Genomic DNA, 72,089 nt, shown 5'->3' with positions numbered 1-72,089 from the left:
GTTTTCTGATCTGATACAATGAGAGTCATATGATATTCATCAGGGATTCAGATGAATCACAGCAGGCTTGCATAGCACGATCTTCCAAGCTAGATGGTCCGGTACTAATTTGTCCTGGTGTTATTAAGACAAAACATGTTTTTGTGAATTCTTGAGCAAGAATCCCCGCCCCGGAGATTCTGTGTATCAGATGGAAACACTTCAGTATTAGCATTAGCATTTAGCCTAACTGTTTGTTGTTTGTTCAGGGTGTTTCTAAGGCAAAATGGAGCTCATATCCTCCTTGTCTCCTTTTTGTGTGCCCTCAGGAAAAACTTGAGAGGACTTTGAGCTTATGTTAATGGGTTTTGTTTTAATTTCCTCAAAAGTAGGCTAATCTTTATTTTTAGTTGCTAGGTTTAAGGGGTACAGAAGTTTATGTAAGTCTCAAGGCTGCAATCTGTGGTTAAGAGTTGTGATTTTTACAAGGCTTTTGGTTTAACTGTAAAACTCGTCTCAAGTTTCAGATTGTAAACTTGAATGTTCACTGTTTGCACACTTAGTAACTGAGGACCAAATGTAAACCTTTGGGTTTACCAATGTTTTACTATAAACGTGTTCAAATCGGAGCAGATTTGGGCACAAGCAATGTATTAATGAATAAAAGCCAACATGAAATCAACGAAATTGACCGTTTACTTTCTTAATAGACATTAATGCATTTTTTTTTCAATGGATGAAATCAAATTTAACTCTTTCCCCGCCATTGATGGAATTTTCTGGCTTTCCGTGTTTTCACTGTTATACAGTAGGGGGCGCTATTACACATCGTCTGAAAGATTTCTGAATCTTCTGATTAAAAACACAGGTGAAGAAGAAGCAGAAACAAGAGATAGCACCAGTGTTGCCAGATGTACGATAATTATCGTATTTGTACGATAATTTTGACCTCTGTACGATGTACGATCAGTAATGGAAAAAATCCTATAATGTACGATAATTTCAGAACCTTGCGTGTGTGTAAGGACCCAACCAATCAATTGTACGAACTGAACAACCATCCCCCCCCCCCCCACCCCCCCCCACCCCACCCCCGGAGATTTCTTGACTGTCTGTCATTTTCATGCTGTATTCTGTTCAGGTTTGACTCGTGTATGATAATTTTCTCCCAAATACGATAATTTTGAGCTTCTGGTATGATACTTGGACATTTCCAATCTGGCAACACTGGATAGCATATGTAAGCAGATGGAAATATAAAATAACACGATCCTCAACATTAAACAACATATAAATAAAATCTGCCCAATGTTACTGAATGAAAAGTCGACCCAGGACGAGATAATAGGACTGTGAAGCTTCGTCTATGTTTTGATCGTCATTCTGAATCCCATCCAGACGTAGTCTTTGACAAAAACGCGATTTTCTCAGCTTTTTGCTCAAAATGTTGCTTTTATGAAACTTACATTTAAATGTTGATTAAAAAAAGTTGATTTTTGTTTGTTTAAAAGCAGATGATGCATGTTCAGATGTTCATACGACAAAATATTGTGGGGGCCATGAAACTTGTAAAAATGATCAAAAATGTTGGCAACTTTTTTCAAAAACACTGGCGTGGAAAGAGTTAACACAAAATTTAGCTTTTTTTTAATTGTCAAAATATGTTGTATTATGAAAGTAAAACGGCTTGCGAACAGCATTTTATGTTGACTTTAACGTGATCACCGCTCTTGTGGTTTGTAGAAGTTGTGTTTTGGTGTCCAGATGTTTATGTGTCCACAGAAGGAAATGGTCATCGTTTTCAAATCAGTTGAAGCAACACTGAAAGATCCCGTAGGGGATTTCTTTTCTGGTAAAGCAGGGGAAAAAAAAATGCACATAAACAAAAGCCTCTGCTCTTAATTCTCTGGAAAACCTTGGAAGGCAAACAGACCTTGTGTCGAGGTTGCGTGTGTCCACTCACATTCCGGGATACAGCTGAGCCCAAACGCACAGCTTTAGTCATACCAAAGCAAAGACGGTTTTCCATGACTAGACTAATCCAAATATTCCCTTTTCTTAATGATCTTCTTGCGTTTCGCACTACAGTCAACAGCAATGTCACACCGGAAGATGGATTACACTCATTCTGAGAGACAAATCAAGCAAGTAAATGGACACAAAACGTTTATTGGGGGAACGGCAGACCTCACACGGATGATTTTGAACTCTTGTTAGGACGTGTGAAGCTGCGTCCAGCACATTGCTCTGTGTTTACTCACTGTAAAGAGGACAGTAGGATTTATATAATGTGTAGATTTTACACTTTTACACAGTTCTGGTGTCCAACAGGGGATCTGAATAAAGAGATCTCAAAATGGATTCAGCGTCTTTCTTTTTTTTTTGTTTTTTTTTTTGTTTTTAACTTGTAGGGAACTTTTGTTTTGTAAAGCAGAGATTTATGAGTGATTGCATGCATTCTGTTGCAAACCACCAATAAAAGATTTTTGAGATTTGAGTTGAATAGCACTGAAGTAGCAATGCCAGCAACATCAATGGACAAAAATAACCTTTTTTTTCATTTTTGTTTTCAGTTAACTCATTAGGGAACATGTGGACATAAAATATCTGCCAACATTTACTTGTAAAATGCAAGTCATGTAAAATGCATGCTAATTAAAAATGAGTAACGCCACAAGCAGTTTAAAACTGACATGAAGACAATTTAACAAACAAATACAACAAAATTCTATCTATCCATCCATCCATCCATCCATCCATCCATCCATCCATCCATCCATCCATCCATCATGTTGAATGTCTGTCTGTCTGTCTATCTTTATTTATTTCTATCCATCCATCCATCATGTTAAATGTCTGTCTGTCTGTCTGTCTATCTTTATTTCTTTCTATCCATCCATCCATCATGTTAAATGTCTGTCTGTCTGTCTGTCTATCTTTATTTCTTTCTATCCATCCATCCATCATGTTAAATGTCTGTCTGTCTGTCTGTCTATCTTTATTTCTTTCTATCCATCCATCCATCATGTTAAATGTCTGTCTGTCTGTCTGTCTGTCTATCTTTATTTCTTTCTATCCATCCATCCATCATGTTAAATGTCTGTCTGTCTGTCTGTCTGTCTATCTTTATTTCCATCCATCCATCCATCCATCCATCCATCCATCCATCCATCCATCCATCATGTTGAATGTCTATCTATCTATCTATCTATCTATCTATCTATCTATCTATCTATCTATCTATCTATCTATCTATCTATCTATCTATCTATCTATCTATCTATCTATCTATCTATCTATCTATCAGTAGCAACAAGCAAAACATGCCTAAAGATCTCTTTAGCCCCGCCCACTCCTGTGAAGCTAGTGTACTTATCAGTGTTTTCATTAATTATTTTGACTTCTGAAATATTGGACTGCTCTGATATGGTTTACACATAAAAGATGACCTAAATCTGTTCATCATTATTTTCTTAAATGATAAGTAAAATACACATTCACATGTGTATTTCATTCACACATACACACACACACACAAAAATTCTTAGACTGAACAAGATTCCTCTGGAGGTCAATCCCTCTGAAGACGAGGAGGAATTTTAGACGAATCTGAAACTGCCAGCCATCTTGTGTGCAGATGAGCAGCTGATATATCGGGAAAAAACTTGGGAAATGCCCAGAAAATATGATAAGAATGAGATAACAGCACTCCAGATTCAGGAGATCCAAATTATTTTTGATTAAACGGGATTAACACAGCAATAATACAATGAAAATTAGCTTTTTAAGTTATTTATGAGCATTTATGATATTCATTTTCTGAACAAAAGCTCACAAAGCACTTCAGTGGAGTGTCTGCAGTGGGTCTCCGGCTCGGCTCTGACCCCTTAAGCAGACAAATCCATAAATAATGGCTTCAAAGTCTCTTGATGTTTCATCCAGAGAGACCCCCCCTCCCCCTTTTAAAAAGAAAAAGAAAAAAGATTTTCACTTAATATAGGCCAAAGGTCTTTGCATTCTTAAGGTAGAATTATAGAGGACAATTCAGTCCGTTTGAAACAGAAATCATGCGGCAGGAACACTGAGCAGATGTCATTGTGATGTAATTATGATCAGTACTGTATGAAGAACAGCTCTTGATGTACGTGTGTCTGGCAGTGAAAGGAAGGCCAGATAGTAATGCTCTCTTAACATGTAGTCCTTAATCTGTCCTTTGCTGCTGCTCATGTTCTGAAGAGTTTCTTCTGTAAAAGAAAAATATGACATACACTAATTGGTAGTTTAGGGTGAATAGGTTTTTTTATTAAAGAAATTAATATTTTTATTCAGCAAGGATGCTTTCATTTGATCAAAAGCTTCTAAAAAAATTATATTTCAAATACATGCTGTTCTTTTGAACTTTCTATTCATCAAAGAATCCTGAAAAATGTGAAGCAGCACAACTTTTATAATAATCAGAAATGTTTGTCAAATCAGCATATTAGAATGACACTGAAGACTGGAGTAATGATGCTGAAAATTCACAGGAATAAATTACATTTTACAATATATTAAAACAGAAAACAGTTATTTTGGATTGTAATAATATTTCACAATTTTACTGTATTTTTGATCAAATAAATGCAGAAGGGACTTCTGGCCCCAAACTTAATACATAAAGTACTTAATACATTTAATTTTAAGATAAAAACAAACAACTGGAACATAAGTTGCTGCCTTCAATTTTTAAGTAGCCTACAATCAACTTGGATGTTTAAGTAATTTCTACTTAAATTACTTTAAACTCACTTTAAAAAAATGAGTTGAATATTGTATAACTCATAAAAAAGTTGAACTTATTTTGATGAGTTAATTAAAGCAATGTAAATGAAAATATGAAAAATGTATTTTAATACTGCCTCAAAATCGTTATTTTAATTGAGTACCTGTATTAAATAAACTTAACAGAGTGCCGTGCCAATAGCATTTGCTTTATTTTAGTGTTTTTTGTTTGTTTTGTGTGTGTGTTTTATCAACATACTCACTTAGTCATTCTTAGTCAAGATGTTCTGACAAACACAACCCATATATACTGTATAATTCATGGTGACTTTATGCTGTTATATAAAGAGGGAGCGGATTGGTTACCAAACTCTGCAGATGTAGATACTGGAGGAAGGCCAGATCAGAGAGAAAGAAAGAGAGAGAGAGAGAGAGAGAGAGAGAGAGAGAGAGAGAGATGAGTATGAGGAAATGCTTAGACCACACCCTCTAATTGTGCGAAGCGTCCCCTGACTCCGCCCCTTGTCTTTAAGCCAAGAAACATTCCCAGAAGACAACAGTCACTTCCTCAGAACACTGAGCCTACATTCCTCTCGTGCTTTCAGACCTCCTTAAACAACGTCCCATTTTCTCTGTTTCTTTCTCTGATTCTGTCTCATTTCAGGGCACATGCATCTGTTATTTAAATTCAGCCAAACTCAGGACAATACTGGTGGACATCAAGAGCTTATAATGGTCCTCAACCATTGTAGGATGTCTCCTAGAACATACCAAGATCAAACGCGCCCCTCGAAAGACCTTCCATAGGGACTAAGAGAGACGCACACATCTACACACGCTATTCACATCCACAATAATGCCTCGGCAGTGAGATCATGGTAATAAGATTTAAAAGCAGTGAAATAATTGAGCCTTGGGATTATAACAAGCAGTGAGATCATACGGCAGTAAAATGCTGATACACGTAGAAAAGTGAGGTCATATCACAGAGGTTCTAGAGCAGAGGGATTCACGAGCAGTGAGGTTATGGAGTTATTCTACTGAAATAAGGCCATAGGAGAGCAGTGATGTTACATAAAGTAACAGAGCAGTAACATTAAAAAGCAGAGTAGAGCAGTATCGGGTGTAAAGCAGAATATACGAACACATTGATTATAAAGCAATCAGGTTTAAAAGTATTGTGGTTCAATTGCAGTAAGGAGAACTACAGCAGTGATGTTACAAAGAAGATCAGCAGAAAATCAGAGTGGTGTTAGGTAAGATTATAGTCTTATATAGTGATTATAGAGCAGTAAGGTTAAAAAGAGAGAGCGGTTCTAGTGCAGTAAAGCCATAGAACAGCAATGATACAAAGCAGGGAACTACAGCAGAAAGGTTCAAACGCAGAGCGGTTCAACTGCAGAAATTAAGGCTATAGAACGGAGCAATTCTAGAGCAGTGGTGTTACAAACCAGAGTAGAGCAGTGAAGAAAAGCATAGTGATTATAGAGAAGAAAGATTATAGAACAGGGGTGCGTTTCCCGAAAGCATCGTTAGCCAACTATGGTCGCAAGTTCATCGCAATGTCCATTGAACTCTATTGGTAACGACGGAACTTGCGACCATAGTTGGCCAACGATGCTTTCGGGAAACGCACCCCAGAGCGATTATAGAGCAATAATGTTACAAAAGTACACTGTAAAAAATGTTCGTAATTTTAACAGTAAAAAACTGTAAAAAAGCAACGGAATTTTTTTTTTAATTCCTTAATGGTATGTACCCTTACTATATACAGTGAAAAACTGTAATAGCTCTCACGGGACATTTCATGTAATTTTACATTAATATACTGTTAAATGTACGGATTTTGGAAGTACACTGTAAAAAAAAAACTTACCGTTGCATTTACCGTACCTTACCGTAAAAAATACGGTAGCAAATGTTTACTAATTTTACAAAGTTTTACATCATCGAACTAAAAATTACGGTGAAAAACTGGCAGCTGGTTGCCAGTACTTTACCGTAAAAAATACGGTATAAATATTTATGTTTTACGGCATTGAACTAAAGTTTACGGTAAAAAACTGGCAGCTGGTTGCAGGCGATTTACCGTAAAAAATATGGTAGTAATATTTTAGGTTTTACGGCAGTGATCTAAATATTACGGGAAAAAACTGGCAGCTGTGGTTGCCAGTACTTTACCGTAAAAAATACGGTAGAATTTGTTTTGCTTTTACGGCACTGAACTAAAGTTTACGGTAAAAAACTAGCAGCTTGCAAGTGCTTTACCGTAATAAATATGGTAGTAATATTTTAGGTTTTATGGCACTGAACATTGAACTGAACTTTTATATAAAAAATAAAAAATAAAAACCTGCCAGCTGTGGTTTCCTGTAATCTAATTATTGAGAATTACCAGAGGTTCAGACGTTGATGTTTTATTGAAAATAATAAAGTTTGAAGTTACCATTATGGAGATGAGTGTTTGCTTTAGTTGGGCTCTTGACCCTTGACTTTTTAACTTTAGATTTACTCTGACTGCCTTAACTGTGTGGTAACAGTTACACAAACAATAACACAAACGTTATGGCATGAAAATCAGAGAGAAAATGTGACCAGGTGATGATGGCAGGTTAATGATGACATAATCGTCATATTGTGGCCTGATTCACTGATCTCATAAAGAGTCTTACCTCTCACTTTATGAGCAAAGTGATAATATTAATTATAATATTAAAAATAAATATTTCATATTATTGAGTACAATATCTCTGTAAGCCAGCAGCGAGCAACAGATAATCTGAAGAACTTTAAAAATACATGGTGTAGAAAAAAGGTTTTGAACTACTGCTCGATTTAAACCAACACAGACATCAAGATTCAGCGTATGAATCTCAACAACGGTGACAATCAACACAATAATCAGATAAAACTCTGAACATCACAAAACAAGCTACTAAAAAGCTGCAACAAAAACAACATAAAAAATAAAAGCAGATATAATAATAAAAGAAAATACTAAGGCAATTCAGCATAATGTATTCCTGCTGCAATGCATGCTGGGAGATACTGATGAGTTTTGATTGGAGGCTCCATCAAGTGCGCTGCACTTTTATCATCACCATTGTTGAGATTCATACGCTGACTCTTGTTGTCTGTGTGTGTCTGAAATATACAGCAGTTCAAACCTTTATTGTGCACAATGTTTTAAAAATTCTTCTGATTATCACAGCAATGATGGATCACATGCTGTAGAATCATAGGGCTACTACAATCAATAATGTAAAATTAATAACACATATAATCAAAGATAAGACTCTATAAGAGCTCAGTGAATCAAACATGGTGATTGCCATCACTGATACACAACCAACATCACATGATTCATTTTCTCTCTGATTTCCTAGCCATAATCAACATGTCTTATAAACACAGAGTTACAGCAGGCAGAGAAAAACTAATGTCAGAAAGTCAAGGGTCAAGAGCCCAACCAAAGCAGTCACTGATCTCCATCATGGTGACTTCAAATGAAACAATAAATCATCAACATCTAAACCTCTGTTAATTCTCAAACAGAACTGTAGACGTCTGACAGAAATAAAGTCAGTCTGGTTAGTAATAAGTGAAGCTGGTAATGCTGTTTGTGGAGTTGTTTAATCCTCCTCTGCTGAGATCTTCACAGATTTAATGTTTTTTTATCTTCAGTTGATTTCATCTTAGGCTGTGGATGAAGTCAGTTGTAGTTCTTGTGTTTCTGATCGTCTCTTTTTTCTGTTCCTGTTGTTTCTCTAAATGGACATTCCCAGAATTCCCTGTGTGACACTTCACATTTGATGCTATTTCATTTAAATAATTATGTTTCTTCTTGGTTTTTGTTATCAGTTTTATACATTTGGGGTTTATATTACATCATATATTGTTTAATGAATGTTTATGGCATTATTTGGAGTCATGTGTGTGTCACCATGATGGTGTTTTGTGTTTGTGCACCTTGTGCACCTCTAAATATTAACATGTGCCTCAGTTTGTGGAAAACTAATGGTATACTAAAATCATCGTGTGCTTTTCTTTTTTACCACTTGTGTTATTATGATGGTTATCAGTATATTACAAAGATATAAAGCAGACTTTGATACTTTAGTGAAATTTAATGATAACATTTATCGGTTTATGTAATATAACGGTTGTCCCGTGAAAACTAAAAGGTTCCTACTGTATTTTTTATGGTAAAGTACTGGGAACCACAGCTGATGTTTTTTTTACCACACATTTAAATCCTGCTTAAAGGTTGTTTTTTTTTTCAAAGTAAGGTTGCTACCATATTTTTTACGGTAAAATACTGGCAACCAAGCTGACGTTTTTTACCGTAAATTTCACAGGGTTTTTTTTACATTGTGTTTTTTTGCCCGTAAATTTAAATCCCGTAAAACATAAAAGGTTGCTACCTTATTTTTTACGGTAAAATACTGGCAACCACAGCTGCCGGTTTTTTACCGTAAATTTCACAGTTTTTTTTTAACAGTGTAGAGCGGTTCTAGTGCAGTAAGGTCAGAGAACAGAGAATTGTAGAGCAGCGATGTTACAAACCAGAGTAGAGCAGTAAAGAAAAGCAGAGCGGTTATGTAAGGTTATATATTCGCTATAACAACCGCCTCGCTCTACATTATCCCGTTATTACATGGCTACCTACCAAATAAATCAATAATTTGACACAAAATATTGATTTAAAAAGGAGTTTATTGATTTAAAAACGGTTGTATTGCTTCCGCTAAAGAAAATAGTCCGTTCCATCTCTACGGTTAGAATCCTGCGTCCATAGCAACGCTCTGTTTTTCATGGCAACGGTGTGTTATACTTAGCAGTGGTCTGTTATCAAGAAATAACAGACCGCATTCTACCTTAGAATTCAACCAAGCCATGTAATAAAGAGAAGTAAGATTATAGAACAGAGTGATTATAGAGAGCAATAATGTTACAAAAGTAGAGCTGTTCTAATGCTGTAAGGTCACAGAACAGAGAAATTCTAGAGCAGCGATGTTACGTAACAGAGCAGCGACATTACAAACCAGTGTAGCTGAGTAGAGAAGTAAAGAAAAGCAGAGCGGTTATAGAGAAGTAAGATTATAGAACAGAGCGATTATAGAGAGCAATAATGTTACAAAAGCAGAGCTGTTCTAGTGCGGTAAGGTCACAGAACAGAGAAATTCTAGAGCAGTGATGTTACGTAACAGAGCAGCGATGTTAAAGCAAATAATTTCGCCGCCCGTAGCCTACTGTCGCACACACACTGTTTATCCAGCAGCGGCTTTGGAATGAACGATGTCCACTGACAAGGTTGCATGATTTCATGAAAGTACGATGTATTACGACATCAGAAACGAAGAAAAACTAAATAATGACTATTGTAACGCTTGACGTAAAGCAAGTCAAATCTGTAGTTTTCTTATGTCTCATTCGAACTACAGAAACGCGACCCGATCTGGCAATCTTACATGGCGTGGTTATAGCAGATATAGGGCCGCAAAGCGAATCCAGAACTGCCTTTCACCCTGTTACGACTTGATGAACCACTGATACGATTTTGGAAACATTATTTTAAGGTAAAAAATGTTCCTTAGTGTTGCTTTAAAGTAAAGAAAAGAAGAAGGGCTATAGAGATGATGTTGTAGAGAAGAGTGGTTCTAGAGCTTCTTTAAAGCAGAGCGGTTCTAGAACGGAATGGTTCTATTAAAGAGCAAGCGCTAGATCGGCAGTGAGGTTCTAGAACGGAATGGTTCTATTAAAGAGCAAGTGCTAGATCGGCAGTGAGCAGTGAGGTTCTAGAACGGAATGGTTCTATTAAAGAGCAAGTGCTAGATCGGCAGTGAGCAGTGAGGTTCTAGAACGGAATGGTTCTATTAAAGAGCAAGCGCTAGATCGGCAGTGAGCAGTGAGGTTCTAGAACGGAGCAGGTGAAGTTGTTCCAGATCAGTTTATAGAGCATTATAGAGCAGCAAGTTTATTAAACAGGTAATTCTACAGCATAGAGTAGTGGGGTTATAGAGCTGCTTGCTTGTAGAGCAGTTCTAGAGCAATGACATTTATGAATAGTGATATTACAGATCACATTTTATTCAGGTTATAAAATAGTGAGGTCATAGATGTTAAATCATGGAACAGTTCAATAGTTCAGGCTCTAGAACACAGAAAGCAGGGCGGCCGGCGCTCTTTCTTAACCCTGCCCCAGTCTGAGTCAATAACATCACTGCCAATGAGGCTCTGTCCTGTTATTTGCCGATAAAATCCTGGGCGTATTATAGGGAAAACAGAGCGGGATACAGTAAATAGCCCGATCCTGCTGTGTGTCGACTCACCATCTTCAGTATTTTCTGAATTCTTCCTCTCTATCGTGGTTCACAACGTTCTGGGAGAGACAGAGTGATCCAACCTTCACATAAATTTAACTTTTTTATTACAGAAATAAAATGCTATCTGACATGCAATGTTTAGAAAACACTTAAAAATAAAGCAAACAATTCTCTTCTTGAGAGATTTTGAGGGTTCTTCATGTTACATTATACTGTATGTTGAGAGCGTTTAAGTGCCTTTCCAGAGCTCATTCCTCAAACTATCGGTCTTCCCGGCCAGACTGCATACCATCTTCTCCCTGAGCATCAGGCTCTTCATGAAAGAAGCTCTATGGAAACCAAAGTCCCTGCAGAGACAATGACGACAAGTCTTGGATCACATACCCAGACATGTAGACTCTAACTAGGGCAATACACTTAATATTTCCTGCTGGTTGCGTTCTCCCAGAGAACATTGAACTTTAATCCCTTTAAACCTATTAATGCATCAGAGCACCGTAAAAACATTTGACCATTACAATAGTGTTTGGAACAATAAAAAGCAAGATTGCAAGATGCTTCACAGATTCTGTGGTGATCTCAGATGGAAACATGGGTGTTGTAATAGCAGACTGGAAGCTAATTTAGGGGTTGGAAATGTTAACACATATGCAGGATGTAAAAAAACAGAACTGTGAGGCACATTTCACCCAGACGGGATGAACAGAGGGAGAAGGGGCCCTTGCATATGATCCACACATGTTTTGGGTCAAGGAAATATATAAACTGCAAATTCATGGTTAATTAGGGGTGCTTGCTATAAGGCAAGTATCCCTGGTATTGTTGCTCATGTGTTCAGTAACTGACTTAAAGAAACCGGTATGTTTACATGACTACGATGTAAAAACAGAAATGTTTTTCCTTTCCGTTTTCCGCGTACAGACAGAAAATTATCCCCGTTCACGAAATGACTAAAAACGCTGTATTCTGCTGCCAGGCCTGTAGTTGGCGATGTCACTTTGTAAAGAAACACTATGCGCCTACCCAGCAAACACATTTCCCTAACGTATTTCATATTCCATATTTAATTTTTTTTTTTTTTTTTTTGTAATCTAAAGAGAACCTTCCCAGTACGTTTCCTACAGGTTTTTTATAGGTTTTATTTTTTATAACCATATGTTATGCTGAAATGTGTCATTTTTCATATAGTTGGCTATATTTTGCAGATACTATTTATTAAAACCTGGATTAGATCAGTCGAAATGCATTATTTTCAGATAAATCTAAAATTAATACTCATTTTAAAAACAATAGTCATTTTTATTTTGCTGACTGACTAACATTAGTATATCGACCTCCTCTTTATTAAATAATTGCTCATAATTCATATTTACAAGAGTAAATAGTTTGATTTCAGAGAGATTTGACACATCTAATAGAAGAGAACATGAAGTTAACTGAGAAGTTTTTGTGTACTGACCAAAAGAGAGAAGCACGTCCTGCTAATTCAGTGGTATGAATGTAATGTTATCCTATTATCACAAAATTGTTATTCATTTCTTAATGTATGTGAATATAATTCTTTCTTTTTTTAAACCCGTATTGTGTTGAAGTCATTGTTATTTGGCGCTTAAAGCAAAATCTGTTACTCTGGTAGTCTACAGTGATACAAGTTATGAAATCTACTGATTAGTACTGATTATTGACGTCCATCAGTCTTTGGGACGTGGGAGAATATAAAATAAATATGATGAAAAGAGGTTAATAGAACGTTAAGGGAACGTTCTGCAAACCTATAAAAATTGTTCTGTTTCCGTAATGAAAACTTTCCTGGCTAATAGATGGCTAATAGTTACTAATAGATGTTTTGGGAATTAACGTTCTAACAGAAAGTTCCAAAAATTGTTTGCAGGGTATAGACTGAACACGTAATGCACATGCACGTGACGTCACCGTTTTCACAAATTCGCGTTTTTGTAGTTTACACTGAGACGATAACTTATTATTATTTGATAATAATCATTTTCAAAAACTTGCTCTTTGAAAGCCATTTTCAGGCCCCCGTCTCTCTCTCTCTCTCTCTCTCTCTCTCTCTCTCTCTCTCTCTCACACTCACACACACACACACACACACACACACACACGCACCAGCATTGACACACACCAGCATTGACACATCTGACCACTGACAAGAGAGAATGACCTTTCGTGACCCTGCTCTTTTTTTTCTTGTCCCTAACATCTGCCTTTCTTTCTTTAAGACTGAAAGACTCGGCAAACCAAGAAGACCTTCTGAATTTCTATGCAAATGTTTCCGGTTTCTGCATTTGAAAGGTGCAGGGCAGCAAACAAATACATGGCAACCGGCACTTTGTCATGCAGGAAAAGAACAGGAACCTATTCTTCTAAGAATGCTTGTCTAGGTTGATTGCATGACTGTACACTAAGTTTTTGAACCTGCTATAAGGTGAATCTGAAATAGCCAATTAATTAGAAGGGGGTGACTGCAAACTTTTGCCTTCGCCGTGCATATTTAATTTATATTGATCCTCTCTCCCAAATATAACATCATGCATTGCAAGCACTGATCTCTATATATAATTTATATAGATCAGTGATTGCATCTAACTTTAATCACTCCATAATGAAAAGAAATCATACACTCAGAATCTAAAACCAAACCATTCACCTGCATGAATGTCTGTTGAGAATATTTACAGCATTTATTCAACTTTTTTTTTTAAGGTGGGTGTGTCGACTGTATTTGGAGCGCGACCTGATTGGCTGGTTGAGCTGAGCTGTTTTGACTTTGATCCATATGGTGAGACACTTCAAAACAAAAGTCTCTCAGGGTAAGTAAATAGATAAATTAGTTCTGTTTAAACACAATGAAAAGCTCTGTAAATGGTGGCAATGTAATATGCTGAACACATGCATCTCAGCTACAGTAACAAGCCTATGGAGCGTTTGACAGTGAGTCTTATTCCGAAGAAAGAGCCAAGAAAGTCCGAAGAGAGAGCGAAAAGGCCGCTGGTAGGAAAGAATGAGCGCAGATGAGAGTGAATTAAATACTGACGGACACCCTTGCGCCATCTGCTGGTCAAAAAGAAGCAATGCATCAGTAACTTGACATCAGTTATGCTCATGTTTGCTCGCTCATGTGAAGGTATATTGATATTTATCTAAGCACATACCAAAGACCTGAACAGGAAGCGATTTCGGACCTGTTTTACAGAATACGGAAGTTTGTTACGCATTACTAAAACCTACTAAAATAATAATAATAATAATAGCTTTACATTCAATACAAAAGTGTAATATTTAAATATATAAAATTGTAACATTTTAATGTTTTATTTACTAAAATATTACTTGCATTTATTTTATATTAAATATTATAAATTTCATGTAAAAATATGTGGATGCATAGTTACAGAAACAAAAGCAAATCCAAACAAAGACATTTTTTTCACTTTTTATTTTATTTTATTTATTTTATTTTATTTTATGTTATTGGGACCATGACATTTTCTATAGGGACATAATAAATTGCATGTTCACAAACTTTTAAAAGAGCAAAGACTAAACTGAATATAGATGCTAAATAAAAATAAATTATAACACTGGAAATGAAAACTCTCACCCACAAATGTAATCTTTAAAGAGCTGGAGGAAAGTGCATTTTGATTCTCATGACAGGTTTTTGAGATTTGACATTATATATTTACAAGCAAACAGAATCCAAAAACACAAAAATTGGGGTTGTATATGGTTTGGGGTTTAAGGTTGACATATCCCCATAAATACCCAGAGAACAAACACCATTGATGACCTGAGTTTTCATGTGATCTCAATTCTGCTCTGCAGAAACACAGATATAAATGTCCTGAGAGGTCACAGATGGGATATCATAACCCCAGGATATGCAGTTAATACTAGCTTAATGAAAAAGAGGGAAAATCAGATCAACAGTGATATCAATTCCATATGCAGTACCTTGGGAACCGATCATGTCTCTCTATAATTAAACTCAGGAATGATGAGGAGGAATTGGTCTTTGATTATAAGGAACGTTGCTATAGTCAGATAAGGAAAAAAAAAAAGCCAAACAACCAATTAAAACATCTAATTATATGGTTAAGCCAGTGAAAATCCCAATAGTTAACCGCAATCTAGAGAGAACCAGTGATAATGAGCAGTCTTTTGGTAAACATTTAAGGAAAAGAAAATGAAAACTACTTATCCTCAGGTCGATCCAAACCCGTAAGACTTTCTTATCGTCTCTGGAATTGATTTAGCATAATGTTAAGGATGCTTTTTCCATTCTAACAGTGTCTAGCACAACCAAAAAGTAACATATTGGTTCAATTTTAGTTACACTCAAATATTAAGTTGGGTAAATTTATGACAGAATTTTAATTTTTTGGTGAACTATTCCTTTAGCTGCACACATTTGCAATCACTGCAGATATATATTTTTCTCAAACAGATTTTTGTAAACCCTAGACATCATTTTGTCAAACGTGTATGCTCAAACATATACGTTCACTCAACCATTTTCCTGTAATTAAACCTAAAACAAAAGTTGTGTGAACTGAACTCAGAAACAGCTCTGGAAAATAGACGCTGCAGCCTGAGGAATAATGACCTCATATGTTCCCTGCAGCCAATCAGAACACAGCATGAATACAGCCTCTGCTGACTCACTTCCTGTCCGTGGCTGCAGTTCTGGAGGAGAAAACTTTACAGTTCTTCAGTGCCTGTAATCAGTGCAGTGGATGAAAGCATTTACGGACAAAACAAATACAACAGACGGATTAGAAAAGATAGATTTATAGAAAAATAACTAAAAGCATTCAGTAAGGCTGTTCGTTTTACTTTCGCACGACTGATGTGATGATTAGTAAACATGAATTCTCATTTACACTCTCGATTTTGCAGCACTGGTTATGTGTTAAAAGTGAGAAGTATACATGGCTGTGAAATTTCTCTACTTGATCAGGCATGATTTGGCACTAGCACCATAATCTGACTGGCACTTATGTTTCATTCGTCCACCTGCCATATAGCCTTTCAAATTACACTCTATTGACCACACTATGACTGTATTGTAATACTCCGCCTGACCTGTAGAGGTCAGCCCAAAGTTGTGACTTCTTTGATTTCCCTTCACTGCAGTACAAAGAATAAGTTGCTTAGACAGCTTAACATGTCCTTATACTCTTTCAAATGAGCTGTATAAACACGAGTACCTTCTGAGTTTTCCTACATTTTCCACCTTCTTTGGCTAGTCAAGCCACAACCCATCTATGGCTGCTTCCTAAAACTGATAAATGCTGCCTTCGGAGGATGCATCCCAAGGTAGGAAGACATCAAGGCACGTCCAAAGTTAGCTTCACTTCCTGTTTCCTGAGATACCTTCATGTAATCATGCAATTTCTGAAGGCAGCATAGATGTATCCTTCGCTGCCTTTGATATCCCACAATCCCGTGCTTTCCATTCTGTGACAATTCAGCTAATAACAAAGAAGGCAAGTTGCGGTTGGTGGTCAGTTTGTGTGTAAATGTATGTTTTTGACCAACGTTTTCCACTTCTGATATCATTTATAGCAAGAAATTACTATTGTAGTAATTAAATATTTGCTTATTTATAATCAAAGCTCGCTTTATTTTGCCGTAGATCATTAAACCATTACACTGCCTCAGAGATCTGTCCGAAATCAGTTTCGTGAGGTTCTGTCGTACGCAAACGCTGCCTACAAAGTCATTGCCTGATAAGGCAGTGAGGAAACAAGTCAGCTGCCTAAGCTTTCAGACGCAGCCTACGAGTGTTAACACCTAGTGCACCACCAAGTGCCTCAAAATTGCGCAGACCCCGCTTATGGTGAAGTTTTTATCATGCACACTGAAAACAGAAAACCAAAGCATACTTTCAGCTTAAGAATATTATGACTATTATGCTGTCATTTACCACAGAAAAAAAGTTCTTAAGCACTTGCAATGGGAGTCTATGGGGTATTGTATTCCAAAGGCAAATTTGCGAAATTTGAAATTTACTAGGCTATATTATCTATGTTATCTGAGCTGAAAGTTGTATAAATCAGTGTATTTTCAAACTCTTGCTACTCAAACACACCTGATTCAACTGATTAGAAACATCACGACCTGAAATAAATTGTTCAGATAAGGAAGACATCCAAAATGTGTACTGTTGGTGTGCATCCAAGAGCAGGGTTGGGAAAAATTGGCCTAAATCAAGCCTTTTGTCGTGGGACTACATTTCTAGCAGATCAATTTACTGATGTAAGTCAGAGTTTCCAGGCTTTACACAGTCTTAACTGGTTGAAGTTTTGGATAACCTTTCACAGACAAGGCTAGTAAGTCGTTTTTACACAGCAGTGTCGTGTTAATGTTGTTTCTACACTTAAGTGCGTATTTTAACGTTTATCCCGGTGCAAAAACCTGCCCCATAGACTTCCATTATAAGTGCGTGACTTCTTGTTATTTTCTCAGGTAATTAACGTCATGTAACAGATGCTGTTAACTTCTATTGAACTCAGAATATTCCTTGAAACAAGTGATCACAAATTGTCAGAACAATTTTAAATCGCACTATGTGTCCCAAAAGAAAACAGGCTGCTTGAAAAAAGCGCACATATATTGATCAGTGTTTAAAAGCAACAAACACAAAACATAAACGTGAGTAACACTGAAAAATAAGATCTTAACTCACTTACTGCCTAAACATACATAGAATGGATTGTTCAAACATACGTTATGTTCTTGTCCAAAAGTACCTTAAAAATTGGTTAATTCAGCCTCAACTGAAAAAGTACCATGTGACTATTAGATCATCAGCACACACACACACACAGAGCTGGTTGTGCCATCTAAGAAACCCTAAACTCAGATATGTGCTGAACTTTAATTCATAAGCATCAATAATGGCAAGAGAACTGTATAACACTGACTGGAATGATTCAAGGCCTTGAAAACACAAGTGTCCGGTCGCCTCCCCATCTCAAACCCAGTACTGATTCTTTTTCAGTGCTGGGTTTGTTGTCCGACAGTGCTGTATTAACTCAGGATCCGCCCCTTTGGAGTCCATGTTTGACATGGCGATGTTGTTTGCAGGATCGGTTTTCCTAAAAGTCTCCTGACTCACTTCTCCATTCTTAGGCTTTGCCGCCACTGTTTGGACATTGTGCTTCCCCGTTTTGTTGCGTCGGACCAAGTAGTATGCCAGTAGTGCGGCCAGAAGTATGAGAAGGAGGATGACAAGGATGGGAATAAGGATAGCCCACAGCGTGTTTCGTCTAGACACCACAGCAGTGGCTGCAGTGCTGCCAGGAGCCACGTCACCATCTCCTCTCCACCTTGGCTCGGGTTGACCCGTTTCCTTGTCGGAAATGGACACCGGTGGAACTTTGAGCAAGGTGGCGCCATAAACTTTTGAAGGGTCGTAAGGAACAACCTGGAAGGGCAAAACACACTCTGCAGGAGGAACGCCATGCGCCTTTAGGAGGAAGCGTGCTTCATCTTGACTTTGACCCCCAGTGGTGTTTGAGATCTCCAGAGCTACCCGTCCTTCATCCAGGTCTCGTTGGGTGAAGGAGCTCACTGGCTGGCCATCAGCTGACCCACCCCTCTTGATGAACCGAGCTCCTTGAGGTTGTTGGATTATGCTGAAGGTTGGAGATGTTCTGGTCTTGTTGGCAAGAGGTGTAGCATCCAACAGCTTTCTGTCTACCAGTACAGTAGCACCTCTGGGGAGCAGGGGATTCTGGGCCACCTTCGCCAGTGGTTTCACGGTAATGTTGAGGACTGAGGACACGTTCGCTGCCCTGCTTCGGGCCACAAAGGCCACGCTGTCTCTCGGTGAGGTGGACTTCACGAAACGGACGCTTACTCTTCCCTGTTTAATCTGCTTCTGCGTGAAAGCAGAGGTGGGCTGTCTGTCCACCATTACAGCTGCATACTTTGGGACGTTAGTAATCTTATAGAGTACATCCTCCTCAACGGGACCCCCGGTGGAGGTGCTCAGCATGTCCTCAGTGATTAGTGTCTCATCGTCTCCCTGCTTTATGTGGATTTCCGGAGCTTTGTTCAGTATCAGAGACTTGGCCAGGATTCCTATATGCAGTGTGTGCGGGTCCGTTTGGTGTTTCCCGTCAGATACTGTAAATTCCATGAAGCCATCGGACAGACTTCCATCGCTGACGAAAGCAACCCTCCCATTGTTGATGTCTTCCTGGCTGAACTGGTTGATCCGGTCTCCGGAGTCAGTGTAGATAAGATAACCGTTAGCTGGACTCTTGGAGATGGTGAATCGGACCTCGTCCGGTGTGCTGTCCTGGTCGACCGTTTTGAGGTAGTTTTTGGAGATGATGGTCGTGGAGCCCTGTAGTGCTTCTAGAAGCAGGTCTACGCTTGCGAGTTCTGGTGGGGTTGAGTCTCGCCGTCTGATGGAGATCAGGAAGATCTCCTCCAGAACCACGGCACCGGGCTGAACTCGCGGGGTGAGGCCACTGGGGTTCAGATGGACACGGAAAGAGAAGCTATCAGAAGATGCTCCAGAGTCATCGTGATAGTACTCCAGATCACCACGAGCCACATCGTCCTGCAGGAAATGGGGAGCTTCACGGGGCAGGTCCGAATCCCCGAGAGTGAGTCGTCCATGAACAGGGAACCGATGAACTTCGTAGACGATGTCCTGCCCCTTCCGCTTCTTCTCAGGCAAACTGGCAAGCAGGTTAGAGGCATCCAACATAGTGTTGTCGATCACTTTAGACTGACCCTGCACCACGGACACACCTGCAATACATTGACAAAACACCAAAGGCAAATAATTAAATTACATTTAATTGCCAGAGCTGTGGCCTAGGGTTCCTCAAATACGCCCTTGCAGAGTCTAGCTCAAACCGTGCTCAAACTGTGCTCAAACTCACCAACCTGTAATTTTCTAGGTACTCTCTCAAGACCTTGCTTGGGTGTCTTAGGATTGGAGCTAAACTCTGCAGAGAAGTGGCCTTTCAAAATCATATTTGAGGAACCCTGGCAAACAAGCGCCAACCACATTGACTCATGCAGTTTGAATGCAGCATGCAATGTGTCCTAATCCTGTTCCCACCACATTTGCCAATCATTCTCAAGCCTTCTGTTCAATGTTGTATTAAATGATAAAGGGCACCAGCATCAAACCTCAACTCATTTAATTGGCAGCTACCTTTGTTCTTCCAGAGCTGAGAAGAGACGTTTCGATTGGCTGCATAATATGAGACAGTGATTGGCAGGCTGTGATGCAGCTCTGTTGCTGGAGGCGATGTGAGAGTCAGCTCGACAGAATCTTTCAGGACCCAGAAGGCCTCAGATGGCATCTGATGCTCATAATACACAGCACCTGCATCCAACTGAACACACAAGAGGAGGCAAATACAAATAATAATTGGCCACAACCTATAACACAGTCTGTAAAACAGCTCAAACAGATGGCCACTTATTATAGCAATAAATTAATATAGTTTTAGTTCTAAATGTGAAATAGTTGCACATTTCATAAGTTGACCTGACCGTAATGAGAGCATAGTGTTGCCCTCTACTGTCCGCTAATAAGACCTACACATACAATGGTGCCCTCTTCTGGTCAATGATGGAATTACAATGGCTTTATTGACAGCATATTGAGGGATTTATGACAATGCCGAAAAAAAACTATTTGTTCTGACAATATTATCCTAAACCCTTCTAAAATGTTAGCTGTAAGTGTCACTGTTTTCCTCTGCAAGTACATGTTCACAAATATACAACATTATTTACCTCAGTCTGTGTGAATCTGTTGATCTCTTCAAACTGTCCAAGCTGGTTAGGTTTGATTATTCGTCCCAAACGAGGAGGTTTCACCAGTGAGTATGTGATTTCATCACCGTCTTCACTTGTTACAGCTCTCAAAATATTTCCACCAATCACCTGCCTGGTGCCTGACAAACGTCATCAAACAAATCATATCACTTCACTGATTCCTTCAAGAAAACACATTTTAGCAGCTATAATTGACATCATTGATCTAGTAGGTTGTTCCAGATAAGATTACGGTTTGTTCATGATGGGGAAAATGTAAAATTATGTAAAATGTACAGGTGTTTAGATTTAAGCTTGGGACGTGTGGCGCCCACCTGGGAAGACCATGAGTTCTCCCTCTGCGACCATTGAGATGGTGAGCTGTCTTGCCTTGACAGTGAACTGGTAGAGTGGTGAAGTGTGTTCTCCATCAGTCACGGTGAAGCTGAACCCACCCGATTCTGAGCCTGAGATCAGACACAAGCAATCATTCTCACTACATCATGTTATACTCACAATAAAGGTTATTTAATGGTTCCTTGCAGCACATCAGATTTATCAAACTAACCTTTCTTTTTTGTCTAGAACCATTTTAGGAGGAAAAAAGTTCTTTGTGTTGCTATATGTGTCTTTGGAGACTGTGAAAGGTCTCAATGGCATGCCTTCAGTGTGGTCTTTAAATAAAAAGTTTTTTTTTTGGCAATATTTGCCATCAAAATTCTATTGTGTACACCATAGAATTGTGATGGCAAATATAAGTTTTTTTTTTTTTTTTACTTTTGATAAATGTTCCTCAAAGTTGTCAGGGAACTGTTGCTATGCTAAGGTGTTTTGAGTGGGTTTTAGCATCTTGCTATGCAGTTGCAAGCTGTTCACAGTAGTTTTTATTGTGTTGCAAGGTGTTTTGAGTGACTTTTAAGAAACAAATTGCTATGTGTTTGCTTAGGTGTTCCGAATACTTTTTTGCTTTCATGCTAATTTATATGATTGCTAATGTGTTTTAAGTTTTTTTTTTAACGTGTTGCTATGTAGGTGGTGTTTTTGAGTGGGTTTTAACATGTTGCAATGCAGTGGTTAAGGTATTCTGAGATGTTTTTATCATAACTTGCTGTATGCTATATGATTGCAAAGTTGTTCCGAGTTGTTTTTAGCGTGCTGTTATAAGGTGTTTGGTGTGGGTTTTAGCATATTTGCTAATGTTGTTTTGATTATCCTGCTACTCTATATGACTGTTTTTAGCGTGTTGTTGTGCAGATGCAAAGGTGTTTTGAGTGGGTTTTACATGTTGCTAAGGTGTTCCAAATAGAGTTCAACAGTCAGGTTCTGGAAGTAAAAACTCCATTCATTTTCTACATAGTGAAATTAATTTTTTTTTAATGATAACTTAGAAACCTTTTTAGACAGCCCTACTGTGAGCTACGATGTTGTTAATCGATGGTATTCGCTTCTGTTGAAGCCGTGAGGCCACATTATTCTAACTTGTGTGCAGAAAATTCCACCAATCAGAGAGTCGCTACAAGCAGATCTCATTAGCTCCGCCCACTCCCATGAAGCACTGCGAATGACGTAATCGAGTCGATCTCAAAATGCTGAAATATTTCCATGTATGTACTTATTTTGTAATAAACTTAAAATTGATTGTTTCTATAGATATAATCAACATTTTTAAATGAGTAGTTTTATATTTCTTCATTGTTTTTACCTTGATTATTCTGTTTGCAATGCTTCATGGGATTGTAGTTCTTTCTCTCACTAAAGCCATTAAGCACTCAGTCTTTTACCTTGTATTTTTGTCCAATTTCTAAATACTTTTTTGCTTCAAACCAAAGATAGTAATGTTATGATTCACCTGGTAGCTGGTTGGCTTGGCTCATGGCTTATAACACTTTAACGAAGACTTTAAAAAAAATCCCTATGGGAGAAATAAATGAAAAAAATACTTCCGCTAAATAAGTATTTGCACTGTTGCACTCTATAGTTTTTTTGCATGCTGCTACTCTATATGATTGCTAAGGGTGTTCTGAGTTGTTTTAAGCATGTAAGTGATATGTAAGCATGTGGCTGCCAGGTCATTTTGAGTGGATTTTATCTATGCAGTTTCTAAGGTGCTCTGGCTAGTTTTTAACATCTTGCTATGGTGGTTGGGCCTTGAAAATGACTTTTAACACAATGCTAGGTGCTCTACATGATTGCTTACATGTCCAGGCCCAAAGTCTCTTTTCTGGTCCATCCTCAGATGACCTACTGCTTTCTCTGTAGTAGCTGATATTTTATTCTGTTTTTAAAAGTTTTAAAGGACTCAATTCAGAGAAATTGATGTCAACCCACCCTTATGAATGAATAAAACCTCTCCATTATTAATCTGAGCCTGGGTGAAACTGTCCACACTGTCATCTGGAGACACTTTAAAGGCAACAATCCCATTGCTTGGCTTCTCGATGGAATACACCAACTCTTCTGGAGGGGTGTCCAGATCATCGCTGCTCAGAATATTGGCTGTGATTTCAGACTCCTCACTGACTAGGAGCTGAAAGGAGAGAGCACACACACGGACAAAGAGAGATAAACAAACCAATAAACAAGATGGAACAACTGAACTGTTGTTTTCAGAGGTGTCTAACTGTCTGGAGTTGTTGGGATGTGAAAGAGGCAGTTATGTCTCCTCTGATGCTGCTCTAATGGATGTGTAATGGACAAGTTGCGGAAAGACATTCTTAAACGATCAAATTCAGCTGGGAGAGTGCAGGGCTGCCACACATTTATCTGTTCCTGAATGCTTTCACTGCCTCCATCTACCGCTCTCCTGGGAGCCTGAGTGTAGAAGAGGAAGAAAAAACTGGAATTGAGTACATGGCGTAGTGGTGCCCTGGAACAGAAAGGTCCACAAGCTCATTATCATTTAGTAATCTAGTTTTAACCTAATGTGACCTTCAAGATTTAAGTGCATGTAAAATCATCTCCTTTCCTCTTACGAGTGCTGTTTAATGGAGGATAATGCACTGTCATTACCAGGGTAAATATAAGCCATACCAGAGAACTCTCTGCACTGCCTCCTGGTGACCATTCAAAGACCTTTACATCATTTTCTGTGTAGTATGTGCGTGGGCTTCCACTAGATGGTAGCACTAGACCAGAGTACAGTGCAACTGAAATTTATGAAACAAAAATCTCCCAAATTGGGCTGGAAATTGCTGTTTCTTCATACTCAATATTTAATAGATGTAACATGGATCAGAGGCTGCACGGCAAATCAAATCCCAGCATGCTGTGCTGAGGCCTGCTTTGATGGGAAACCGCAATCTCTCTCTGATTGGACTGGTGTGTCTGATATATCACTGTGAGTGTGTGTGTTTGTGTGGATGAATCTCACAAAAGTTTCATATTTCATACCAAAAACGAAAAAGTTATTTAAAATGAAGCTATTTTAGGACAATTAGGATTTTTAGGCCCTTTATTACTGCAACAAAAAATGCATATGCAAAAAAACCTTATTCTTATTATTGTAATGTGAAAATAGTGATTATTTCAATTGTAAGGTACTTAAAAAGTAGTAGATACCATAGAATTTGTTGTACTGAATTTAAATGACCCACTTAAGTTTTTTTTTTCACATTACGGTGATGAAAATGAGATTTTTTTCATTACACTGAGAATTTTATTTTATTTGTATCAAAATAAAATTAGGTAACACTTTATAATAGGTGACGCAGTTAAACATTACTACATGTACTTACTATGGCAATAACTGTAAATTATGCATAAATATAACTAACCCTAAACCAAACCCTAACCGCAACTCTATAGTAAGTACATGTAGTTAATTAATATTACTTTTTGAGTTTTTGAGTTTGTAAAATGTAACTATGTCGCCTTAAAATAAAGTGTAATTTAAAAAATTATAATTATAAAATTATATATTTTTTTATTTCAAATGCAAATGAGACTTGCATTAAGTTTGGAGAAATGTGCTTAAATGCATAAAAATACATTAAATGTATTAAAAATATATCTTTCCTGCAAACAGAATAAATGTAAATATAATTTTAATAGAATTTATGCATTATCTATTATTTATTTATATAATCATATTTATATTAGTGCTGTCAAATCGATTAATCGCATTTAACAAAAAGTTTGTAAATATATGTGTCTATGTATGTATATACATACACATATTATATATACAAATATATATATATATATATATATATATATATATATATACACACATTTACAAACTTTTATGTTAGATGTGATTAATTGTGATTAATCGAGCTGACAGCACATAATTTATATATAGCTTATTATACATTTAAATCTATAAATCTATATATATATATTTCAATTATATTTCACCCCAAAATAAATAAATAAATAAATAAATAAATAAATTGTTATCCTCTAATTCCTTAACTGTATTTTTTATTACTGTGAAATACAGTATAATTGGGTAATCTCACTGAAAAGTTATTGGATTATGAGTGTGTGCCTTAGACACTGTGCTAGCAAATTGTGTTTACAATTTTGGAAAGAGCAGGTCTGAATTTAGATCTTCTCTGTTATTATCATTAGTAGGCTAACCATTGAAAATTGAGGTGTTCTGGATGAAAGCATGTCTGATACAGAGACAGACAGAGAGAAAGCGCATGTGAGAGAAAGGGAACTACCCGCATGTGGAAAAACACACATATCATTATTTATTATTGTACATTTTGCGGGAGTCAAGCGGCATCTCAGATTGGTCGTTTTCCCTCCAGCCCAGAAACTGAATTCTTGAATTCACCGTCATGGTTTTCCAAAAATATGAGTTTCCAGGGCGACCAGAAACCACAGACAGCATCGAGCAAGCACTGAATGACACTCTGTGTTCCAGTGGCGGGAGTCGCTCTGAATTTTTCCGACTACGTCTCTGTTCTAGAAGCTTCATTAATGTTTAAAACTTGGAAAATGGAGTGACGGGCAGCCTGTGTACCTCCAGTCCAGTGTTGCGTTGGATGCGAGGCGGTTCGTCGTTCACAGGGAGGACGGTGATGCCGACCGTCAGGGACGCACTCCGGCGGGTGATGTCAAAAGCAGACGCCGTGAGAGTGAAACTGTCTTCTGTGGTCTCACTGCTGTCATGGTAGTAGTACACCTGTCCCTGTTGTACCTGAGGATACACACAACAGATATCAGAAATCCAATCACTCTCACCTAATCCTTTTTCTGACCATTAGAGCATTTCAGGTTTTACAGTGGCTTTATTTTGTCATTTTCCAGGTGAAGGGACAATACAAATGTCTGTGGAGTGTGGATATAGATTCCCTCCAAAAAGATCAGATAAACTTAAAGGGATAGTTCACCCAAATTCTCATTTAGGCCTACTCACCTTCATGCCATGCCTGATGCATATTACTTTCTTTCTTTAGATAAACACATTTTAAGGAAAATAATCCATCTCTGTGAGTCCATATAATGCAAGTGAATGATAGCCGCTCATTTGACGCTTGAAAAACCACACATAACGATCATGACGGTAATCCATACGACCCCAGTGGATGAAAGAAGCCAAACGAAAGGTGCAGGTATAAAAATACTAATATTTTAGTATTTTAACTATAAACCATGGCTTCTGGCCAACTAACGAGCGGTGTTGGCAAGTCTGCGGTTTTCCGGGTTTTAAAGGGTTAGTTCACCCAAAAATTAAAATTCTGTCATTATTACTCACCCTCATGTCCTTCCAAACCCGTAAGACCTTCGTTCATCTTCGGAACACAAATGAAGATATTTTTTATGAAATCTGAGAGCTTCCTGTCCCTCCATTTACAGCAACGTCATTGCAATTTTCAAGGCCCAGAAAGGTAGTAAAGACATCGTTAAAATAGTCCATGTGACTACAATGGTTCAACCTTAATATTATAAAGCGACGAGAATACTTTTTGTGCGCAAAAAAACCCTAAAATAACGACTTTATTCAACAATCTCTTCTCTTCCATGTCATTCTCTTACTCCTACGTTCTTGCCGCGAGTTATTTTTCCCGCGGGTTGATTACTTCTCACACAAACTTACATTTATGTCAAGCTGAAGTTGCGAACATGCCTAGGGCAGCTGGCCGGAAGCAATGGTTTATAGTTAGAAGAGTTTAAAATATTAATATTTTTCGGATACACTTTATTTTTGATGGTCCACTTTAGACATTCTGCCAGTTACAAGTAACTTTACAACTACATGTCAACTAACTCTCAATTAATAGACTGTTAGGTTAGGGTAGTAGATTAAGTTAACATGTAGTTGCAAAGTTACTTGTAGTTGGTAGAATATCTGTTGAGGGAGCAACAATATAAAGTGTTAGCAGATATTAAACAGAGTCTACTAATACTCTAATGAGAGTTAGTTGACATGAAGTTGCAAAGTTATTTATAGTTAGTAGAATGTCAAAATTGGTCCATCAAAATAAAGTGTTTTTCAAGCGTCAACTGAGGCAGTCATTCACTTGCATTATATGGACTCACAGAGATGGATTATTTTCCTAAAAATCTTCATTTGTGTTTAACTGAAGAGAGAGAATCAAGTGGGTTGGCATGAGGGTGAGAAAATGATGAGAGTATATTTATTTTGGGTGGACTATCCCTTTAAATAAAGTAAACAAACATCTACCATGGTAACTGTAGTTCCTGTTTTCAGGATTGTTTCATGTTGCTAATCAACATCTTTGTTTGTTTTCTTGTATTTTTTTGTTGTTGCCATTTTTATTTATAGTATAGAAATTAAATGAAAAAAAAAAAAAAGTGCATTTGAATCACATTAACCATGACTAAATGTCACAAGTAATGTATGTTCGAGCATGTGCTCCAAACACGAATCCCCAACTCCAACTTTTTATGTATAGATTTAACATGGTTGTGAATAATAAAGCTGTTCTTCCATGCAGACAGCAAACAAGCCGTTTCTCAGTTGGTTTCATCACATAATTAAATGTACATCCGTCACACTAAATTGGATTTAACGTGGGTGGTCAGGCACTTTTTAAACAAAGCGCAGATTTGGTCAAACAAACATAATGCAAAACTGCAGGAAGCCCCACAGCTGCGAGTGTGTCCTGTGAAACTGAAGTGTGTTAGTGTGTCCGGCGCAGGAGGTCAGACGTCTGCCGTACGTCATATGCTGTACAGATTTTAACCCACTCCAGATGATGATGACCTAAATGCATATATACTGTACAAACTATACTAACTTTAACAATTACACTTCCATGACCACGACCACTCACGTTTTATTTAGAAAACATACAAATATAGTTTCCCCACAACTCAAAGTGTCAGAATTGTTAGCCAAGAAAAGCTGTGCTTCACCTCTTTCTGCCATAGTTTAGTCTGCATAGTCTCATGTTTGTCAGGAAATCCATAACTTATGGCGACTGTTTACGGAAGTTGTCATTTGTAATAGAGGTGAAATATATATGTAATATGTAATGATCTTGTCATTTTTATTTTTATTTTTATTTAGAGGAGGCATTAAAAGGAGTCAGAAGACCGGGAACCATGGATTTAATCACAAGATGGATTAAAATTGCATTAGCCATATGAGCAATAAAATGCATAAATATAATTCTTAATATATATTTATATATATATATATATATATATATATATGTATATGTATATGTATATGTATATGTATATGTATATATATTAGTGCTGTGAAACGCTAAAAAAAGTCACTAATTAATCGCATTTTTAGAATTAATCGTGATTAATCGCACATAACAATGACATTTTTATTATAGTTTTATATTGTAATAATTTATATTGTAATAATTATGAATACAAGCAAACAATCTTCACAAATAATTAATCACAAAATTAACACGCTAATTTTGACAGCCATAATACGCAAACACACACACACACACACACACACACACACACACACACACACACACACACACACTATAAACAAGTCTTAATATAGAATGCAAACATTTTTGGTTACCATTTACTTCCATTGTATGAAAAAAAATACAATGAAAGTCCATGGGAACCAGAACTTTTTGGTTACCGACATTCTTTAAAATATCTTCTTTTATGTTCCACAGAAGAAAGAAAGTCATAAAGGTTTGAAACGACATGAGGGTGAGTAAATTACTTTTTATTTATGGGTGGACTATCCCTTTAATATTATTAATATTAATATCAGTTTGATTTTAGGTACATTTGATGTGCAATTTGATTTACTAAACAATTTTGCCACTTGCCACTTGGAAAACAAGTAAACAGTCTAATTAACTTCGTAAGAAGCCATTTTTGCAGTGTGTGGCTTAAACACAGCATGTATGCTAACCGATAAGTCGCAAGCTTTGAGAAAACAGAAGCTTTTGTAGAGAAAACCTGAGCTTCATTTAGTTTCTGCCGCTGTCTAGTCAGTAAATCGTTGTGTTTGCCAGGAAATCAATACTGTTAGCGACTGTTTACAGAAGATGTCAATTTCCTAACACTGGTGAAATGTTTCAGGTAACATCTTAGTGGCTGAGAATCTTTGTTTATTTTATGTTTGACCTTTTGCCATTTGATTAATATTATAGTAGAGAAAGGACAGGAAATGAGAGGGAGAAGCGGGAACAAAAGAAACAAGAAACATCACGACTCTCCTGTATGAATAACACAGCCCATTGTTTCAGAGTGCGTGTGCTAATGCTAATCATAATGTTGACGTCAAAGGTCTTGAGTCGAATTAAACTCAGTACGTTTGGGAAGCAAATTCATCCGTCACTCGGCAGAATCAAGTCAAATTGGTCACAGATGTCAACATTGACAGGTTTTATGACATAAAATAGGTGAAATAATCCTTGATAATGCTAATGCTAATACGAACAATGTAAATATTAATAATATTAAAGGGATAGTACGCCAAAATAATGAAAATACTGTCATAATTTATTCACCCTTATGTCGTTTCAAACTTGTATGACTTTCTTTCTTCTGTGGATCTTAAAAGAAGATATGCTGGTTTTCAAACAGTTTCGATTCCCATTGACTTCCATTGTATGAACAAAAATACATGGAAATCAATGGGTGCTGAAACTACCAACACTCTTCAAAAATATATTCTTTTATGCTCCACAGAAGAAAGAAACTCATTCAGGTTTGAAGCGATATAAGGGTTGGCAAATGATGACAAACATTTCATTTTTGGGTGAACTATTCCTTTATTATGTCAGTTTGATTTTAAGCAAGCTATACATTTGATTTACTACAGTAAACAATTGCCACTTGTTGTCCAATGTAAAATCAAAGTATTCAAGGAAAAGGCCAAAGCTCTGAATGAAGCAAAGAAAAGCTGTTTCAATTTTTGCTGTTTAGTTTGTAAATCGCTGTATTTCTGAATAAACTGATAACTGTTGGAGTGTATGTAGCAGAGGAGAAATGTATTCCAGATTGTTTCATCGTCAGATGCTAATATTCTTCCTCTCTGTTTCTTTTTGAAGCCCTGAGCTGTTTTGAGACGTTTTCATCTCGGTGCGTTGTGAACGTTTTCTACTACGCTGCACCGTAAGCTATCATTACAATCTGTCCCCTGGTGTGGCAGCGGTGACCGCCGGTACACAAACCAACCGCTGACTCCACAACACAGAATAAAGAAACTCCACATTCGGCCGGTAATGAGCATGACGCATACGTCTTTAATTTAGGAACAATTCCGCTTTGGTTCCATTCCTGCCCAGTAGTTTGGCTCCATATGGTATGCATTAGTTGTGTTACAGAAAGCATTGCATAACCGAAGAAAGGAAACGTAGAGCAAGAGCCAGAGCGGTTAAGACATTGTGTATTAAGATGTAGAGTGAAACGGCTGCACACAATGAAGTTATTCTGACAGCTGGACTAAAGCCACCACAAGACATTGATTCTGAACTTCAAATTCAATCTGTCCTCCATCTGTGATCCCCCCCCCCCCCTCTCTCTCGCTCTCTTGTCTGTCCTTCTCTCTCTGATCTGAGAGCTATGTTCATTGCAGAAGATCTGTCAATTGAACACCACTCATGTCTTGCTGCGTTTCAATCGCTGAAAGAAATATTCAACTTAAGACCTTCAAGATGTCAACGCTGCTGTTTTCAATAACAATAAAAGCATACGTGACTTGCTTTGTAATTTTGAGTTGCTTAGTTTTTGACAGAAAAAGTCAAATCGTACATTTATACTCCAAACCACCGTTTAGATTGAATTATTTAAATATTGTCTGTCATTAAACCTTTATATATATATATACATATATATATATATATATATATATATATATATATATATATATATATATATATATACACTCACCTAAAGGATTATTAGGAACACCTGTTCAATTTCTCATTAATGCAATTATCTAATCAACCAATCACATGGCAGTTGCTTCAATGCATTTAGGGGTGTGGTCCTGATCAAGACAATCTCCTGAACTCCAAACTGAATGTCAGAATGGGAAAGAAAGGTGATTTAAGCAATTTTGAGTGTGGCATGGTTGTTGGTGCCAGACGGGCCGGTCTGAGTATTTCACAATCCGCTCAGTTACTGGGATTTTCACGCACAACCATTTCTAGGGTTTACAAAGAATGGTCTGAAAAGGGAAAAACAAGCCTTGTTGATGCTAGAAGTCAGAGGAGAATGGGCCGACTGATTCAAGCTGATAGAAGAGCAACTTTGACTGAAATAACCACTCGTTACAACCGAGGTATGCAGCAAAGCATTTGTGAAGCCACAACACGCACAACCTTGAGGCGGATGGGCTACAACAGCAGAAGACCCCACCGGGTACCACTCATCTCCACTACAAATAGGAAAAAGAGGCTACAATTTGCACGAGCTCACCAAAATTGAACAGTTGAAGACTGGAAAAATGTTGCCCGGTCTGATGAGTCTCGATTTCTGTTGAGACATTCAGATGGTAGAGTCAGAATTTGGCGTAAACAGAATGAGAACATGGATCCATCATGCCTTGTTACCACTGTGCAGGCTGGTGGTGGTGGTGTAATGGTGTGGGGGATATTTTCTTGGCACACTTTAGGCCCCTTAGTGCCAATTGGGCATCGTTTAAATGCCACGGCCTACCTGAGCATTGTTTCTGACCATGTCCATCCCTTTATGACCACCATGTACCCATCCTCTGATGGCTACTTCCAGCAGGATAATGCACCATGTCACAAAGCTCGAATCATTTCAAATTGGTTTCTTGAACATGACAATGAGTTCACTGTACTAAAATGGCCCCCACAGTCACCAGATCTCAACCCAATAGAGCATCTTTGGGATGTGGTGGAACGGGAGCTTCGTGCCCTGGATGTGCATCCCACAAATCTCCATCAACTGCAAGATGCTATCCTATCAATATGGGCCAACATTTCTAAAGAATGCTTTCAGCACCTTGTTGAATCAATGCCACGTAGAATTAAGGCAGTTCTGAAGGCGAAAGGGGGTCAAACACAGTATTAGTATGGTGTTCCTAATAATCCTTTAGGTGAGTGTATATATATATATATATATATATATATATATATATATATATATATATATATATATATATATAAAAAGCGGCCTCTAAAAATTCCAGGCAATTTAAAAAAAATGATTTGACATAATTAGCACATTTAATCAAACATACATTAAATAATTATCATTAATAATCAGTTATAATACATATTGTGCATATATTTAAAACAAATGCATACATTTAAAGGATTTTTCCAGTGTAAATATCTAAACAATCTTAAATCAAGATACATTTAATTACACAAAATTACTATCAAAAATGTACCAAAATTAAGTGAAAATATACAGAATATTAAAATCTGCCAATGGGGTTTAAAAAAAAAAAAAAACTTAATTCAAAGGGAAAACATTTTTTTTCTTACCTCATTGGCTCATATTTGTTCTTCTTATTTAATTTTGTAATTTTTTTAATAATTGTTTTTTAATATTTAGTTTTTTAATTATTGTTTTTAAATTGTTATTATTGTAATTTGTAAATTTGTTAATTGTTGTTCTTATCACTTAATTTTGATAATATTTTCAGAAAACAAGACTTTACATCTTATGTCATTTTGCTTTTTAAGTAAATACATCATGATGTAAGAATGTTTAGATATTTTACTGAAAAGCAAGGCAAAAATACTGAGTAAGAAACACATTTTTTGCAACATACAAGCAGGTTTATCACAGGGTGATTATGACGAATCATTTCAACGAATCCAGTGATGTTCTATAACCTGTGAAGACGCTAATCTCTCACACACTACGTTAAAAATTATTTCAGCAATATCAAGATAAAACGGACACAGTTTGGTGTCACCGAATGTGCTTGAAATTGAAAATAATCCAGTAAATTCATCGGTTCTGGCTGAATTGCTTCTGAGTTAACCTGATCTCTGTTCTCAATGTAGCGGGCCTGGCGGCGCGGTGTAAATGCTTTATTTGCGGGATATATGGGCTAGTTTATTCTGGCCGGCGGCAGCAGGGAAGCGCAAGTCAGAGTTTCCATCAAGTTGGAATGGCAGTCAAAAGAGCAATGTCTAACCGCTCTCTCAAACAACAGCACACTCATTCTCCCGCCAGTCTTTCCCTGCTCATTCTTTCCACTAGAAGACCTCTGGGCCACTCTGCTAGATATCATAGCGCACAGTAGTTTAGGGGGCCCAATGGAAACAAAAAGGGCTTAGACAAGGCATAAAAGAGAGCGGGAGAAAGAGAAATAGTTTCCTTGAGCCTCTAAAACACAGCGAGCATCAGACAGGCATGATCAAGGTCCGCCACAATAGCTGTTATTCTGTGAACGGCTTGTAATTAAGATGCAGAATTGCTATTTTACGCATGACTGTTCCTCAACGATATGGCAAAATGCTACACAGGGATCCTGGTAGTCTCTGAGAAACCATTACACAAGGCTGTTCGCCCTTTTAATTAAAGCCAATGACAGCTCCTCTGGTTCCAGTGCTGCTCTTTTATCGTGAGAAGAATTAACTCTCATTGCAGGCACAAAGTCCAAACAACAAAACAAATAAGCCTGTAATTATAGCATCATTAGTTGTTCCCACTGTTTCCTCCATGAACAAGAAGAGGTGAAAATTCTGTCATCATCTGCTCACCCTCATGTCGTGGCTTTCACTCTCCTGTGAAACTCACAGCCATTTCCAAGCTGCTCGAGCAAACAATGAAAACATTTGTGACCATTGCTGTCAAGGTCCACAGAAGCTCCATAAAAGGGGTTTTTACAACTCTCACCCAACATTTCAAGTCTCCTGAAGACACGATATAGCTTTATGTGAGGAAATTTCAGTCATTTATTGATGCTCTCCATTGCAGATATTATGCGCATTTTCTATCTTGTCGCATCAGTATAGTCGAATATAGTATTATGAGTCATGTGGTTTGCTGTTATGGAGATTTAATGTCCTTTTTGGATATTCTGATCGCCTGGTCACAATATGTTTTCATTTTATGGTAAAAAGCAGCGTAAAACATTATGCAAAACATCTCATTTTGTGTTCCATGGAAGTAAGAAAGTCAGAATGAGTCAATTATGACTGAATTTTTTAGTTTTTGTCTGTGTTGAAGTACTAAAATGACTAAAACTGAAATAAAAATAAATGAAAGCTATATAGCAGGGCTTTTTAAACCAGGGCCACAAGGGAGTGTTAGGGGGTCCATGGAAAAGTTTAGGGAAAAGCAGTGTAAAAAAAAAGAAAGAAAAAATATATAAATAAAATTAATCTAACTAACTAAAAAAAATGTAATACAATTTTATAAAAATAAATTGATATATTAGATTAAAATAAATGATTAAAATAAAGAAATAAAACATTATTAAAATAAACAAGTAAAAACATTAAAATAAAGAAATAAAACTTGATTAAAATAAATAATAAATTAATACATTTGATTAAAATAAATTATTTATATACAGTTTGATTTAAACAAAAAATAAATAAATATATAAATTAAAACAATTGATTAAAATAAATAAACAAATGATTTAAATAAATAAAACTTAATTTCATAAATAAAAAGATTAAACTTAGAAACTAAAATAAATAAATTGATTGAATTGAAATTGATTAAAATAAATGCAATTTGGTTAAAATAAATAATAAATGAATACATTTGATTAAAATGTATTATTTAGAAGAATAAAAGAATGAATAAAATACATCTAACAGTACAGTACTAAAGGTAATAAAAAAACGCAATGACATGTAGCCTAAAAAAAAAAAAAAAAAGAATTTTATACATGAAAATATATAGCTGTCTTGTGTCTTTAAAATGTTAGGATAGGGGTCCCTCACATGCGAATGATCATATTTTGGGGGTTCGTGACCATCTAAAAGATTGAAAAGCCCGCCTATATAGAAATATAATGAAATATTAATAAATACTATAATTGTATTTAAATAACATGTATGTGCTGGCACTCACGTCTTCCCAGGTGAAAGTGTCAAGTCCATCTTCTTGATCCAGATACTTGATATCTCCATGCTGAGGTGCTTCCTCCATAAAAAAATCGATGTTAATGGACCTGTAGAAGGGGTGCGTGATATTCAGGATGTCTTGGGTCAGCGCCACGGATCCACCCTCCCTCACGGTGAGGTTGACCACCTGGACGGGTATGATACGTGGAACAATGTCCACCTGCACCTCTAGATCTTCTATGGTGGTGAAGCCGTTACTGACGTCGGCTGTGAAGTGGTCCCGGCCCTGCAGGGCGGCGGAGACGTAAAGGATTATGCCCAGGTTTATTTCCTCCTGCGTGAAGGACTGAATATATTCAAGCACGGGTGACGCTGTGCTGTCCGAGTCATTGTTGAATCTGACCACATGACCCAACCGTGGAAAGTCTTTGATGGAGTACACCATCTCTTTGGGCAGGATATCTGTCTGCTCCACCTAAGAAGATAAAAAGAAGACCTTCAAACGAGTGCAGAACTGCTTTCAAATGCTGCACATCCCTACAGACAGTCAGGTACCAGGTATCTTTAATAATAATGATCAGGACATGCATAATATTTCATTCACAACACATTGAAAACTTCTTCACTAATAAGACGAGTTCACGAGAAAGTTAAATGGAAATAACATGAGGATGATTTTACATTTTTGACTGAGATATCCCTTTAAGGTCAGCTTAAATCTTATGGCAATATTAACATAATTTACATAAACATAAAATGCTTTGATATATTAAATGGCTCTGAATGGTACATTGGAGAAACCTTGAGCTGATATCATAAATGAGATTCATGCCAAACCCTCTATTTAAGTGATTAAGTGATATTTATGTGATACATTCCAGAAATACTTAGATATAAATCAATGTCAGGCACTCGCAAATGTCCTAATGAAACTGAGTGGAGACTGTTTCCTCTATGGCAACACTTGGGTAATTACTGAAAGTACACTCAGTGGAGCGTCAACAATATAGCATTTCTACTGCAGAGGCTCAACAACCTTTTTTTTGCCTGTTTCTAAAACACAAATTTTGCAAATAAATGCAAAGCAGCTCCTGGATAAATTTATGAGCCTAGCATTCAGGGATTTTGGGAGAAGTGCTCTTGCGGTTCTGGAACCTTCCACAACTGTAATACAACAGCTGTTGAACACAAATTATCATTAAGCACTGTTGGGAGTCTTTGTAAACTGATCTTAATATTTATTCAATGTGCGAGGTGTTTGTCATGTATTTTACAAGTGAAAAGAATATGTTTCTCTTCTAATGTATTAATGTAAAAGACATACAGTGCTTTGCTCTTTAAAATTGGCCCAACATTGAAAGCTCTGGCTTTTTTCCTTTGGATAACAACTTATGAATGGACAAGAAATAAGACTTTCATGTTCTCATTCCTGAAACACAAGTTAAAACTTTCGTAAAAACCATTTTTTGGTGTAAACTGTTGAGTTGAATTTGGTGATAGTGTACTTTTTTTGTAGTATCCATCAATTTAGGAAAATTTAAGTAAAGTAGTAAGCCTACAATAATGATTTAGACATTGAGTAGAAACTAGCAATTTATGTCTCAACAACAGATGGCAATAGAGAGGTCAAAGTTTAAGAGTTTTACTAACAGTTTACAAAGGCTTAAACTTAAACCTCTTTTTGAAAAAAATCTTGTCAATAAAAATTGCCAACAGGGTAAGAAAATGTATTAATATTTTTCTTAAATACATTTAAGAGAGGGAGCCTTACCTTCAGATGGGTTTGGTCAATAACAGAATGTTCCCCTTCATACGCAATGATCCCCTTGTTCGACACAATCAGTGGCTCTGATGGGTAACCTTTCTTGAATATCTTAATCCTGAAAGTGCCCTCTGTTGACCAACCCTTAGCTTGCACAGAGAAGGCAAAGGAATCTTTTGAGCTAAGGCTCTGGTCGTTGTGTTCGTAGGAAACCACACCCTTAGTCAGGTCCTCTTGTGTAAATGTAGAAGATTCAATTCCACTGACTATTATCCTACCATCACTGGGACCAGACGTCACTTCATAAATGATCTCAGCTGCACTTCTGATGTCCATGTTGGTCTCTGCACTTAACAGACTGGTGTTTAGTGTCTTGGTGCTACCGTGGTCCATGACCACCATGGTATTGTTGGCTAGACGTAAATAAGGGTCACTTGCTTGCACCTGAAGTACAGCTGTGGTCTTGTGCAAACCATCAGATACTTGAAGTTTGAATAGCTCACGATCTGCCCCATGGTGGACAAACAAAACCTTCCTGTCCCTCAGGTCAGCCTGGGTAAAGCGGTATAGAGGTTGTGTTACATCTACTGAGGAGACAATGTTTCCTGAAAGAATTCCCACTCTCGCATAAACTAGTTGGGTGTCATTAAAGTCAGAGTCATCGTCTTTGTACAGAATGTCATCAGTGGTTAATAAACGCTGGCCATTTCTGACAACATTGAAAGGTTTGTTGATTGTCCTTTGAGGCACATATTCGTTCCTGGACTGTATTGCAATGTTAAAAACTCCCCTCAGAACCTCATGACCCTCATCTTGCCCAGCATTGCCACCTCTTGAATCAAACACCAGAAAGTTAAACTGGTCATGGCTTGTTTCTGTTCCATCATGTTTGTAAATTAGCCTGTTCAAAGAAAGATCCTCATTGCTAAAGACCCGAATTGCACCCTCAAATCTTTGCTGACCCGGTGGAGAGTCTCTGATAAGACGACCATGTTTGGGATCTTGTGTTATTCTGAAAACAAAGTCTGTTGAAGTGGAGGTTTGAACCCAGAGATATTCTTTAGTTATGATGTTTTCCTTTCCTTCCAGCACCACAAGTCTCTCGTTGGTTAGGACAGGAGCATTAGAATCAGCCTTGATTTTGATGGGAAAGGTGTATTCGCTGGAAAACTGATCATTTGCAAATATTTTGAACTGGAACTGATCCTCAAAGTCAGCTTCTCTGCGGACACGAGGGCTGTAACTGATGAAACCATCTAAAATGTCTTGTTGGGTAAAGGTATTGCCCTCAGACAACTCTTTATCAAGCATCATCAAGACTCCCTGGGCTGGGCATTTCAGAATCATGTACTGGACTGCTCTTGAATCAGTTTGGCCCATCCTTACAAAAGCTTGCAATTGCTCAGGCTTAATGACCTTTTGCTGCCCATTTTCAACTTCCAGAGGAACCATTTTAGCTATTCCTACAACGGCAGGCATGATCTTGATGATAAATGTGTTGTCTGGGAGGATGACCTGTCCAAGCTGTGCATTGAAGTGAATAAACTCGGTCTCTATGCTGTTGTGATCGGCTGTGAGGTTGGGAATGTATTTCAGTCGGTTCTGCTCCAAATCAGACTGATGAAATAGTGTGACTCTTTTTGGTACCCCATTGTCTGAGATGAGCTGTAATTCTCCAAATTCAAGTGCCTGAGTGATATTATAAACAACATCTCCAGTTTTTGGAGTTGCAGAAATGGCCAGATTTTGTATTCCAATAGGGGCACTGCTATCCTGATTGATCACAAGGCCAGTATTTGTGACCAGAGTAATCTGTGGCTGGGTGATGAGCAACTTAAATGTGCTTGACTGGCTAACCAAATCTCCATCTGAAACATGCAGGGTAAGTCCAGTCACTTCTCCTCCCCTGTGAACGTAGTAGATATTTCCTTCTTTCAGTTGTCTACAGGTGAACTCTCTTAGACCAAACCCTGGCTGTTGAGCATTCTCCAGATATCCAGCAGAAGTAGGGTCCGAAGTGACCATGACCTTGAGTTCATCACAACGATTATCTGAGTCTGAGATTTTGACGAGGTTTGGGCTTAAACGTGTGCGCCCGTTAGCTGTGATTGAGATGTCACCTGCACTGAGCTGAGGGACGTCATTGACGGGCAGGATCTCCACCGGTAGCACATATTGGCGTGCAACACTCAAGCACTCAGGGAGATTCGTTCCGTGTGCAATGACCTCCAGCTGGATTTGATCTCCATACTTTTCATTGCCATCGTGGAGATACTTGATTTTCTTGTTAACAACATCCAGAAGGGTAAACTTCTTTGAGTGTCTTGAGCCCATTTCAATCTGTCCATACCAAGGATTTTGTAGCAGAGTAAAGATGATCTGAGATTGACGAACACCTGCAGTGTTTAGGTTAAATGTTGGGTTTAGGTTTACAATGTCGACAAAGGCCTCTCCTCCCTCAGGAACTAGCAGAGGAGTGATGTCCAGGAGCTTGGAAATATTGTGGAACATATCTGGTAAGTCCTCTGTAGGGAAACAATGTCTTACATCAGTATTGGCATTAATGTATGTTATTCTTACTGGAGGTGAAGTTGTTGACTCCAAATCCTCATCATAAGTGGAGTAATCATACTCCCCTTCACATTTCACATGAATGTCTTTAGTTATCAGAGCATCCTGCAAGCTTCTGCCTTTCTGATTCACCTTGATTTCTCCTAAACATCCAATAAAGGACTCAGTTGTGATCTCCTCCTCCACACGAGTCAAATAGTCATCTTGAAACACATCCTTCATCTTCCTTTGAATGCCTCCCAGGTACAGGTTTCCCACTAGATCCAGCTTTTCTGACTCATTAAGAGGGAGTGAAACCAGTTTACTGTCCACATTTATCTGAAACACATTGGGGTTAATCTGAACTGTTACTCTGTGCCACTGATCGTCATCTACTTTCACTTCCCCATTGTCCAGCACATACATCTCACTTCCCAGGTCGATTACACCTTTCAAGAACCCTCCTGCCATTCCAATTGCAATGAAGTCTGCCTGGTGTCCTGGGTGGAAGAGCAACAGAGCATCTTCAATGGTCGTCTTCATAAGCATCTCCAGGATACGGGAGCCTGAGCTAGGTCTTGTCCAAGTAGGGAAAGAGATGAATGAGTCCGGGCTGATAAAGCTGGTGGTTTCTCCGTCCCCTGCCTCAAATTCGCTGCTGCAGGTCTCCTTGGTGTCATAGCATACTGTATTCGCTAAAGCCAGAATATCAAAGTCATGAGATTCAAACATAACATTGCTCATGCAGCCACGCAGGAAGGGCACAGCTGTGCTCAGGTACTCCACTTCCAGGTCTCTCACACCTCCAAGGAACACACCTTGGTCGATGTTCAGGTCCTCATCTGCATCCTCAACCGGGATGAAGGTTGTGTACAGGTTGTCTACAGCCATAGTGAGTTTGGAGTCTTTCAGAATGAGAGACACATGATGGTCAAGAAGGTTACTGAGCTGGAGACCCATAGAGGAGGCCAGAACCTTTTCTCCAGATCCCATGTCAATCCTAGCCTGTAAAGAGACACACAGAAACAAATTATAAGACAGCAAAACTGGCTGTTGAAAATAACGCCTTTTTCACTGGCATGTGGTGCTTGCCTGTGAAAAAGTTGCTGCCATGATGTTAGGGTATTGTTAGTGTTTAGTACTGCATTGTTGTGCAGTTTCTAAGCTGCTCATAGTGTTTTGTAGTGCATTGCTATGCAATTGTAAGATGTTCTGGTTTGTTTCTAGGCATATCATTTAAAGTAACATTCATGTCTGTATCACAAATGAGCCAGAGGAATTGCACGCTTTAAAGGTTAATACTTGGACTTGTTAGGAATATGGTTCGTTCAACGGTTTGGGGTTTCTTTGCACCACTAATAAATCTTGTCTTAATATCTTATTGTTTATCTATTGTTTATCTTGTTTAGATATTTTTACTACAAAACAAGACAAAGGCACTGACTAAGAATATGATTTTTCACAGTGCATTATACATGCATCCAGTTGTGAAATCTGATACAGACTTCTCTGGATGAGTCTACTATTTCAAACACTGTGTAGCTACTTAAACTGAAAATATCACAGATCTCATTTCAGATCTGCAGCCTCCAAAGATGAAAAAAGTAAATCTGAATGAATTGAATATGTCAGTAGAAATGCGTTTTTAATGACAAATCCTGCCACCGATGAAATAGTCTTGGTACCGTTTCATATTGCAGCATAATGCAGGCAGTTTGAGAGTCTGTGTTTATCTGTGCGGAGCGGGAGCCATTTTCTAGGGAGGCGACAGATGAAGAATAAATATCTCAGAGCAAACCAGAAACTCATTCTAGCTGTGGAAGCTTTTTCCATGTGTTGAGCTGAAAAACTGTGACGATCCTGTCACAGCGGAGCTGGAAGCGAATGTGAGTCATCCCTCTTCACCACAAACCAAACGGCTGCTTCTCAAAAACTCACAAGAGATTTTCTCGTTGTGTGGCTCATTCTGGGGGCCTGAAGTCTTGAAGGGCCATGAGAAAATATTGGAGTTTGTATTTATTTGTGTAGTCAGTCTGGGTTATAATCTGCAGTTTGAAGAACTGCACCCTGTGCTTTCTGATTTAGCCAAATCTGATCTCTGTCTTTAGTGCATAGGTAGTAATTTACCATTTTTATCCACTTTTATCCAAAGCAATTTAACACATAAAGAGCATTCAGACCGACAGTGAATTACAGCAATAAAGCTACTAGAAGTCATCTTAATGAGGTGATATGAGGACATGAGCAGCTGTTGCTGATCGAAAAGTTTATAAATTGACCCTTGAAGGATTTGATACCAAAATGTATCTCACCTGTAGTCTGCCATTGTAGAGCTCCAACGAGAGGTAATCTCTGTGTCCCGCCGCCAGTAGGAGTAGGCCGCTACGTCTGCCTGTTTTAAATTGGAGCGACACTTGAAAACTTGACAGGTCTTGAATGGCATCTATTCGACAGTAGCTGTCCCCAAAATAGGAAGCTGCAAACACAGAAGGAGAAAGTTGTTTTTTACTAGAAATATTTTAATGATGACGTGCACCATTAACGTGTGAATGTGGAAGTGAGAAGACACACAGCAGATGGAAGTTTGAATTGAAAACTTTTCCAGCTGTCTTGTCAGCTGTTGTGTAGAATAGACACTGTTCTGAAGAGTTCCAGCTTCGGCCCCATGAGAATGTTTATATAACTGCAGGATTCCCAGAGCTTAGTGTGGTAATGTCCACCTGCCTTGGACTGAAAATTAGATTTTTTTTTCTCTATTGCTTTCACTCCTTTATTTAATCATACATGCATCACTCCTGGGCCGTATGTCAAGGAGTTCCCCTGTTCTACTGAAGAGGTTTTTAGGGGCCAAATTAACAGAGTCTACGCAACAGTTACATTATATGACTAGACTCATTGGGAAACCCCTCCATGGAATTTTGGGAAGGAGCGAGAAATGGAACATTCTCACGGGAACTATGGTCAAACGTCTTGGTAGAGGGTCGGGAGTCAGTGACTCATCTAATTCCCTTTTCCCCGATCATTTACAAGTTTTTTTTCCTCTCCTTGATACAAATGTAGCATGATAATATTAGTGTCCACCAAAATACTATTGTTACAACAAAAAACATCAATATTAACTTTATTATTGTTTTAAAAGGAGAATTACCCGTAAGAATTTCTTTCTTATGCTGAACACAAAATAAGATATTTTGAAGAATATGGGTAACCAAACAGTTGATGGGCCCCCCAAAAAATACTATAGAAGTCAATGGGGCTCATCAACTGTTTTGTACTGACATTCTTCCAAATATCTTCTTTTGTGTTCAGCAGAAGAAAGAAATTCATGAAGGTTTGGAACAACATGAGGGTGAGTAAATGATGACAGAATTTTCCTTTTTGGGTGAACTATCCCTTTAGAGATAGTAGTAAGTACTGATCAAATTTACCATGATAAATTAAGGTTAAAATACTTCAGAAACATCATAATGATACATTCATTTTCATTAAAGGAATAGTTCACCCCCCCCCCCCCAAAAAAAAAAAAAAAAAAAATTACGACAACAACAATCTGTCGGCATTTACTCACACTTTTTGAACGAATCGTTTGATCAGGTTCACAAACCATGTCTGAATGATTCATTCAGGCATCTGATTCTTGAGTTCACTCACTCTTTTACTTGAACTCACTCATTTATTCAGACATAGTAAATAACAGCTCTCTGGAAAGAAAGATTACCAGTAAATTAGTGATTTAAATGTCAGTTTGTTCCTCACACAAAGCTATTGACTTCAGAACACTTGGAATACAATCATCTGGACTATGTTTATGGTTCTTTTCCATCCTTTTTGAAACTTGACATTTGGAGAACCCTTTAATTGCAATTGCATGGTATATCAATACATCCTTCAAAACTTTTTGTTACACAGAAAGTACGTCTGGGTTTTGGAATGACATGAGGGCGAGTAAATAATGACAGATTTTTAAAAAGTAAATTACTTATTTATCCTTAAAGTAGGCAGTATCTGAAATCATTCAGCAAAAATTAGTATCATTAGCTAATGGCTAAGCGCTAACTCCTAAGTCTTGGCCACCAGCCCAGTTGTGTTTCTATTTGTTCCTCTGTATTCATGAACAAAGGGAAAAAAAATGATTTGAGAGAACACTTAATACTCAGCATAAATAATGTTACAGTGAACTGAATGTGCATTTGGGAGTAAACTATTTTAATGTGCCAAACGTCAATTTTATGAACAGAAACCCTCTTTAGAGTAACTGAAACACTCATTTGCACTCATTTGAGTGAGTGATGCATAAAAAGCATCAGAGATCTTCAAAGTTCAGCAAAGATACGCCCAATATACATTCAGTCAATGCACTCCAAAAAACAAACACATAAATCTTGCAGAAAGAGCCAAACACAACAGGAGGCAGAGCAAAACACTGAGGCTTATATGATCTCTCATACAATAATCTATAATGCTGAAAAGGTTGTAACATTTAGATCTGAGCCAGCATAAGACTGTCCACACAGATCTGAGACCCTCGGATAGCATATAAAGCAGAGCAAACCCAAAGAAGCGAGATCCATTTTAATGAAGCTCCATTTATCTGAAGCCCGTTAGTCTGATTTAGTTTATATCAGTGCTCAACGACCTTTGAAACACACAGGAGATTTGCAAGAGCCAGAGAGAGAATACATGGAATAAGCTGGGAATATTTCCCTCAGCTTTACGATCATCAGATCTGTTTTTGTTGGAATATTCACGGAGCACACCGGCATAGATTGGGCAACTGGAGCCCAAGGACCCTGAGGTTCAATCCGCCGTCAGTGCGCACTGAGCATGCTCAGACCAGAAGAGACACAAGGGCCACAGTTAGCACAGCCAGGACGTATGAATCTGGAACCCATTACAGCTCTTTGAGGGGATTCTTAATGGGACACATGTGTTGAAGACCCCCAACCATTCCAGGATTCAACGTGCACCATACATTTAACCAAGACTCGTCTTTATAGGGCAGTCACGTCTCATTGCGTGCTAAAAAAAGCTTTTGTTTGTGAATGAGCATCATTATTCTGTTGGTTAGTTGATTATGAAACTCCATCAGTTGAATGCAAACGGCACATCTGTCTTTTACACACCAGTTATTTTAAAGAGGGGAACACAGTTTCAAAAGAAAACCTAGAGCAGAAAAATGGGAGAGTGATGGGAGATTCGGATAGAAACATGGAATCTATGTGTGCCAGACTGGAATTACTAAATCTAATTGGCACTGGTGGAAAAATAAATCCACTTAGAAAACCAATATGAAATCAGAACTGATCCTATTAACTTTATTTATACACATTCCTTAGACTTTTGTCTTTGTATATCATAGCAATCACTTGCTTTACTTTTCAATCCCTTGACCTCCAAACCACCTCCATTCTACGTAATGCCCACTTTGATTGTCCAATTCTAGGAATATCTCAGATTAATAGTAAAATGTGTTCATGCATATGTCTTATAAGGGCTAAATTTCAAACTTAGATGTTTCAACTATGACATAAAAAAACATACTTCATCGGTGATGGTAAAGTACATGTGTATGTGCAAGTCAGAATGCTAGTACTGGACATACTACGACTTGATAAAATAGTTGATCACACAACCTTCAGTTACACATTAGTTGTGTTTGCATGTAAGCATTAGCATTTTTATGCATTACAGAAGTTAAAAACAACAACAAAAGTCATCAGCCCACATTATTTCAACTTACTTTTTAAATTCCTGGTGAAAAACTACATTACCCATGATTCTGCAGAGAAATCTCTACCAATCAGAGAATCGTTACATACAAGCAAACCATGAATCAAACTTACAATATTTTATGCATATATTGCTATAAACCTAAAATGTATTGTTTCTATATATTTTAAATTAATAGTATTATATTTCTTATTTTTACTTCAATAATGTAATTCGCAGTTCTTTATGGGATTGTAGTTCTTTCCCACATTAAAGGGATTGCTCACCCAAAAATTTTGTCATCACTTACTCATTCTCAAGTTGTTCCAAACCTGTATGAGTTTCTTTCTTCTGTTGAACACGAAAGAAGATATTTTAAAGAACGTTGATAATCAAACGGTTGATGGTAGCAATTGGCTTCCACAGTAGGAAAAAAAATACTGGAAGTCAATAGCTACCTTCAACTTTCTGGTTACCAGCATTCTTTAAAATCTCTTCTTTTGTGTTCAATAGAAGAAAGAAACTCTGTTCCAAGGTTTGGAACAACATGAGGGCGAATAAATTATGACAGAATTTTCATTTTTGGGTGAACTATCCCTTTAAGGCTAAGTACTTAGACTAATACCTGTCTTTTTGTCATGTTTTCTAATCATTTTTTGCTTCAAATCAAAGTTTGTAAAGTTGTGATTCACATCATAGCTGTTTGGTTTGGTATTCATGGCTTATAACTTGAAAATAAAGACTTTTTTATAAATCCATATGGGAAAAATTGAATGCGAAAAATACTTTCAGAGCCAAGGCCGAACTGAAAAAACATGCATGGATGCACACAAAAATGCCTTGGAAATAATACTAACACTACGATTTGGGATGCATTCAACCTAACCTTGCACACTGTGTAGCACAGAAAGTAAATGAATTGGGTTGCAGTCCAGCTCTTTGATGTGACTTTCTAAGTCACACTAGTTTAATCATATGATGCTCCTATTGCTCTTGCATCCTTCGCCCTGGGAAACTGTGTTTGTGTGTGTGTGTGTGTGTGTGTCCCTGGACGTCTGCCAGGGCAGATGGCGCTATCGTGAGGACCGCTGCAGTCTGTATTTTTAGTGCTCAAAGGGAACTGAGTGGGTCTCTGTCTCCCCATCCTGTGAATGAATCAGACGCACCCTAGTTCCTCAAAACCCTGTCAGATGTCCGGAACATTCACACGGAAGCAGAAACAACTGAAACCAGCGGAAGCAACCTACTGTTTAATCGGCCAAACAAGAGATGTGCAGATCACAGAGGAACCAGACTAAAAAAATGTTTTTTATGTTCTGTCTAGAGACTAAACCTCTCTGAAGGTGACCTTAAACTCGCTTGCTCATTTGCCTCACGAATGATTGGTTGTCCAGGGCTGCAGTCATGGGGAATAAACGGATCTCTCCGCAGATGAGCTCTGTGCCAGTAAATCGGGCCTGGACTCGATCCATACACCTGCTATTATAAAATGACTTGTCAGAACTTTCACCTGAGCTTTCATCCACAAATTACATTTACACAACTACAAAAAAAAAAAGAAAAGAAAAAAAGAAGAGTACTAGTCACTTTTGAAGAAAATAAGACACTGAGTTGAGTTCTGTTTGCATTCTGCCTGCATTTTTCAAAGAAACACACATAATTAATCTAAAATATCAATTTTTAAGAGCACATCTGAAAACATGGCAAACATCTTTTCACGTGTAGTCTCTATGGTAACGAGTGACCATTGCATTTCCTAAAACAAACCGCCGAGCTGCCGGTAAGATTAAACATAGTACATAAATAGCGGTTTTGCTGATGAGTTGTTCCTCTGGTTGTGTAGTAGCTGTGTGTGTGTGTGTGTGAGAGAGAGAGAGAGGGATGGTTGTAATTACATCAATCTTAAAGCTGTGTTTTACTGGAGTCTCTCTATATAGACTGAGCTTTTTGTGGGGATCACTGTTGCTATGGCAGATCAAAAACAGCCTCTGCGTTGATCAAAGTCTGGCAAGATATTTTGAGAGGATATTATTTTACAAGAAAATAAGGATGATGACACATAAGTAAACATGCAGGCCTATGATTTGACCCCCCCCCCCCCCTCCCTCAAAAAGCTATAGACTATAAGCTTGTTCTGAGCAACACGTCCTTCAAGAAATAGAAAAAACATGTAATACAGTATTATTACTTTATCCTTTCAATTCCTCAGCATGTTTTCAGTTGAGCTAATAACGTAATAATTACATCAAGACGCATCACGCATGCCATATTTGAATTTACATATTCAATATTACATATATAACATATTACATATTCTATATTGCTGAAGAGAAGGTTTTCAGCAAATAAAAACTTAAAATTCGTTCTTTATCATGACATAAAGCTATCGCATGATTTCAGAAGTCTTATAGCGAACATGGAGTTCTTATTAACTACAATTATGCATTCAACAGCCAGTCCCCATTTACAACCAACCAATACACTGAATGCAAAATAATTCCTTACACAAGGGCGAGTAAATGATGACAGTCTTTGAAACTATTAATTTAAATATGCAATTCAGATCGACAGGTGCGGTATTACAGAAGTGTCCTATCTTTCTGTAACACAGCTACAGTTAAATAAACAAGAGTTGAATCAGTGTGTGTCTTCGTTCCTGAAAAAATACAGACAGTTAGTTGCTTTATTACTGAATGAATCAGCGTTTGAACGAATCGGTTGAGTGAATGATTCAATAACTTACAGACAGGCTGTGTCTGATATCACCCCTATACCCTCATTCACTATTCCCTACATTACTCCACTTGAATGAGTGAATGAAAAAAAGAAAGAGCAAATTCAACTTGCCGTTGGACGTTTATCGTACACGCGTTATTGCGGTGCATTGTGGGATTGAATGAGTGCACTCGATAACATCCACTGTGGTTTCGGACACCACTACAAATGGCTTTCCCCTCAAATATTGCCCTTTTTAAGGGTATGGGGGCGATTTCGGACACAGCCATACAGTCAGGAGTTTTGTTCTTGAATGAATCAGTGTTTTGAACGAATGATTGAGTAAATGTCTCATACATAAAGAGTCACTTGTCGCCACCTATTGGTTTAACGATGTAACCAGCAGAAAATACCCTTATTAATATCCACTAATAATGCAAGAGCATATATTAGAACATATAAGAGCGTAGTTTTTCTAGTTTTTCATGATTTGGCCCCGTTAAACTTGGCATTCTGGGAGTAGTTTTCCTTCCAGAGGACTTGAAGGTATAAAAGTGCTGTTTGGACGATATCAGAGATTGTTCCATGAGCTGAACTGAAGAGTTTCTCAGGGGTAACGACAGACAAAAGCTGTTTTACAGAACCCTAAGCACATGTAACTGAACTCAAATGTACTGTTGACCCACAGAGGTTTGCATCTATTCCCTTCCCTAACGTTTCCATCAGATTTCACTCCTCTCTTCTCTCAAACACTTGCTCAGAGGGAATTACTGCACCGTTTCCACAGCACGCCGCTGACACTGATATTAATTAAATCATCTCAACCTTTAAATACAAACAGCGTGCTCACATTCTCACACACACGCAAGCCAGAACTGCCTGAGAAATCTCCACTCTCTGCTTGAACAAGAAGCGTAATTGCAGATGTGCCTAAAATACACTCAACACAAACAGAGAGGAAAGACAAAAGTGATTATAGGAGGCTGAGAAGAGTCTTTTCTTCTGTCTGTGTTTCTTGTGAGAAGTAAAACACTGAAACGTGTTTATACTGGTTAAGAACAAATACTTAAAGGAGTCATTTCATGCTAAACAAGAATCACCTTGTTCTTACAAAATGAAGACTCACGTTCACAAGATCTGTACAAGTTACTTTAACATATGATCCTATTGAGTATTTAACTAAATTGGTGGTGGTTTTATTACTCATTTCACATGTGAAATGTTCATAACAGAGGTCATTTACATATTTTAAAGGTACAGTAACAAAAAAAGTCTGTTTAATTCATTCTTACAGTAAGTGAGAGTGAGAAAAGTGGTCATGAAAACTAAATTGCAGGCATTTTTGGTTCAAGAATGCTAATAAGTCGACTCAAGTGGTGAATCTTGCATAATAAGACCATCTTAAAACAGAAATGCATGTGTGTGATAGAAACCATGCATCTTTGATCCTAAAGGTTAGAGGTCTGGATTCTGCCGCTGAACAGGAAGTGGGGGAAGGTAAAAGGTGAGCATCTGGAGGGAAAAACTCCTCACAATTCAATTCCAATTTTTTTCTTCTCTCTCTCCGCGAAGAAAATGAGCCAGAAAATGTCTTAATGTGCAGTCGTCATAAACGACCGTTATTGCACTCCACAGGAGCTGAGGCCCGTGTTTGGTTTGCAGTAGCTCATGTCCAGAGAACGAGGGAACATGCTGAATTATTTTCCCTAGCGGACACGTAGCACTTTCAGATGCTCCCAGCAGAATTTTTAGAAGCTGACGTTAGATTCACCGCAGCAGTGCGAGAAACTGCCCCGCTAGCATGATGTCACTCACCAGCATGCAAAAGGGAGACATAGGCTGCGTCCCAAATCGCATACTCTCGAGTAGGTACTTTTGAATAAGTGATTACTAAAAAATGACGTTCTAGTATGAATGTGTGTATTATGAAAGTAATTCATACATACTACATTGGCAATGTTGTCACTGTCATGTGACCTACCAGCGTCAGTTGTGTTGCTTTACTTCCATTCACATATCCTCTCCCGTGGCCTCATGGGATAGTAAAGCGTCCATCATATGCACACTTCAGAATCTCGCCGGAAGTAGTAGATATTTTATGAGTACTGTGAATTCAGACATACTTCTTTTGTCACATTTTGTTTTTCACCTACTATGTAGTATGCAAGTATGCGATTTGGGATGCAGCCATTGTGAGGAGTAAAAAAGGGACAGAACCCAGAATTAAGATGCTAAGCCTTACGGACACCCAGATGGGGATCTCATTTTGAGCTCACTGAGATCTCACAGTCTGTGAACGGAGTTCATGAAGTCTTTTTTTGCCTGGATGCTTCTTTGTGACCTTAAAACATGACCTCTGACTCCTGACCTGTCGCTGCATCGAAACACAGTCCCATGGGAGCAAACCTCACACACTTCCTTTAACTCAAGCTCTGCAGTTTTCAGACCGAGCAAAAGTTGAGTGACAATGTATTTTCCTCGCAAAAGACAACATTTACAATGCATTTAACATCCATTATGTCAACTATTTCCAGGAATATAAATATTACGATTGTGAAAAGTATGATATGATAATGGTGTTTCCTAAGGAAACTTAAAGCAATTACTATATACTTAAGTTTATGCACTTAAACAAACCCCTTATCCTAAGTATTAAAATTAGGGCACATTACACATCCCGTTGTGCTGCAGACATGCATTAAGTTAAGTCATCTTTATTTATATAGCACTTTGTACAATACAGATTGTTTCAAAGCAGCTTTAAAGTGATGCATTACCTCAAATTGTGATTCTTGATGAGGAGAGGTTTGCTTTCTTCGTTACTGAGATGGAGAAGATTATTATTATTTGGTTGAAGATTATGAAAGCAATTTCTGTTCCTTTAAAATGACTTGCACTGATGATTTGCGCACAATAATACCAGAAACCTTGATTAAAATAAATAGTGCTGATTTCGATTTCATGAAGCCTTTGAAGGAGCTGTACTCGAACACAGATGTGATTGTGTAAATATTGACTATCGACGTGTGGGGAACGCGTCGAACAACGCAAGCCTTGTGCTTTTAGCATGAGGTCAATCCCTGATTTCTATCAACTCGTCGTTGCGTGAAACACTTCATTCAGCTACTAAACGCTCACATAACTCACCTCATTACTGTCGATGTGGAGCGATTTAAACTCTGACAACTGAACCTTTATGCCTGTAAATGCATGTGTGTTTGTGTGTGCAGGAATTCCTCTGGTCTGTAAGAAAAAGTGCGGGTGTGTTTGATCAGAGAGACCAATTCATGACCATGACCAATATGTCATGGCAACATATGTTTTCCATTACTTTAACTCATTAAAATAATTTGGTAACACTTTATTTTAAGGTGACATAGTTACAAGTTACTACATACTTACTTTAGTAATAACAATAAATGATGCATCATTACAAGTAACTAACCCAAAACCAAACCCTAACCGTAACTCGGTTACACTTTATTTTAAGGTGTCATTGTTACAGTGTAATTGTATATTTAAGTACTGAGTAATAATAATTAACTACATGTAGTTACTATAGGGTTAGGGTAGGATTAGGATTTGTTTGAGGGTTAGTTGCATGTAATTATGCATAATTTACTGTTATTGCTATGGCAAGTACAAGTAACAAATGTAACAAGGACACTGTAATATAAAGTGTTACTTATGCAGCCAATTTGATTACACTTAAAAAATGAAGGCAATGAGCAATGTAGCCAACATGCCATAATTCAGTCTGATTTAATAGCAAACCTCACCTTAAAAAGCCACATAACTTTAATTATCGTTCATGTTCATAGCACAAATTGTGCAGGACTGAAGTTAAATTGCGTTAACAGTTTGTTCAGACCTCAAGGCCTAAGTATGAGTAACAGAAATAAGTGAATCTTGTCTTAGCATATTTCACCAATAAAACCTTTTCCAGAAGTGCACAGTGATTCAGCCTGTGTATGTGTGTGTGTGTATGCGTGTGTGTGTGTGGGAAAACCACAGGGTTTAATTGTAATCAGAGACTGTTTCTAATCCATAAGGTTTACATGTCTGATTTTACGGCAGTAGAGATGAGATGGTTCTGCTAGCTCAGGGCTCGCCGAGTATCAAACTCTCACTAATGGCAGGGTAATGGTTTAAACATGTGGCTCGGCTGGAGATCACCGCAGAGGAGGTGTGTGTGTTTAAACCAAGCCTGTTGAATGTCAGCGTCTCCTGAAGGTGCCCTTTAAACACCCTTAGTTCTCTCTTTAGCCGAAAAACGCACCTTTTCATCATGTAACACATTTAATACTGGTCTTTGAGATCCACTGTGTGGGTGAATGATCTAGAAGACAGATGGTTGCACAGTCCTAATATGGCGCTGTAAAAGTCAAAGCAGACAAAGTGTGTATTTATGCAATTCTGAGCACAGATGAAATTTTCGGCCCGTCTCACGATCACCTCATCGATGTGGCCCCAGACAGATGAGGGCGAATATCTGCCAGGAGATGCCGAACATGAGGAGATTTAGAAGTGGAAAGGCCGAAGAGGAAAGAGGTAAATATTAATAATGCCGGCATCTGTGAATTTCCTATGAGTTACGATGTATTCAAGTTAGTCTGGTCTAAATAAAATGGACATTTCTTTCTATCTTTACTAGTTTCCTAATAATAGCACAAGAAGCTTTTTAGTGTGTAATTAATGTTATCCACTGTATGTCCTTTATCATCTGCCATATTCCGAATGAAAAATTCGCTGAGTGTTGCTGCTTTAACTTAGCAACATACTGAAATCAATTTATGCAAATAATGCTACTAGTATGATGCATTGGCTGTAATCATTGAAAAAAAAAGGATTTTTGCTGCCTTTGTAGAGCATTTCTGATCATTCATTGCAAAAATTATATTCTTTATGAATTTTTGTCCAATTTTTCCACGAAAATCCTTGGAAAAAAGGATTTATTGTATATTCAATATACACATATTTTGTCCTACTGAACTTGTTTGCTAAGACAAAATACACTTGCATTAAAGACAAGTCCTAATATGTTATGTATCATTGCTTTAAGTAAATGCTTAAATAAATCTTATTTAAATGTTTTTTGGACATTTTAACAGGAAATTAGACATGCCATTGACGTAATTTTCCGTCGTTTATGAGACAACGTTTTCCCACCATTTATGTAATTTCACGTAATGTATGAGACAATGCTTCCCTGATTTTCCACCCTGATTTTCCATAATTTTCCATCATTTAAAATGCAACGCTTCCCCACCATTGACGGAATTTTCCACTGTTATATGGTAGGGGGCGCTATTATGCATCTTCTGAAAGAGGCTCTGCTCTTTCTATTGACATATTACATGTTCAGATATTAATACAACAAAATATTCTGGGGGCCATGAAATATTTGAGAAAATTATCAAAAATGCTGACGGTGGCTGGCGAGTTTTGAGTTAAGACAAGGGTTCTTTGCAGGATGCTGCCTATGTATTAAAATATGTTCACTAGGTTTCACTATTCTTCTGTAGGTCTCTCTCCTGTTTCTGGTGTAGATTAGCGTGAAGGATGTCTTCTGCTTATAGGAAGGACTATAAATCAGCCTGATTCTTAGGAGACATTCAAAGCTCCCACAGGTCCTGTTACACTCTTACTACTCTCTGCTTTGCCTTCACTATATACGAAACACACACACACACACACATATGGATGACCCCTGGTGTTCACTGACCTGTAGGGGTCACATGTCATGTTATAGGCCTAACTGTAGCCACTGCTGCTGACACGCTCGTGTGTTTCACATTATGAGGATAGATTACAATGATCCACTGCAGAAAAGCCTTCAGGAATGAAGCAGAACCCACAAAAAATAAAATAAAAAAAACACTCTGGAACTGTAATTACTGTGATAAAGATCTTTCTGGACTTTCTTGGCTGTCTTTGTGCTTATAAAATATGTCAGGAACAAGCCATCCATCCATCCATCCATCCATCCATCCATCCATCCATCCATCCATCCATCCATCCATCCATCCATCCATCCATCCATCCATCCATCCATCCACATGCATGTCTGTCTATCTGTCTATCTGTCTATCTCACTGTCTGTCTGTCTGTCTGTCTGTCTGTCTGTCTGTCTGTCTGTCTATCTATCTATCTATCTATCTATCTATCTATCTATCTATCTATCTATCTATCTATCTATCTATCTATCTATCCATCTATCCATCTGTTCATCCATCTATCTATCTGTTCATCTATCTAACTTTCTTGGCAGTCTTTGTGTTTAAAAAATATGTCATGAACAAGTCATCCATCCATCCATCCATCCATCCATCCATCCATCCATCCATCCATCCATCCATCCATCCATCCATCCATCCATCCATCCATCCATCCATCCATCCATCCATCCATCCATCCATCCATCCATCCACATGCATGTCTGTTTATCTGCCTCACTGTCTATCTCACTGTCTATCTCACTGTCTATCTCACTGTCTGTCTGTCTGTCTGTCTGTCTATCCATCTGTTCATCTATCTAACTTTCATGGCAGTCTTTGTGTTTACAAAATATATCATGAACATTTGCATGAACAGTGTGCACTGATATAGAGAATAATAATGGAGTGACTTTGTAACTTTGCAGAGCTTTTTCGTGCTCAAACAGCAACATTACACACTAATGAAAGTTGAAAATGTAAACAAGGGTTTGAAACAGTGTTCTCAATGTTCTCAAATCAGAAGATCTAAGCTTACGGGACAGATCATTCTTATCGAATGTGGATCTTCTCTGATGGACCACATCAAACCTAAGCTCACGGTGTTCCTCTCCGCCGGAGCTCTTCAATCTGATAGCTGAAATATCACACAGATTGGGGATTATTGTTTGGCTTGACGACAGAAATTGACTCGGAGGCAACTGGGATGTGGTAGAAACACTCAGAACACAACTATAGACTCTTTGTTTAACAGACTGTGCCTTTCATTCTTTCATCCGTTTGTTGTTGTCATTTTTGGGCTTGTGACCAAAGACGCATTTCTTAACACCACAACGGCGCTTCATTTTTAACATACCATCAGCTGGGCGTTCCTGGACACAATCAAAAGCATTTCTCAGGAGGTGAAAAACATCAACAACAATTTGCTAGCAAACAACACAAGGAACCAATTTGCGAACCTCTTTTAAATACTATTACATTTTGTGCTGTGAATTCCAGAACACTCCTTGACACACAGAAACATCTTTCACATCTGATTAGTGTTTTTAATTTCACAGACTCTTAATAAGAGCTGTGGGGTGTGTACGGACGAATGCATCTGTCAGACTGAGACTGTCTTTACAACCTTTATCAAATATGGAAATACGCTACTACTTAGTTCACATTGCAATCTATTATTATGGTATCACTGGTTTCAGAATGTCAAATAAGAAAAATAAAACTGGTTTGCCATTTTGTATGTTGGTCAGATAGTCCCTCTATCACTATATTGAACACTTCTTGTAGACTAAACTTGATATTGATAGTCAAAACAAAGTATATGCAAGACTAGCACCAACCTAGAGCTAAATGACTCGCTCGAAGGTCATTCACATTATGCACAGAAGTTTAAAACATCAGGTTAAGTGTCTGTTCAATTAGTAGTGATGCTTGCTTTGGCAAAATCTATTTTATTCACGTCAAATTAAATATGGCATCTACCCTGACTAAGTTCCACTGAATCTCTCGCTGACTGAATCTTTTACTCATGTGAATCACACTAAATTAACCTGCAGCCAATTTCTCAAGATTCCTTCAAGATGTTAAACAACAAAATGCCAAAAATCAGGAGTGAGAACTGTAAAGCTTTTAACTGCCTCATAAACTTAATATAATAGCGCAAGTTTGATTGATGCCGTTTTATATACTCAAAATGTATCATGGTTTCATAACTGTAAACAATTTCATATTACTCTGCTTTTATGTGCTAATTCAAACCTTGTGCTTGAATTAGTCATGTGGTGGGATCACAAAAGGCACTAATGAAGAAAATCAGACACGATTAAATAGAAAACACTTTTATAAATTTCACACATTTTCCCCTCAAATCCCTTTTTAATGCTAGTCAAGGTCTCTTGCACCAAAAACAAGTCCTAATTTAATTTTTCATGACCATTTCCACTCTCTCTTACTAAACAGCCTAGGCAACCATTAAGCCTATATGTAAATGACCCTGGTTTTTGATTGGCTAACCTTTGCGTGTGGGTGTGGTTCCTTCATTAGACCTGGCCAAAGTGCTAAATAGATATTCATAAATAAACATAGACATCAAATGCTGTGGATATGTGATATTAAGCTGTAATGCGGTCAACCTGGAATAGTAATTAAATCGTAAATCCATAATCATACAAGCATCATCACAAAATAAACCCCAGCAGGGTGATAAGGACACCTGGCAAGAAGTAGAAGGGTTTTGTATATCCTAAAGTAATTTATTTGGCAATAATAAATAATAGTAAATACATAAATGGACACTCATCTTGATTCAAGGTTAAATTACTTAATGAGAGAAGGAAAAGACAGTAGAGCAATATAAAACTAGCACTGCTATAGCAAAAATTGGTTGCTTGGGACAAATATATGCAGTTTAGAATCATAATACAAAAGTATCTGACCACAGAATTACCAGATTGACCAAAGCAGGGCTGTGCTGTCGGCTAGCTAAAGAACACGGCTTGTGATAATACTGTTATAAAGCTGTAAATCGTATCAAGTTTTACTTAGTTTGGATTAAACAAAACCTTCCTAAGCACTGTAACGAATCGCTGTTCGTGTGGCCAACCATTCCAGAGCCATCAATCAGAGTTAATGACAGGCAGAGATGGGGAGTGTGTGTGTGACCGCAGGACAAGGGTGTCTAACTCCACCCATCCCTCGAGCTACTGCACAGCCCACTAACACACACACACACACACACACACACACACACACACACACACACACACACACACACACACACACACACACACACACACACACACACACACTCTGAGGTCGCTACTTGTTCTTCACACCAAACTGCCTCTGAACACCACAAACATCAAGATGCCCTCTAAACGTCAATAACCAGAGCACTCATCCATGCTAAACACTAAAAGTGTTTGAGTGCATGTGTATGTTTACACTGTACTTAGACTGTACAATTTGTCCTCAGAATCGGACAAAAACTTGCATTGAGAACATCCTACATATTATTAACTATTCTAAATATAATTAACTTTAATACAGAGGTCTGAGGTATCTCTTAATTTAGTAAATGTTTTCTTTTTCGAATTTTCGATTTACCCCTTTTGCGCTTGAAGAGCTCCATGTTTATAGAGCGCTAACACAAAACTTATAATCTCACAGAAACATGCTCTTTCAGTGAAGGAATTACTCAGAGTCCCTCACCTAGTTTCACGTGTGTCGTGTGTGTGAATCACAGCGGGGCCGAAGCACCTTGTCAACGCTGCTCATTTCCGCTGATTAACTCAACTGAGTCATTACGGTTTGTTAGACGGAAAGGGTTGGGATCTTCTCCCTGCCGCCACAGACAGGATCACCACGGCCCTGAGTACCGCTATTGCAGTCCTTGAAGTGGATTTGCGCTCATAAGAGGGAGAGCTGCTGTTTTTTTTACCCTTTACGAGGCACCCGACTCAGACAGGAGGGGCCGACGGGAGGGGAGAGGGCGGATGGGGGCCGGGTGGAAAGGGAAAACTGAGCAAATAAAGTAAATAGACTCAACAAAAGTCATTTTTCTGCTGTAAGAAAGGGTCTTTGTGCTGAAACCCCTCCGACCAAGGTGCATCACGGAAAACTAAGGGCGGGGGGGGGTACAGTTTTTGAATAAAAAGTACCAAAAAAGGAGACGTGTTTCACAAGCTGTTTGAATAACGGCTTCTTCCAGAAGCTCCATAACTCTGGGCCAAATGGTTTGGCTGTTGGTCGAGGGCGTTGTCCGTCTTACCTCTCTCTGCCAATGACAACAGCACAGCTCAACAAAACTCTTCACAAGGGCTTTATTTAGAAAAACACGCATCCTTTCCCTTCAGACTGACGCATCAGGTCTGTCCATCACATGTTAAAACATCTAATAAAACAAGTTTTGGGAACTAATTGTACGTAGGGATCACTGGAAGCTGCAAAGCACAGACAACATGGCATTGTAGAGTTGTGTTATGGAGTGTGTTGCATGAAATAGTGGTGTTTTTAACTGTGTTGTGTTGTGGAATAGTTTTGCAGACCGTGATGCACTACACAGTTGCATCATAGAGCAAGTTGCACTATAGAATTGCATTATAAAGCGTGTCATGCTGTTGTATTATAGAGAACATTGCGCTGTAAAGTTGTGTACTGTAGAGCGTGTATGTTGTGATTATTACACGTTCTGCTGCACTATACAGTTACATTATAGAGTGTCACGGTATAGAATTACGTTATAGGGCATGTATACACTCTAAAAAATGCTGGGCTGTTTCAACCCAACTTTGGGTCAAATATGGACAAACCCAGCCGTTGGGTTAAATTTTTAAATTACATTTTTAACCCAACGTTTGGGTTTGTCCATATTTGACCCAAAATTGGGTTAAAACAGTTGGTTTATACACCCTGTTGCAAAAGAGTTCTGTTATAAAGGGCCATGGTATAGAGTCACGTTAGAGCTTTTCGGCATAGAGTTGCATTATAGAGCATCATGGTACAGAGTTGCATTATAGAATGTGTTGCGGTATAGAATTGCTTTATACACCCTGTTTTGCTATAGAGTTGCGTTATAGACAATGCTGCTGAATAGAGTTACGTTATAGAGTGCCACATGATAATTCTGGATCAACATGAAACAGCATTCACAACTTATTTTGCTTTCCTATTGTGACAGATTTATGAATGAAATGGATATTCAATGAAAAATTTTCAAAAAAAGATTTCATCCATTCAGAGTTGATTTGAGTATGAAAGGTGGTCTAGACATGACAGCTAAAAATAGTAATTTATAGACCAGAAATGTGGATTGACATTTTGAAGACAGTAAGTAAAGTCAGTTTTGATTTTAATGTTGACTTGTCAGGTATCAAAGAAAAATGTTGTAATAAATGGACAGTATGTTGATATATCTGAAATGTAGACTCAAAACAGAGAACAAAACTTTCACAAAATCACACTCACTTGCCAGTGAACTGTATACGTCTTCAATCATAAACCATCATTTTCCACCACACATCTGTGGAAGGTTTTCAAATATTTCCTTTGCATTTTATAGTCTAGAAACATATTCACTGAATAGAGTGTAAAATCCAGATGTCGCCAGGAATTCTGAGCCGTTTACTCAGTCACAGATGTTCGGTAATGCCTGAATCAGCCATTCCAACATCTTTCGATTTCATATCCGCTAAACGGAGTAAAGTTCGGCATTGTCCTTGACCTTGTATTATAAGATTCATGCAGTTTTGTTCATCCATCATTCTCAAATTTTCCATGGCTTTTGAAAGCACTCCACATTGCCAAACAGACTGCCAAGTTAAACTGGCCCTGTTCGGAAACCTCTGTTTGTTCTGAGCAACATCCTGAAATTGCATTCCTCTGACATTACTGGTTCTACGGAGATGACACATGGAAAACTATCTACGATATGCGCACTTTCGCACCAAAAGCGGATTACAAGAGAGTGAGCATTGTGTTAGCGGCACATAGCGAAGAACAGAATCTCAGATTCACGGCTTTCCACCATTCCTACAATAGCAGCTGTTCTCGCATCCATCAAAATGCAATTCCCCCCAAGGGCCACTTCAGGCCCTGCTCATTGGCTTGCATGCGGGCTGGAATTATGGTATGATAATTAGATCTTTTCATTGTTTTTGAAGAATGCAGCTCGGCTCTTTCGCTTGCAGATGAAGTGTTTTGAAGGAGCTGCTTGGAATTCTCAGAGCAGATTCGCCCTTCGATTCCCTGACCTTCCCCAGAAGCTTCCAGACCTGACCAACATTTAGAGCTCCTCTGACTTCATTACTAGAGTTTATCGATTTAAACTCATGGCTGTTTACTGTCTGTTATGCTAACGGACTGTAGAGCCGCTGTTTGATTCCTCCCCGGCGGTCTGTCGCACTTTTGAGTTTGAGACCTCTAACTGGACGTTTAACGGTCCTGGGTGGAGAGCAGGACAAACATTTACTTTAAATTCAGCTCTGAGGATCCTACTTAAATGAGTAATGACAGAAACCATTTAGCTTTTTTAATAATTGCGCAGAAGAACCTCATTTATAATAGATAACATGCCTTGTGGGGAATATTTGAGGTGTGAAGATTCTGAGGCATTCGTGTGTTTACGTTGAGGACAGGGTCAAAATTCTGTGGAATTTAGAAACTGAACATGCAGCATTTAATGGCCTGGATTTAATTTACCATCGACTGCAATTAAAATGATCCATATGGATTCTTAGCATGCAAACAACCAGAGAACACCCATTTTGTGTCTGCAAGAGGACTGGAGCATTTGGTTAATAAATTCACATCGTTAGAGACCCCCCAAACAGGAGGTTAATTTACGTCCACAGAGTTGCTAATGGATAATTGCCCTGCTAATGTTTCCCCAAGAGGCTGCTGAAGTATTAGGGAACTTATTACCCCCCCCACCCACACACATCTCAAACAATACACACAGTCCACACACTCTACACATACACAACACACTTTGGATGTTCATCCAAGAGTCAGTGTGTAGTTGCAATAGAGTGTGTTGCATGAAATTGTGTTTTTAACTATGATGTGTTATGGAATAGTTTTGTTGACCATTTGTTGCATCATAGAGCAAGTTGCACTATAGAATTGCATTATAGAGCATGGCATGCTATAGTGTTGTATTATAGAGATCATTGCGCTGTAGAGTTGTGTACTGTAGAGCGTGTGGCAGTATAGAGTTGCTTTATAGACCCTGTTGCACTATAGAGTGGCATGATAGAGCATGTTGTGGTTTAGAGTTGCTTTATAGAGCATCACGGTGTTACCGTGTTGAGTTACATTACAGAGCATTTTGCGGCATTGAGTCGCTTTATAGAGTGCTGAATCTGAGTTGTATTATAGAGCGTGTTGCTGTATAGAGTTGGTTCATCCACCATGTTGCACTATTATAGAGCTCCATTATAGAATGTCACAGTATAGTCACGTTATAAAGCTTTGTGGTAAAGCTTTTGCGGTATGCAATAGAGTTTTGCTATAGAGTTGCGTTATCGACAATGCTGCTGTATATAGTTAAGTTAAAGAAGCGTAATGTTGCGCCATAGAGTCGCTTTATAGAGCGCTGCATCTGAGTTGCATTATAGAGCATGTTGCTGTATACACTCTGTTGCACTATGGAGTTATAGAGCGTCACGGTATAGAATTATGTTATGATGTGCCATACAGTTGCGTTATAGAGCGTCATGGTATAGAGTTGCATTATATAAGTGTTGCTGTATAGAGTTGCTTTATACACCCTGTTGCCCTATAGAGTTGTTATAGAGCGTCACAGTATAGAGTCACGTTATAGAACATGTTGCGCCATAGAGTTGCTTTATAGAGCGTGTTGATGAATAGAGTTGCTTTATACATTTTGTGGTACTATAGAGTTGTGTTATAGAACGTCACGGTATAGAGTTGCATTATAGATCTTTGTGGCATAGAGTTGCACTATAGAGCATGTTGCGGTATAGAGTTGATATAGAGATATTGATATTGTTTTATAGACCATGCCGCTTTCTAGAGTCACATTATACAGTAGAAGAGCGTGTTATGAAATAGTTTCATAAAAGACTGTGTTGTGGAATAGAGCTGCGTTACACCACAAAAAGAGTGTTTTGAATAATTTGAATAATTTGAAAAATTAATCCAGTTAATTTATGTGAGAATCCTTGAAACAAGACAAATGCACTTGAGTAGCAAAACTGCATAAGAGATTAGGACTTGTTTTCATAAACTGTATCTTAAATATAAATGTATTTTGTCTTACTGCACTGGGAGTTTTTTCACTTGTTTATACTTAAAAGAAATGAATAAATCACAAAGGAATAAATACAAATACTCTTTAATTAAAGCACATTCAGTGTTTAATATCTTATGCAGTGCTGTGTGTAAAGAATGAAAAAGCAACCTTGTTCTGATGAAAAAGCGAGTAAAAAAAAACTAAAAGTGCACAGACTGTGTTGCTATGTTAAAGATTAAGTTGTGCTATAGAGGTCTGTGACTGACAGCTGGTACTCTGCTCATTTAATTCCTTTCCTTCTACTTATTTTAAGCTCACAGAATCCTGCGATGACGGAATAACTGTGTCCCTGTGACTCACAGTAACGACCTGCTACCCCACCCAGTCTGCTAACAGCAGCCTCTGAGGCAGCACATGCCCCGTTTGAGAGCGGGTTATATTTATCCCCTCCACTGCAGAGAGGCCTGTCCCAGCGCTCCGCTCGGTCTCCAGAGAGCGCCTTTCTAAAGAGATGTTTGCACATTACCCAGAATGCCTCTGGCTGGATGGAGGTTTAATGCAGGACAGAAGTCAGAGCTGACACGCAGGCATGCTAACGGCTACGTGAGGATCCCAGTGGAAAGTTCTAGCATCTCCCCTTCGTTCACAGACTACCGCCAAACCAGAGAGCGCTGTAGACATGGAAGACTGGAAGATTTACCTGCAGTTAAGACTGTTCACAAACGAAAAAGTTCACAAATTAAATTCTGTTTATAAAGAAGCCAGCTTTCAGGATCTATTTGAGCTATATAGAGTTCTTGAGTTAGCTACATGATTCTTTGAATATTAAGAAGGTTTTTGGTGTGACATTATACTGTACTCGCATAAAAAGTACTGTGTTGGTACCATGCAGGGGCGGAGCCAGACGATGTAAACATTCGGGGCTTAGCCCAAACCTAGGGGGGTCCAGGGGCATACTCTCCCGGGGAGATTTTTTTCCCCATTTACGTCAGCTAAATGCACTATTTTTCAGGCTGTTTGAGATAATAGAATGCCTAAAAATCTATACACTATCTGGGAAAATGATGATAGTTACTCAGTATAAAAAACTTTGTTATGTCCATATTAACTTCAGCCGGTTAGCCAGTAAGCTCGCTACGACGCCGGTGAAACATACAAGAGCCCGCCAGACCCTGATGACAACGACGAAGAAGAAGATTTATATTCTTCTTTGTTAGTTTTTATTGGCAGTTGGCAAACAAGCCGAGTGATGCACGATGCATTACCGCATGCACACCACGCACGGTAATAGAGCTTTTGTTTCATTTTTCAAAGTTGAAGTTATTTTAAAAAACCTAAAAGATTCGGGGCTTTTGACAAAACATTCGGGGCTTAAGCCCAATTAGCCACCCCCCCGCTCCGCCCCTGGTACCATGGTACAATAATGGTAACACCATGGTACTTTGATATATACCATGGCACTACTGAATGATCACAATATTAATTTACCATGCCATTTACATTTTACTCCAATGTTCTTCCAAGAATACCATGGTATTGGGAATTAACATGGTACCATGTTAAAAAAAAAAAAAAAAAAAAAAAAAAAAACTACAGTAATACTATGGTAATTTGAGATATACTGTGCAATAGTACAATCTTAAAAATGCTGGATTGTTTTAACCGAAATTTGGGTTAAATATGGACAAACCCAACCGTTGAGTTAAAAATGTTATTAAAAAATTGAACCCAACGGTTGGGTTTGTCCATATTTGACCCAAATTTGGGTTGAAACAACCAAGCATTTTTTAAGTGTATAATGAATGTTTACCATGCTATTTACATTTCATGAATTTGAAAAAATACCATGCTGTTGGTATTACTAAGGGAACATGTTAAAAAATACCATGGTAATACCATTATACTTTTATATATACCATTGATAAACATACAGTTTAAAGGAATATATCAAAATACACTGGTATTTTAAATGTTTTTGAACATGGCACCATGTTTTTTTTTGAAGTACCCTGGAGTACAATGTAAATACTGTAGGGGAGAGCGGGGCACAAAGTAACGCTTTTTGACTTTCTCAGTTTGTGTAAATCTACTTATGGTTCAGAGTATTTATTTTTTCCCACATTAATTTCCCACATGTCTAGTACAATTATGTGTTTTTGTTTTATTAATACAGTATATACTTTTTTCTTGATATACCCCGAAAGAATGGAAGTGAAATGTGACAACATGCCCCATAGGTGGGGTACATTGTAACATAACATATGACAGCTTAAAATGTTATCTGATCTAATAAAAAAATATACAAAACAAACTAAAATATTTTCTAAATAAAATACAATTAAAAAAACTTTTTCATATAAAAAAATTACAATTTTTAATAATTAAATATAAACTCATTTTTGAGTTTTGACTACGAACACATGAAAACACAGCTATACAACATAGTTCAAAACAAATAAATAATTAGTAATTTCTGAACATTGACTCTCAGTCTTTATTCACCTTTTTCTCACGTTTTCTCAATAAAATTAATAAAACTATAGAATATAATAGCATTTTTCTAATGGGGGCACATTGTAACGCAGTGTGACAACATGCCCCCGCCTGCACAACTGGGATTTAAACCCTGCTAGTGTCTTCTGCTAGTTAGCGAAGCATTAAATAACTATCTCAACTGTTAAATAACATCTTGGAGATTAAAATAATATCAGATTTGTCTTATTTTAAATAAACACAAAAAATAGAGATGAAAAATTAACTTGAGTAAGAAATTTACTTTTGCTATGGTTTAATAAATGTCTATGGATATCTTCCAAAAAAAAAAAAAATTTTGGCGGATTTTTTTTTTTCTATATAGTGTTGATATGGCAACTAGTAAATACACAAAGTTTCGTCATCCAAGCATGTGCGGAAGTATTTAAAACAAGCATGTTACAACTAGCCCCGTGTTACGTTGTGCCCCGCGCTCCCCTACTCAGTACTACGGTATATATGAAAGTACCATGGTTCTCCTGGTTCTATCCATCACCAGTAGATGGTTTTTTAAAGAACCACAGAACTTTAAAAGGTTTTCCTGTTGCATCAGGATGCAAACCCCTTTTTAGAACCTTTATTTTTAGTGCCATCATGGGATTTCTAAGAATGAGAAACATGAATTTATTTATCTCTTACACCATATGCCATAAACGCTGTCCTGTGTAGACGACTACTGTAAAATACTGTATATTTCATGGGTTTTGTGAACTACAGATGTCTTTTCATCCATCTGTTCTTACATGGGCTTCAATCCCAGCGGTTGGTCAGTTGCGCCCCTCTCTAGTGCGATAGCGCACTGTAAATGATCTTGTCAAGCCAAGATGGTGGCTGCTGGCCTAGTTTCATGATCAGCAGACTGGAAAGCGTTTGTCTCTGAGGAAACTGTGTGATGTTGTGGTGTTCCTTGTGCTGTCTCATGAAGATGACTCATGCAAAACTTCCCCTGAGGGACTCCGCCACGCCAACTCAATGTAATCGCCCAATATTAAACACAGTTAAAACTTTCACTACTGCAAAACTTTCCAGATGTTCTTTATAAGCAGCTCAATTAGTGCACAATCAATCAATCAATCAATCAATCAAACTCTTACATTTCCTTGAACATATGTGAAGTTTACAGTTGGAAACATTGGTAAAGAATGCTCAAACTCAGGATAACGTTCTAAGTCTAAGAAAGAAAAAACCCACAAAGAAGGTTTTGCTAATATTCAATTCAATTGTACTCCTAGACACCAAAGAGAACTTTTGCTTAAGTCTCCTGCTTCTGAGATCTTTCCCCTGAGAAAAAAAAGATGCCAGCAATCTGAAAGTTTCAGAGGAGATTTCAACAGTGCCATGAAGTTTGATGAAATACTGTTATTATTGTTATAAAACATTTTCGTCAGCTTCAATAAATGAACAAAAATGCCACTAGTTAGCAATAACACTACACTCTGCTGAGAAATTTATCGTTGAACTTGTTGAACATTTTTAAATTATAATTGTTAATGCATTAACTTTGGCAGCGCTAAAATACTAAAATACTAATAATAATAATAAAAAATAATTCTTAATTATAATAATGTGTCCAATCAAATGCCAAAGATCTCAAAATAAACTCATCAAATTCTTTCATGACCAAACTATCCGAGCTGCATTATCCACATTAATTTCAGTTCTCTGTACTCTCACTATATCTGTGAACAGTTGTCTTATTGTGTCCCCTAAGGCAGTTTAGAAGAAACATCTGATTGGCACGCCAACGGTCAATATTTAGGGTTAAGGGTTTGTTCAAATCCCTAAATGCATGTATGACCAGAAGTGATAGTGATCCTCGACTCAAATATTTTAAGCCAAAAAGTGTTTATTCAGGGTTTATTCAGATAAGTAAAACACTCACGTACACGTTTGTTGAGGTCTGTTTATGGGCCAATGGTTGAGTGATGATTTTGAAGATAAATTTAACCTGATCTATTGTGACAGTGATTTGGCCAAGAGTCACTGCGGGGACGACAATACCCACAAATACTTCTGTGTCTCCATAGTGCCACATGAGATTCTATTGGATGAATATGAAATGACAGGAATATGGAGTACGGAGTTTATCTCTCCCCCGCGGTCTGGTATTGTCGAGGTTGTGTGTGTGTGTGTGGTGTTTCATACTGACATATCATTTATTGAGGAGGACAGTGAGGAGCGAAAGTCTCAAGCATCAGGGTTTCAAACTTTCCGCATTGATTCCTGTGTGGGCGGCAGGTTTCCATGGGGACTGCAGTTGGGAACACTATAGACCCAACCTCAACTACTAGAGTTAAGCCTTGCATAGCCAGACTTTTGACTATTAGCATAAAGTCTGGATGAATTGCAGCCTATTCTGACCAGGAGCCGTCCACCTACATAGGAAAGGTGTGGGGCTGGGTAAAAATATACATTTTTAGATTAATTGCAATCTAGCTGATGCAAAGTTCAGCACCACAGTGAAAGAAATATTGTACTTGAGTCTTGAATGTGATACAATAAAAAGAGTGTGTACTGCGAAATAACAGCATTAAATGTCTTTTGATTCGGTTGACCTAGCAGGTTGTGCACAAAAACAACCAGTGTAGTTTGATTCACAAACAAATGACTCAATCGAACTAGTTCTTTTCAGCAAATAAAACCCATACAGTACATCATTACCACTGTAGGCTGACTTACAAACAAATGACTGTTATGAACAGGTTAATTTTACTTAATAAATGCATATACAGTGCGACCGGTGTAGTCCGATTCAAAACAAATGACTCTTGTGAACCAGTTCTTTTTAGTGACTCAAACAGTACTGTACAACCAGTGTAGTTCAATTCACAAACAAATGACTCTTATGAACCAGTTCTTTTTAATGAATTAAACACATATTGTGCAAACAGTATAGCCTGACTTACAAATTACTCTGAAGAACCAGATCTTTTTAGTAAATGAAGCTCATACAGCATGACCAGTGCAAGTTGATTCACTAGCAAATGACTCTGAAGAACTGGTTAAGTTAAACCAAGTTCCTTAAAGTAATTACTGTTATGAGAGAGTTAATTTAATAAAAGCTATTGGTTTGAATCAAATTTACAGAATTAGCACAGATAGTTTCTTTCATATGTAGCCTAACCTTAATGAACATTATAACTGAAAAAAATACAACTGAATCAGTCTTATCAAATCCAAATCTGTATTGAATCATGAAAACTTTACGATTCTGAGAATGAGTCTTTGCCTAAAACTAGTAGCATCAGATGAATAGACAGATTTATGTCTTTCTGTGTGGCACATTACTCCCATTCAAGGTCCACATCCAAATAATCTTGAAACATTCGTCCCATTATCCATTCACAAACAGCAGACTGCTGAGAGATCAGCAAAGATAAATGTTTGCCTTCTGTTTCTGAGATGCCCCTTGTCGCGCTGAAAACTGCGGCTCTCTCTGAGACCAGCAAACTAATCTCATCAATTTACAAATGCAAATATTATGTTTATTAATCTAATGTGCAGAGCTGTACAAACATTCATTACCCTGCCAACAACCCGGACTCAAACATATGCACTGCTGCAATCACAACACACATTCACACACACTCACTCCTTGTATAGCCTTAAATGCTTACCAGCTCACAGGCCTGTTTGTGTAACGTGTTGCTGTGGCGACAGACAGCAGTTTGGAGGTTTCAAAATCCAACGATGTTGCTGGTACACTGCTTACTGAGTCAGTAATATCTAAAAACCTGATTCACCATGACAGTCACAGTCTCATGATTCATTTTAAAGAGGCCATGAAATTATAATTAACCCAATCAATTTTCAAAATCATGTTATTCATCTTATTGTGAATGATTCATTCATGCATATATCTCATAACATTAACCTCGTCTGCATAAACCCTGCAATCAACTGCATGCTTGCATTCAGATTTACCGCCATCCAATAAACAAAGTCCCCACCCAAAATTAGTTTGTATGTCGATAATCCTATTAGCAGGTTTTTAAGTATCTGGAATGTAAAAATAATGATCGATTCCGTCTACCAATCAAACAGGAAGTCCTGCCCAAAACTCACGCCATTGGTTGAGCAAAATGTTCACATGTCGGATACCTGAAACAAACAATGTTGAAAGTGCCACAAAGCTATAGAGGTTTTGTAGCCCCCGCCCCTTTTTGCATTTGTTGTCTTGTATTTCCACAGCATGAAGGTAAGATCTTACGGATTTATGAATGAACCGCTCGTTTTAAAATCTTCCCGGTCTAACACAAGAATATAAAGATTGTTTCTCTGGCGCATAAGGTCTATAGAGACTGTCGCAGCGTTCGAAATCGCATACTGATTAGGTACTACATTTGAATTTGAATTTACTTCGAGGCAGTTAAAAAAGTTTCGCTCTATATAGTATGAATATGGTAGTATGAATGAAATTCAGATTGACTAATTCCGTCATGTTGTTACTGTCACGTGACCTACCAGCATCAGTTGTGTCACTTCCATTCACAAATCTTCTCCCGTGGCCTCATGGGATAGTAATGTCCATCAAATGCACACTTCAGACTCTCATTTTTGATACACAAATTTCTAAGGCCTCTAAAATATCTACATCATTAAAATTTTGCTGAAAAACCAGTAAATAGTTCCAAACATGTTCCATTGATAGTACTCAGCAAGCAAAAGGCATTTTAGTATCATTCTAAAAATTAAAAAAAACTTTAGGTCTTGGTACATGTGACTTTTTGATGTGAAATCTTTACTGATTTTTATAAAGTAGAAAAGAGAATACATTTTATATTGTTAGTAATTTTCCAAAATGAACACTTACAGGACTGAATCAATTATGAAATTTCCTAAAAATATTAGCAAGGGGTAAAAGATAAATAATAAATATAAGAGGACCCAAAACTGAGCCCTGTGGAACACCAGTATTGACGTGCGAAGGCTTTGATCTAAACTGCTTCAGCTGTTCAAATTGATTACGACCCATAAAATAAGATCGAAACCAAGTCAAGGGGGTACTAATGATTCCAATAGACTCCAATCTGTCTAACAGAAGGCTGTGCGAGATAGTAATAAATGTTGCACTCAAATCGAACAGAATAAGTATAGATATAAATACAATTTAAGGTGTTTTTTCCCTCCTTATGAGCTCTATATTTTCCCCATATCACTACGTGCCATAGAAGCCTGATGTATCAGATATGATCCTCAACAAAAAACATATGCAAACTTTTTTTATTTGTATTAATATGTTGTCCAAAGGTTTAATAAACTGTTAATAAACAATCTACTTGTGATACGCCCCATCCACGCTTGCCACGCCCAACTTGCCACGCCCGCCACGCCCTGTGAGGACTTACATCTACCATTAGGCATACATTTTTACTATTTTCCAACCACTCTTACTCTCACTCTCTCCACATATGGACTTCATGAGGTGTCTAACAATACAGGATGTAGATGCCAAAACATTCTTGAGATTACATACTCAAACACTCATTGTAGATCAATTCTGGTGTTGCCGATATCTCTGCCATCATGTGAGTTTGTGGCAGCTGGTCCTAGAGAAACGCTCTGATCCGAAGCTTAACAACGCTCACTTCAGTGCCACTTTAACTCGCACGCTAATTAGACTGCAGGTCTCACAGGCGCCGCTAAAGATCTCAGAGCGGAAAAGCAAGAACATCTGTGCGTAGGGCAGCTGATCCACACCTCTGAAAGTGACTCTTTATTTCAGGACCTCTGATCTGCGTGAGTCGGTGCCAGACTGCCCAATGCGTGCAAAAGAGCCCTCGACGGAAGTGAGAGAAGGAGGGGTCGGCGAACTGTGAGTTTATTGTACACCGGCAGAACAGACTCCAGCCTCACAAGTATGAATGAGTTTTTCTGTGCGGGAACCTTCCACACACACACTTTGAGATGTTTGAAGCTTTTCCACTGCAAAATAGCTCCACATTTTTGCAGAATACTAAATAATGCAACTTTTTAAAAAACTTTTGCAAACATGCAAACACACATAATATTATGGCTTATTAGTCCTAAAACAGTGAAATTGAGAGGTCTTACCTCCTTGGACAGTCTGGAGCAGGTATAGCAGTGCCAGAAAGAGGACAGACAGGAGAGGACACAGGGCGTTCATCTTGCCACTTTAGTCCGAGTCTCAGAGTCTCTGTGGCCACTTTGGGACTTGGAGTGTGTGCGGGGTGTACTCATGGAGGGGGCGGGACGGACACGGATGAAAATGATACCCTGAACCCCCCCAAATGCAAAAAGAGATCCAGCCCCTCCACACACACACCCCTGCCCAGCCCTGCAACGCTCCTCTGGAAAAACTACACCTCTTTTTCTTCTCTCTTGTGCTTCTCCACCCCCAATTTCCATCCTCTCTGCTCTGTTAAATGATTCAGCTTTCATTCAAAAAGCAGAAAGAGCTCAGAGTTTCTCTAAACCTATAAAGATCTGAAGATTGGATTATAAAATGCATAAAATGATCACTTAGAAGCCATATGTAAGGACTATAACCTCATACAATTCTTTATTTAAATCTATGGTTCCATGAAGAACCTTTAACATTCATGGAGCCTTTCCAAAATCACAAAGGGTTCTTTATAGTGGAAAAAGTTATTAATATGGATAAGAAAAAATGGTTATCTTTTCACTAAAAAGTTCTTTTGGGAACCCAAAATGGCTCTTCTATGGCATCGCCACAAAAATCCCTTTTATTTTTAAGAGTGCACTTTTCTTTTTATGAATTACTATTAAGCAACCACCCAAAACACCCTGGTGATCAGCATAGTAACACAGTAACATCGACACACGCTCAACATCCTGGTAGCCACTTCTGTTTGTAGCAACTTTTATTTTGTGTCTAGTTCCTTAGAGATCTATCTATGTACTGAATCTTTAAAGATGCCAGAAACCAATATAAAAAAACTAAAATGTGTCATGAAGAACTTGTTTAATCTCCAAAGAACCTTATAACCAATTCAAGAACTATACAGTGATGAAAATGTTGTTGTTTTTTTAAACAAAGGAAAGAACCATAAGAATCTCATTAAAATGGTTTTGAATAAGTTTAAAGAATTTTTTTTATCAGGAGAAGACTAGCAGTTGTTAGTATGAACAGTAATTAGGTAACTAAAACTTAATTTTTTTACAGTCCTGTTTCCCAGTACATACAATGTACTTATTGTAGTAATGACACTAACTGGGTAATAACTAGGTAATAACCCTGAACCCATCCCTAAAACCTTAACCCATGTAATTACCTTATATTACCCAGTACTTACCCAGTATTACCCAGTACCCAGTACAGAACTCATTTCATAATTGATGTTCCTTACAAATTGAACCGAAATTAATCAACACTGAACTGATTTCAACTGAATGATGACTGTTTACTATTGTCTTTTTAGAGCTGCTTTATGCCTGTTACAGACTGTGTGATTTCAGCAATCCTATAAGATCATTACAAATCACACTGAACGACATGGATCTAATGAACTTGTGTTTTAGCGCCATGTCGTGTTGAAAAAAGACCTGGGTGTTATACTCGAT

At 37.9% G+C, this 72,089-nt stretch overlaps 2 protein-coding genes across 2 annotated transcripts in view; one reads left to right on the top strand and one right to left on the bottom strand.

The window, feature by feature from the left end:
• Positions 1 to 663, top strand: part of snx33 (sorting nexin 33) — a 16,463-nt gene extending 15,800 nt beyond the window's left edge. Inside the window, exon 2 of the mRNA XM_084095335.1 lies at positions 1 to 663. This exon is cut by the window's left edge and continues 1,642 nt beyond it. The gene's annotated coding sequence lies outside the window, so the exon portion shown is untranslated.
• A 13,858-nt stretch (positions 664 to 14,521) lies between these two features.
• On the bottom strand, positions 14,522 to 70,704 carry cspg4 (chondroitin sulfate proteoglycan 4). The gene is made up of 10 exons (XM_084094621.1): positions 70,599 to 70,704; positions 41,933 to 42,096; positions 37,080 to 40,625; positions 35,316 to 35,783; positions 25,855 to 26,031; positions 23,211 to 23,409; positions 21,218 to 21,349; positions 20,862 to 21,022; positions 20,272 to 20,455; positions 14,522 to 19,859 (listed from the first exon to the last, which is right to left on the bottom strand). Exons 1-10 carry the CDS (start codon positions 70,669 to 70,671, stop codon positions 18,067 to 18,069), a joined length of 6,897 nt encoding a protein of 2,298 aa, XP_083950747.1. The 5' UTR covers positions 70,672 to 70,704; the 3' UTR covers positions 14,522 to 18,066.
• Positions 70,705 to 72,089: the final 1,385 nt, after the last annotated feature.

The sequence above is a fragment of the Abramis brama genome (assembly GCF_963993115.1).
Source record: "Abramis brama genome assembly, chromosome: 20".
Taxonomy (NCBI): Eukaryota; Metazoa; Chordata; class Actinopteri; order Cypriniformes; family Leuciscidae; genus Abramis; species Abramis brama.
The sequence above is the reverse complement of the archived record's forward strand: the minus strand, read 5'-3'. Positions and strand labels throughout refer to the sequence as shown.

What these genes read in the sequence shown, in the direction of transcription:
- cspg4 (XM_084094621.1), bottom strand. Translation starts at nt 70,671, where the DNA reads ATGAACGCCCTGTGTCCTCTCCTGTCTGTCCTCTTTCTGGCACTGCTA. An exon ending in ACACTTTCACCTGGGAAGAC is followed by an intron (nt 26,032 to 35,315) that starts GTGAGTGCCAGC and finishes GTGTATCCTCAG; the next exon opens with GTACAACAGGGACAGGTGTA. An exon ending in ACAGATTCACACAGACTGAG is followed by an intron (nt 20,456 to 20,861) that starts GTAAATAATGTT and finishes TTGTGTGTTCAG; the next exon opens with TTGGATGCAGGTGCTGTGTA.